Source organism: Nicotiana tabacum, chromosome 15, assembly GCF_000715075.1.
Source record: "Nicotiana tabacum cultivar K326 chromosome 15, ASM71507v2, whole genome shotgun sequence".
NCBI classification, from domain to species: domain Eukaryota; kingdom Viridiplantae; phylum Streptophyta; class Magnoliopsida; order Solanales; family Solanaceae; genus Nicotiana; species Nicotiana tabacum.
The window spans coordinates 102038304-102110392 of NC_134094.1; the positions used below are offsets into that span (position 1 = coordinate 102038304).

A 72089-nucleotide genomic window follows, 5' to 3' on the forward strand; every position below is an offset into this window, starting at 1 on the left:
GTGCCTTCAGTGATCGGTGAGTTCGTCTATATGTATTTATCTATACATATATTATCTTTTATCCATACCGTTTTGACCTCATGGTCGCCTGCTCGTTACGGTTTTGTATAGGAAGTGACAGTCTTCTAATTTTTCTTTTTCAGCCCGAGGATCTTCGAGAAGGCCGAGGGCTCGTGCTCTAGCATTCCGCAAAAGGAAAATGACTTTTGTTCCTTCTGCCGCGGTGAGGTCTTCTCGGTCATCAACTACACCTGGAGCAGGACTCTCGACTTCCCCTCTGTATCGTCTAGTAGATCAGGACGATGAGGAGGAATCATCTCCGAATGGTGATAAATTGCTTCCCCATAAGAGGCGATCTGTAGACGTCGGTGAAGGAGCTTTGTAGACATGCAGGGAGTTCAGTGATGGAGGATTTCGTCGTCCGAGAAACGGTGACCATAGAACTTGGAGATGATGCCGAGTTACCGCCCACGATTCCGCCGTCGTCGGGAGCCGAGGAGGGTATGTCTCTCCCTGAGGCCGTGATGAATTTTGAAGGGCTGTCGGCGAGAGTTCCTGACATCTTACGGCAGGATGAGCTATCAGCCTCGCTACCAGCCGAGGATCCTTCTTCTAGGGTCGACACAAAAGGAAAAAATGTAGCCGAAGAATGTTACGAGACGGGCTCCGTTATGGATGCCGAGGAAGTGGGGATGATGGGGGAAGGACTTACCCGACTTGAGGTGAGATTGGAGGGGACCACGCGGACTATTGCGATCCCCTTGGATCGAGATTTGCTGGTAAATACGCGGACTATTGCGATCCTCTTGGTCCCCACTGTTATGATGTGGAGGGTAAAACCCTTGAGAAGCTAAAGAACGCCACTTTATCGAGGAGTATAGCCGACCTCGCTCTTAGGATAAGCCTTCTGATCTCTCCATTTTTTTTACGTTGAGCTGAGAGTTTCGTTCTTACTCCTCATTCTCTGTCTATCTTTCAGACCGTGATTTTGGAGATCAAGAGCGCCCGATGGGAGGAGAGGCGTAAAACCATTTTACAGAAGATGGAGCGAAAATATCGTGAATACTGTAATAAGCACCACGAGATTTGCAGGCGGTTCAGTGGGAACGGTAATTTCCGGGCTCTCCGAGACGAGCTGAAGGAAAAGGATGACGAGTTGGTGAGGGTCATCAGAAAATGCAGCGTCCTCGAAAGGGCGTTGAGGGACAAAGAAGAAGAACTTGAGGTGAGGAAGGGGTGATGGCCCAATGCGCCGATATTCAAGCTCGACGAGTGTTAAATCAAAGTGGACGCTCTGAGTGGAGAGGGTGCTGATAAGGCGACGGGCTTAGAGAAAGCAGAGTTGGCTCAGTTGTCGGCTGTGAGGAGAGAGGAGGCTTTTACAATTGTGACTCGCGTTCTTCGTTCTAAGCGGGAGAGTGCATTGGAGATGGCCAGGCTCATAGAGGAGCGGCTTGATGAGCGGATAGGGGAGCTAGAGAAAGAGGCTTTGAGCCTTAATGATCGAGTTGCTGTTCTCGAGACCGAGAAGGCGCATTTGTTGGCTCAGTCATCCTCTTCCCGTACTTCTGCTTTTCCTGATGTTCTGTGGGATTTGTACGAGGAATGGATTCACGCCGAGGCCCAGCTGGATATATTCAGGGATCTGATAGGGGCGGGGGCTGTTTCAGAATCTGACTTCGAGGATGCTCGTGCTAAGGCACGTAAAGCTCAATTTGCTTGCGGCTATGATCCCGCCACACCGGAAGCTGGCGACGATGAGGAGGGTGCGAGCGTGGATCAGATTGAATAGGATTCCTGGTACGAGGATGAATATCCCGCTGGCGATGGCGATGAGGTAGGTGGAGATTATCTGGACAATCAAGCTGGTGGTGGTGCTATGCCAGGTGGTGATTAGTTGTTTTTCTTTTTTTTTGTTTAGCCGTAGGCTTGTGCGTACTTTTTGTAGGCGTGTATTCGAGCCTTTGTAAAAAATATTCTAAGTATGAAGTGTTAGTTTTATTATTCGTACACGATTCCTTTTCTTTGTTTGGGTTTGTGCGCTTTTTTGATTTTGTTGCTTGGTTGCCTTTGTCATAATAAATTTGTTTGAGTAGGTTGAATGAGGTTGAAATGAAGCCTAGGTTTGATTTTGGCCGAGGTCCAGTAGGTTTTTGTTTGAGGTCGAACACGTCGCATATTTAGTTAAGGTCGTGGGCCGATTAGGTGTTAATTTGAATGAGGTCGAATGTAACCTTCATTTAGTTAAGACCGTGGGCCGAGTAGGTGCCAATTCGAACGAGGTCGAATGTAACCTTTAATTATTTGAGGCTATGGGCCGAGTAGGTGTTAATTTGAAGGAGGTCGAATGTAACCTTTAATTAGTTGAGGTCGTGGGCCGAGTAGGTGTTAATTCAAATGAGGTCGAATGTAACCTTTAATTAGTTGAGGACGTGGGCTTTGTTCATGTACTTGTGCTTTGTTCATATTCTTGAAGAAATAAACTTCATGTACTTGTGCTTTATTCATATTCTTGGAGAGATTTACATATTTTACGGGCGCTGGCTGGTAGTTCAGTCCCAGTCCCGGTCTATCTAGTCCCGGTCTATCTAGTCCCTTCATTCGTCAAACTGGAAAAATAGTGAGAGATCGAACAATGAACTAGTCGTCCAGTGTCTTTGTCTGTGCGCACTTCAATCCTGAAGTATCCCCGTCATAGCCTCGTTAAAAACCTCCTCGAGAAAACCCAATTGGGACAAAACTCGAGTGAGGGAAAAAGATTGTGACTTTAAGTGGCCTGATCTTTGCTCTTTTGTTATAGTAGCGTTCTGTTTGTTGCTTTTGGGCGACCATTCTCACGTAGGCCATATCTCTTTGTCGAGTTTCTGCCTTCTACTGTCATCGTTCTGGGGTCCGCTTTCACGAAAGTATCTTAGGATGGGCTCCCCGACCTCGACTGGTATTACTGCATTAGTCCCATAGACTAACGAGTATGGCGTTTCCCCTGTGCTCATTTTTGGCGTTGTTCGGTAGGCCCAGAGTACTTCTGGTAATATTTCCGGCCACAACCCCTTGGCGTTTTCGAGCTTCTTCTTCATGATGTTCAGTATTGACTTGTTGGAGGACTCCTCTTGCCCGTTGCCCGCGGGGTGGTAAGGCGTTGACAATATTCTTTTGATGTGCCATTTTTCAAAAAAGTCGGTGACCTTCTTTCCTGCAAATTGAGGTCCGTTGTCGCAGCTGATTTCTTTCGGGAGACCGAAATGACATATGATGTTTTTTCATATGTAGGTGATCACTTCCAGTTCGCGTATTTGGGCGAATGCTCCTGCTTCCACCCATTTAGAGAAGTAGTCAGTTAAAACCAAGAGAAATCGCACGTTACCTCGTCCTGCCGGGAGGGGGCCCACGATATCCATTCCCCATTTGATGAACGGCCAAGGAGAAGTTACTGAGTGTAGGTGTTTGCCTGCTTGGTGGATCATTAAGGCGTACTTCTGGTATTGCTCACATTGTTTTACGAAATCCACAGCCTCCTTTTTCATGGTAGGCCAGTAATACCACGCTCGTATGAGGCACCTGACCATATCACGATTACTGGAGTGAGCTCCACAGTGGCCTTCGTGTACTTCCTCAAGGACGCACCGTGTCCGATTTGGGCCTAAGCATTTTGCCACAGGGCCGCTATATGTCCTTTTGTACAAGTCGGTGTGAATGATGTTGTATCTGGCCGCTTGCATTGGCAGCTTCTTGGCATTTTTTTATCGTTGGGGAGTACATCGTCCTGCAAATATGTAATAATACGGTTGCGCCAGTCCCAAGTCAGGTTTATGGTTCTTACCTCGATTTGGTCTATCGACGAGTTGAGGAGGTGGACCACATTTTGGTCTCCGGTTGAAATATTTTTGGTAGCTGCTGCCAATTTGGCGAGGCCATCCGCCTCGATATTCTGTGCTCAGGGAATCTGGTCGAGCTGACATTCGTCGAACTCGGGTAGTAGTTTGCAGATTTCGGTCTGGTATTTTTGTAACCTTTGCTCCTTGATTTGGAAAGTCCCTGTGACTTGCTTGACCACGAGCTGAGAATCGTAGCGCAACCTTAGCCGCTTCACCCCGTATTTGAGTACTAGTCTTTGTCCTGCAATTATGGCCTCATACTTGGCCTCGTTGTTAGTCATGTATGGGCACCTTATGGATTGGCGAATCACTTCACATGTTGGAACTTGGAGTACGAGTCCCAGCCCGGACCCTGAAGCGTTAGATGCGCCGTCAGCGTACAGGACCCATAGGTCTTGTGTTTGGGAAGAAGCGTGGACGGCTTCCTTTTCGACTTCGGGCATTATTTGCGCATTGAAGTCGGCGACGAAGTTGGTGAGGACCTGTGACTTTATCATCGTTCACGGTCGATAGGTAATATCATGCTCGCTTAGTTCGATGGCCCATTTGGCCAATCTGCCCGATAGTTCGGGTTTGTGTGAAATGCTTCTTAAGGGGAAAGTCGTGACGACCGAGATAGGATGGCATTGGAAATACAGTCTAAGATTTCGTGAAGCTACGATTAAGGCTAGAGCCTATTTTTCAAGATGGGGGTACCTGGTCTCGGCGTCAACTAGTGTCTTGCTAATGTAATAGATGGGGAGATTGCGTACCTTTATTTTCTTGGACTAAGACTGCGTTCACAACTACTTCGAACACGATGAGGTAGACGAGGAGGGACTGTCCCGGTTCCGATTTTGAGAGCAATGGTGGCGAGGACAAGTACACCTTTAACTCCTTCAAAACTTGGACGCACTTAGGGGTCCATTGGAGGCCGTTGTCCTTTTTGAGTACGCTGAAGAACTTGTTGCACCTATCAGAGGATTGTGAGATGAACCTCAAAATGATGGTGATATGGCCAGTCAGCTTCTAGACCTGCTTTTTGGTGGTCAAGTGCTCTGGTATCCCGTCGATGGCCTTGATTTGGTTGGGATTGACCTCGATACCCTGCTGCGACACTACGAAATCCAAGAATTTCCCTGACGCCACGCCGAATGCACATTTTTTGGGGTTCTGTTTCATGGTGTATTGCTTGAGTATAATGAAGGCTTCTCTTAAGTGGTCGATGTGATCTTCTTCCCTTCTGGATTTGACCAGCTTGTCATCATGTATACCTCCATCAGTTTTCCGAGTTGTTCTTTGAACAACTTCGTCACCAGCCTTTGGTAAGTTGCCTCCGCATTTTTCAATCCGAAAGGCATGACCCTGTAGCAATACGTCCCCTGGTGGGTGATGAAGGTGGTATTTTCCTGGTCCTCTTCCTCTATAAGGATATGGTTGTAGCCCGAGTAGGCATCCAAGAAACTTAGCAGCTCATGCCCGGTTATCGTGTCGATGAGCTGGTCGATATGAGGTAATGGGAACGAATACTTGGGAAAAGCTTTGTTTAGGTCGGTGAAATCTACACACATTCTCCATTTGCCATTCGTCTTTTTCACTATGACCACGTTGGCGTCCTATTGGGGGTACTTCGACTCCCTGACGGAACCATTTTCCAATAATTTTTCCACTTCTTCCCGCATTGTGTCATTGATTGCGGAGTTGAACTTTCGTCAAACCTGCCTCACCGAGGGGTAGAGTGGATCGACGTTTAATTTGGGGTGTGGCGATCTCCTTTGGGATACCTGGCATATCTGCATGGCTAAAAGCAAACAAGTCCACGTTAGCAGTTAGAAAATCATGAAACGTACCCGGTTCTTGAAATTTGCAGCCGATGTAAGCTCTCTTGTTGTGGTCGTTGCCGTCTAATTGGACGGGGTCGAGTTCATCTATGGTCGATCCTGCGGCCTCGACCGAGTCGGGGTCTTTGATGATGTCTTCGCTTACCGACCTCGACCCTGTTGATTATTATGCCTCTTTCTCTTTATCTCTCATTTGTTGGGTGGCCGTGCAGTCTAGGGCGATGCGGTAGCATTCTTGGGATGTGCGTTTCTCCCTGCGTATGCTGAATATGCCCCATGGAGTTGGGAATTTGATGACTTGGTACAAGATGGAAGGTATAACTCTTATGGTATGTATCCATGGTCACCCTATTATGGCGTTGTATGTCATGTCCTGGTCCATGATGTTGAATGTGGTCTCCAGAGTGATGCCACACGTAAGGACGGGGAGTGGGATCTCGCCAGATATTTGTTCAACTGCATTGTTAAATCTTGATAGTGTGATGCGGCATGGTACTATCTTGTCCTTGAGTTTTATTTGTGCGAGTACTCGAGGATGGATAATACACGCGCCGCTCCCATCTCCCATCATCTACCATAATTCGTCTCACGTCGGTATCTAAAATACGTAACGTAATAACGAGAGCGTCATAGTGAGGGAATTCCAAACCGTTGGTATCTGACTTATCAAATACCACCGATGATCATGTGGATGGTGCGGGCTGGCGAGGGCGGCTTCGGTGGCCCTTGATGTTGTTCGCGTTCCTTGGCAAAGTTGGTCCTTCCCCGATCGCTCAGCAATTATTTGAGGTGTCCCTGTCGTAGAATGTTTACAACCTCCAGTCTTAAGGTGATGCAATCTTCGGTTTTGTGTCCTCGCTCTTGGTGGAACTCGTAGAGGGCGTCTGATTTTCTAGTATTCGGGTCCGACCTCATCTTTTGTGGCCACTTTACCTTTGGTCCGAGCTTCTCCAAGGCGTAGACGATCTTTGTAGGTGACACACAAAAATTATGAGTGGATAGTAAAGGGGGCATACCTCTGTCATTCCGGTGAGTCCCTGTTCTTGATCGAGGTAGGCCTTCTTCATGGCGAGATAAGGATACAACGGTAGTTCTGACATATGGGAGATGTCGTTCCCGGTTTGGTCGTGAGGCCGCTTGATCACTTATGATATCACTTCTCCGATCTGTTCTGGATTCCGCTTGTACTGAGGTCAGTCGATGAGTCGGCCCATTGAGGTCGTCTTCGTCTGCTCGGACTTCGGCACAATACGCATTATGCATTTCGTCTGAAGTCATTGGGGGATATTTCATAAGCCGGCTTAATAATTTTCTTTTCACCCTTAAACCATTTCGGTTCAGCCCGTTTTGAAAAGTAGCTACCGCCATTCCTTCTGATACATTGGGTAAGGTCATTCTTACTCGGTTGAAACGGGGGATGAAGTCTCTCAGTCCTTCTCCCGGGGACTATTTGATATAAAAGATGTCATTCACTCTTGCCTCGGCTTTCTTGGCCCTGGCATAGGCCATCACAAACCTATCGGCCATTTCCTCAAAGGTTTCAAATGAACGTGCTGGCAGTTGCGAGTACCAGGTTAATGCACCTCCCATGAGGCGCCGAATTGTTTTAGCAGATGGAGGATACTTGTTCTTTGGCAAGGTCATTGCCTTTCACGGCGGTGATGTAATGGGTCACATGATCCTCGGGGTCAGTCGTGCCATCGTATATTTTCAGATAAGGCAGCATTTGAAAGGTATTTGGGATGACATGTGGGGCAGCGCTATCACTGTATGGCTGCTCGACGAACCGACCAGCATCTCTCTTCGACAATAACTTAGGAGCGCACGGTATTTTATCGACCCTTTCTTGGTACTTTCTCATTTGGTCCCGAAATGTCTTATTCTCGTTTTCCATTTCCTCCATCCATTTCAGAATGGCTGTGAGAGCGTCGTCGCCTGCATTGTTAACAACATTGTGAGTAATACCTATCGTCGTAGGTGGAGGAGGAGGCTGATCATGTTTGCTCGTCCACTGGTGATGCAGCACAGGTTCTCGCCTTTGCTGCGGCCACGTCCTGAATGGGCTTATGGAGGACGCTGATTAGTGTATCGGTTAGCCAAGCCTCAAGGAGCTTCTTTATCGTTGATGGTGTCTCCTCTCCCACGGATGTGGAGGCTGTCTTGCCAAGGGATTTTGTGATGCTGTAGTAGGGAGGGGTGATTCACCTCGCCTAGGAGAGGCATTGGGCGTTGTGTCCTCGTCCACTACTTCAGAGCTTTCGTGGATGATGTCCATGAGGTTGGTTGGGAGGTCACTCATTATTCTCGTTCTTTCTTCTCTGTTACCTGTCATGTTAGATCTATGCATGTAGAGAGAAGAAGGTTCTTCTTCTTATTTTATTTTTTTATGAGTAACTAGTGCCAGTTGTAGATCTAGAAGAAACTAAAAGACTTAGCTAGAAAATTCTCACAAACGGTGCCAAATTATTCGACCAAAAAGTATAATTTTCGGTTAAACTATTTAATTTATATAATACGGGGTTAAATCTAGTTAAGGATAATAACTCTAGATACTAATTTCTAAATCATGCAGTAGGTGGGGACAGATCCCGTAAATAGTTGATGACAACCAGTACAGAATATTCTTAAAGCATGAACATTGATGGAGATATAACTAACACTAAATGACAATAAATGGTATTTAAGTAAATAAGGAGAATGATTCACCCAATAATGGATGGGTTGAATGAATGTTTCTCCTGAAAATGATGAGTGACCTATAGGTCCAAGATTCGTATGAACAACCCTCGGATCTGGTGGAAAGGTGGGGAATAATATGAACAAGAATCTTTATCAAAAGGTAGTCTTTGTATTGTTGCAAGAGCGAGAGAGAATCTTCTTCTCAAAAGTTTTCTTATCTCTCTCTCTCTCTCTCTCTCTCTCTCTCTCTCTCTCTCTCTATATATATATATATATATATATATATATATATATATATATATATATATATATATATATATATATATATATATATATATATATATATAAAAGACCTTTTCCTAGGAAACCAAATAGTACAAAAATGAAGGAAATATCCACTAGAATATTCCCTCTTAATATCATATCCTGACAAATTAGTCGTTACAAGTCTTATCATCAATAGCCAATCTCGACCTCGACCATTGTTGACATCTTGACTGCGACTCCTGTCGACATCTCGATTATGGCTCATGTCGGCACCTCAGCCAATGACTCTGCTGCATCTTGGGCGAGCTCGACCGACTCTTTTCTTAATGTTATATTTATGCTAAATTTCCTAGGGACGAATTTTGACCTATACACATATACAATGTGATATTTATAGTACTAAGTCTTGCATGGATCTACAATGTAAGTTTACATATAAAAGGATAGCTTCGATCTAGGAGATCCAAGATGTACACGGATTCAATTTGAAGTCCTCGGGAAGATAGGGACGATAAAAACTTTCCCGTATCGAGTGTTTATACTAGATCAATATATGTATAATATGTGTTTGCACATACACTTTTTTTACTTAATCAAATTCAATTATTATATAATTTCACTTATTAAATCACGTATTCATGGTAAATTTATTTAATTGGTGTAAACAATCTGGTATGAATAAGTTTTTACCGGGTAGAGATAGTCCAACAAATTGCAATATATCTATTCCAACGTTTGGATATGTAACCATACTAGTTTTTGTATCATATCAGCTCACCTTTGAGTTTGTTCGTTTCTTTTTATTGTTACACAAGGATTGTTAGAAGTAGGAAGATAATCTTACATTAAAATATCATAAAGCATAACCCTAGGCCATGTAGCAAGAATCTTTCATGTAGAAACATATATAGCTTGACAATTTTCCGTACAAACAATGAGTAGAGGAGGCTTCACCACCACACGCTTTAACAGTTATATTTATTTTTGTATGCATAGTTGCTTATAAATTTTACTAATCATTGCCGATAATCTCGCTTTTACTGTCTAAGCTCCAAAGGTTTTTCCTTAGAATAAAATGGCATCAATTAATATTTAATTTGACGATGTCTCCAGCTGGTTTTTTGAGATCATAAACAATCAGTATTATCGTATGAAAAATCATATCAAAGGTAATGACTATTCCAAAAGGTGGTCTTTAGACTTCATTTATTTTTCATAATTTGCTACACTATTTTTATACAGAATAATTCGTACACTAATTTTTTCCTATTATAAATATCGGAAAATGTTTAATCAACTGTGTGATGTATAGGCAATGGTCTTGAAACTTTATGATAAACTTTACGAATTGTCATGTGAATGATTAATCTTTTTATTGGAAAGTAGTAGTTCTTCGTTATGTGCAAACTTATCCGCATATGTCTGTACTAATCTATTGAATACATGATACATGTCCTTATATACTTTTATATATAACTAAATAAGTAGTTAATTAATGCATATTTTATCTTAATTTATACTTAATCATGATAAATTAATATGATGGTGTTAACACCCGTTGCAGGTAAATTTTACCTCTTCATCACTTGTGTCCAAGGTCAGAGATATATAGGCGCTTCTTGTATTTCATACAACTGAATTTTTTTCAAAAATATTTCAAAGGGATATTAATCATAATAAACTTAGCATCTTGAAAATAAAACCCTAACTCCTTAGCGTATATCCGCATAAAATCTACTAAGAAGTACCCCGAAACTTGCATCTTTTTTCTTGATAATCGTGGTATTTGAACCAGTTTACGCACACCTCAATTAATTATATGGCGTATCTGCAAGAGGCGGATCCAGAATTTAAACTGTATGGGTTCAACTTTTAAGGTTCTAGCATTGAACCCATTATATTTTTAAAGTTATGAGATCATATTTACCAATTTTTGCAATTTTAACCAATATTTACATATAAAATTTTTACTCTGTATCGAAAGTTATGAGTTCAATTGAACCCGTCATTAATATACTATATCCGCCCCTGATACCTGCTATCTCTCACCAGCACAAATATCGGCCCGGAGCCTGAAACCTGTAATTCTTCTTCTTTTCTCATTTCAATCATTTATGTGGTAAAGAAACGTTTCTCCATATGCTTTCAGAATTAATCTAATTTTTTTCTTTCTTCTCCCCACAACTTTAAAATTTCTAGAAGAATCAAATCTGTTAAGGAGTTGAAACTTCAAATCCTAACAAATTTCTTTGCGGAGAACTGAATCCTTAATCAACTCATAATTAATGTCGATTTTGTATTCGAGTTACTATTCATTTCAACTTCACAACGTCCCCACTAGGACTTTATATTAGTGTAATGTGATTGCTTGAAGATGCTCTCACCAGTGAAATACAACTATGCATGCAGTCAAAGGACATTGTGGGAGGAAAATGCTAAGGTTTCCAATTATCTTGTGAATAGAGCCAAAAAAAATTATTTATTTTCAGTTAGACTAGAAGATCGTATGATGGTGCAAATTGCATGATTTCATCATTATACTAAACCCTTGTTGTCTCCAGCTTGAGGAACTTTCAACTACCTCCATTATTTTTTGGACATTCATATTTAAGAGTTGTCATAATTCTATTCCATTTTAAGTGGCAATATTTCAAAAAAGAATAATATATATCTGCATTTGGAAACAATTTTACTTTAGGTTTCTCATTTTACTCTTAATAACTTGCTTTTATAGTCACAAAAATATTATTATAGATTTAATACTACAAGTTCAAAGTTTTTCTTTCTTTATTACTATGTTAAACTCTCTATTGAATCAAACTCATTCACATAAATTAAAACAGAAAGAGAATATAACCATCGGGAAGTTTCTTTTTGTTATATAGTGAAGTTTCTTCAAAAATCTATCAAATCTTGAACACTATCTTGTATTCTTTTAGTCATGTGTTTTGAGAATCAAGTACTATTCAATCAATTAGTTGTGTTGTCTTTGGAGGGATTATGGTTAGATTTCATTGTAGTGAGACTATGCAACAGCTAACAACCTAATTTTCAACACTTATGCATCATTATTTCTGAAAAGATCATAGGTAGTTGGGAATTGGATTTTCTCAAAATACATATGCGAATAGAAATTGTCTCTTAGGAGACCAAAAGCCAATATATGTAAGATCATTATTGCTTTCTATTATTAGGTTATATCCAAATTCCAAACAATCATCCATTTTTTGTATTTGCCATTTTTCCAAGGACCACTAGATACTTTATTATTCAATCATAATCACCATTATTGTGGCCTATAAAGCTAATCAAACCCTAGTTGTGGTGTATTTATTAGGTTTGCCGTTTGACCTAGAAATGTACCGAGAATTAAGGTTTCCTCTTTTCTCTCAAACTTGATCTATAGTTTTTTTTCTAATTAATTAATCACCAACTGTGATTTCTTTGAAAACCCTAGTTTTCCTCAAGTTACATACTAATTATAATTGTTCATGATGTAACATTGGTAAGGTAATATACCATTATTGAACAAACTTGAAGAAATAGGTTGTGACTTTTCGAATCCAATTTTTATGAAAAATTGGGGTGGGTATTATTTAAACTAGTTGAAAATAATATACGGAGGTTATCAAAAACATTTGAAGTCATCATTTGGTAGAGATTTGGATTGAGTTTGAATAAGAATTGCAATAGAAAATCGCATGAAGAAGTTCGGCTATGTAGCTAGCGACGTGTTATATGCGCTATTATACATTTTTATACATTGTTATATATTTTTATACACTTTATACAAGGTAGATATACTATTCAGGGGCGGCCCAACCATAAAGCAAGTGAAATATTTGCTTTAGACCCCAAAAATTTAAGGGCCCCAAAATTACTAGTATTCTCTATATACAGTAGTATATTATTTATATAATTATCTTTTATTATTGATAAATTTATTTATTTATTATCATATTAATTTTTAATAACTCGATTTCTTCTCTAATTAATATAACTAAAATAGTTTTCTGTCAATCTTATTTTACTTTTTTACTTAATTATATTTCTCTATTCATTAGTTGGCCACGTAACTATATCTAATAATCTAATTTATTATTTATTTTTCTTACATAAATTATACTCTCTCCGTCCCAATTTATATGAAAGTATTTGACTGGACATGGATTTTATGAAATAAAAGAAGGCTTTTGAAACTTGTAATCTTAAATAAATCATAGAAGTTTTTGGGCTAGAAATCATCTCATTAATGGTAAAAAGAAAAATCTAAAGTTGAATTGTTACCAAATATAGAAAGGTACTTACTAAAAAAGAGGAGTCACTTATGTTTTCTGGGTTCTCCCATTTCAGTTGTGATGCAATCAACGTTAAATTCATTTAATTTTCTGTATTTTATAAAACTAAGTTCTCATTTTTTTTTATTCTACATCCTCACTTGTCTAATTTTTTTAAAAATAATGTTCATTAAATAATAGTGTGTGTGTATATATATATATATATATATATATATATATATATATATATATATATATATATTAAGGCCTCTTATTAAAATTTTGCTTTATGCCTCCGATGAGGTTGGGTCGCCTATGATATTATTTATATAATTATATAAATAGTATATAAGAGTGTATAAACATTGTTGCAAAAAATATTGGCTATGTGTAACCTGAAAAATATGATTACGTGAGTGCAAAGTTTTGTGTTAGGATATATAGTGTTGAAAATTTCGCTAAAATCATCCCCCAAATTATGTACGTAATTTAGCGCATAGTTGATTATTAGATGATTAATACAAGTTGGATTAGAAGCCAATTTATACCCTCAAATACTACCTAATGCAAATCAGCCATTCGCACAAATAAATCCATAGTATTGATCGCATGAGTCATGACAGTAATTACGAAGGTAATTATGAAGGTTAAGAGGTGCCAGTTGCATTTGTATAATAACTCCAAGAATGAAACCACTGGGATTATCACATGTTGATTGTAAATCGATAATGAATAAGATTTACTTGAAAAATACTTACTTAAGCATAAAAGCAACAATCTTAATTATGTGGAAGAAAGAATCCACAGCTTTTCGATATATATAAATAATTGGGGTTATTGTCGTTTTCCCCATTTGCACTACAATAGAGTCTATCAATTTTAAACCTAGCATACAAATATCAAAGTGTTTGTTTGGAAGAAAACTGTGGACTACCCTAGTTTTCCATCCCACAATATTGGTAGAAAACCAATGGCTCATTTATTAATGATAGGCTTATACGATCTGTTATTTCTTGCTTGTTTAATTTGTTATTGAACTAATTAACTAACTTTTTCAATATAAAAGGATGATAATGCTATACATGTGATGAACCAAGAAACGAACACATGGAGTCACAAGCTATTTAAAAAGGATAAATCACACATAGGTTAAAGAAAGTTACAAAACTACATTTAAATGGAGTATTTATATTCAAATATTTTAAATCTCAAAGTTATATAACTTGAATACAGATCGAGCTATTATGAGTTGTTTAGGATTGAGTTTTTGCGCTAAATATTTTATTAAGATATTAACTTTCAAATCCTGCGCAGATTTGACTTTTAAATTTAGGAAAAAATAGTTAGACTATTTCGCATGAGAAACGTATCTTCACCACATAAAAGAAGGGCACGTTGGAAAAAACCGAGATGCATGTTTCAAGGGGCTTCTTGGTACAATAACGATTGGGAAATTCACCATCTAAAAGTTAAGTTTTAATTCGTTTCTTCTTCACTCCTAGTCCTAGGCACCTAGAAGAGGTTTTAATCATGTTTCTAACCACGTCAGCTGCTTGGGGGGGGGGGGGGGGGCTAAAATGTCAAACTCTAGGAATAATTAAGATAATTAGATGTACATTGAATCAAGTTCAAAGAGTATTAATGTAGGGCAAGTTACGCATTTGAATTTTGTAAAACATACCAATTCTTAAGGGTGCAATATATGTACAATTGGGCTAATTTCGGCCTGCCAAATAAGTCAATCACAATCACAATCATGAATCATAGAACGATTTCCACTTATTTCAATGACAACAAAAATCTCTAGGAAGTTCCCAATATCATTGTTACAGTTTTGTTTGGATCATCTTTTGGAAAAATAGATTAATTATTTTACAGAATAGAAATTTTATACACTATAACAATTGTAGCAAGGTGGAATTTGTTCAGCTTCTTGTTGTATATCGTGTCTTATATATGTGCGTAAAAATAACGCTTTGCATTCTTGTATTGGTGCGTCAATTCGAAGTTTTACATGTTAAAGTAAATTTCAACCGCCATTATGAGAGAACAAAAACAAACAAATTAACTGCCCAGACCCTATGGTAAAATTAAAAAAAGGAACACACACCACATCCTCCACCCCATTGTAAATGTGGCAAAAAAACTAATCTGGACTCTATACTGTACTTTATCTTATATTATTATTATTATTATTATTATTATTATTATTATTATTATTATTATTATTATTATTATTATTATCTCATGGTTCTAGTGAAAAAATAATAATCTGTATGTTTAAAATGTAAAAGAAATCCATCTGAAAAAAGAAGAAAGAGTAACAAATCCCGTAGCTTGTAACATGGTGAATGAGTCCAGATCTCAAATTAAACAATTAAAAAAAAACTCTCAACAGCTCTTCATTTTACCCCCTACAACAATGTCGTCCCGTGTATCTCGAGCGAAGCCAAGAATTACCAAACCAAACGATGAATATGCAGCAATACCACAAGATGAAATATTGAATTCTAGATATGAAACAAGATCACAAAATGAACAAGAAGCCAGCAAATCCAAGGAAGAAATCGACGACGACGAAGATAACATTGAACCTGTCTGGACATTTCGTGTCTTGTTTCTGGGTTTTTTATCCTTCATTTTCTTGATAATTATTACCAAATATTACCTACGTGAGACAGCAGAATGTCTCATGTCAATGATGTGGGCTATGTTAGTTGTATATCCCATTGGCCTAATAATGGCCAAGAAACTCCCTAAAAGGAAGATCTATTTACGTCCAATTAGATTGGAGTTTGCTTTGAATCCTGGATCCTTCAATAAGAAAGAATATGTATTGATCTCTATAATTGGTAACATTGGTGCTGTTTATGGTGGTTTAACTTCTGATTTCATTCTGAATACCCCATTCTAGGTACATTTTTCGAGAGATTCCAATATTGTATTAGGACATTAATTCTTTGTTGAATTGTAAAGTAGTTTAATTTATCAAGGTTAAGTTGATTCAGAATGTTATCAACATGTCTTTGGACAATTCTTTCGTGATAATTTCTATTTTTCTTTCTCTAATATTTGAAGCATTTTTCTGATTCGTGTTTGTCATCCTTGAGCAAGAGTCATGCTAGTCTTCTTCGTGATAAATATTAAATCATTGCCAACAATAATTTCGTCTGTCGATATTAGAAAATAAATTTGCAGCAAGTAATTGAAGCTTTACCCGAATCGGGGTCAACGAAAGTTAGGCCTTAAAATCAAACCAACGAGACAATAAAAAATACCACCATTGTATGGATTGAATTGTACCATTTTCACTATAATTGGTGAATTTTAATATCTCAGAAAAATCTGCTAATCCTAGTCATAATCCAACGTGGAACTACAATAAGTAATCTAATTATCCAACCGAGGCCCATATATAATCAATAAATTTTCACTAATTTAGTAAAGCAATGGTAATAAAATAATTAAGAATATTTCTTTTTACGGGGGCATGCAATTTCAACCTAAAAATTAAAACATACGAACTAGATTTATTGAATTATTAGCCACAAACATATTTGTCTATTTATTCGATTTATATTTCTAAGTTGTTAATATGATGCTTTATGTTATATATGCGGCGCCTTTCTGAGATGTCTTGGGAGGGCGACGTAAGGCAAAGCGACCGACTTCCATGTGATTACTTCTCGCCAACCAAAGGCCTCCTCTGCACGTTGGATTAGACTGTCAGTGTCGTGCAGAAAAGTCAATATCAAAATCAAAATTTGCCACGAGAGAATTGAAAAGAGAATTGAATGAAAGTTTGCTTGTTGTAACGACCCGACCGGACATTTTGAGAGTAATAGCCCCGATCCCCTTAGGATTTGGATCGTAGTCAGAACTGTATGAAAACGACTCCGGAATGGAATTCCGTCGGCTCCGTTGGCTCCGTTAGGTGATTTTGGACTTAGGGGTGTGTCCGGATTGTGTTTTGGAGGTCCGTAGCTTATGTAGGCTTGAAATGGCGAAAGTCGAATTTTTGGAAATTTTGACTGGTAGTGGACTTTTTGATATCGGGGTTGGATTCCGATTCCGAAAGTTGGAATAAGTCCGTAATGTTGAATATGACTTGTATGCAAAATTTGGGGTCAATCGGACGTGGTTTGGTTAGTTTCAGTATCGGTTGTCGAATTTAGAAGTTTCAAGTTTTTTATGTTTGAATCAGAGGATGATTTGTGATTTTAGCATTATTTGATGTGGTTTCAGGGCTTGACTAAGTTCGTATGGTATTTTAGGATTGGTTGGTATGTTTGGTTGAAGTCCCCCCGGGCCTCAGGTGAGTTTCGAGTAGTTAACGGACTTGGAATGGAAGTTGAGAAATTTCTGAAGTTTTGTCTTTTGCTGGTATGATCGCACCTGCGAGGGTATTAGCCGCAGGTGCGAGGCCGCATGTGTAGAAGGTTGAGCGCATGTGCGGAAGGGGTGGAGATCAGCAGAGGTAGCAGGTGCGATGGTTTCTCCGCACCTGCGATAGCGCAGATACAGACAAGTGGTCGCAGAAGCGGAGGCAGCCAAGGTTAGTCGTTTTCGCAGGTGCGGCAACATTTTCGCACCAGCGGGCGCGCAGGTGCGAGCCCAGGCTCCGTAGGTGCGAAAATGCCTGGGCAGTGTTTAAAACCGAAGGGTTTCATGATTTTTGTTATTTTTGACTTTGCAAACTCGGTTTAGGGCGATTTTTGAGAGCATTTTCGAGGTATTTCTTGAGGTAAGTCCCTTGTGCTTATTTTTGATCAATAATCTTGCTTCTCCATTAGTTTTTTTACCTAGTTAATGTGTATTTAAGGTAAAATTTGAGAGTTTGAGGCTAGGGATTTGGAAAGTTTGATTTGTGGATTTGAAGGTCCATTTGGTGTCGGATTTTAGTAAATTTGATATGGTTAGACTCGTGAGTGAATGGGCTTTCGAATTTTGTGACTTTTACCTGATTCTGAGACGTGGGTCCGATTCCAGATTTTAGGACGAATTTCGAAATTTTTGTTAAAGTATTGATTTCATTAATTAGATGAGTTTATTATTGTTGTATTTATGATATGTAATTGGTTTTGGCTAGATTTGGGTCATTGAGAGCCAGATATTCGTGGGAAAGGCATTCTGACCGATTGATTGAGCTTGGTTCGAGGTAAGTGGCTTGCCTAACTTTGCGTGGGGGAAATCCCCTTAAGATTTGGAACTATTGTGATATGTGAGCGCCGTGTACGTAAGGTGACGAGTACGTACACGGGCTAGTTGTGGAAAAAAAATTCGATTTTCTTACTGAGCAGCAACATGTTTTCCTTTTATTTTGAGTTATACCATTTTAATGAGTATTAATCTATTTTCATTCGTAATTGAGTTATTCCAATATGTATAGCTATCATGTTTAGTCTAATACAACATGTCTACGTATCTTAACTGCTTATGTGAACTCTGTGTAACATGCTTAGTGAATTTCCTGCTTCTTCCTTGACTGGTACTTAGTCTAAATCGTAAGATTTCGTGATGTAGTTGTATTTCTATTGTTTGCGCTGCAAATTTACTTTGGGACTACGGAACGGTATTCCGGGAGATTCCCCTGTATTGCATATTTACTTTGGGACTACGGAACGGTATTCCGGGAGATTCCCTGTCTTGCATATTTACTTTGGGACTATGGAACGGTATTCCGGGAGACCCCCCTATACATTTACGTTTGGGACTACGAGACGGTATCTCGGGAGATCCCATGTTGTATTTCTGTGTATTGAACTGTTACCTTCTATAAATTCTTTCTTGTTAAATTTTAGTCTTTATTTTACTGCGATATTTTATTTTTGCCTTGCTTTATTATCATATTCCAGTACCTCCCGGACCTGACCTCATCACTACTCTACCGAGGTTAGGCTTGGCACTTACTGGGTACCGATTGTGGTATACTCATGCTACTCTTCTACACATGTTTTGTGTGCAGATCCATGTACTTTTTATCAGTCCCGCTACTAGCTGAGAGTGCTTGCTGTTGTACGGATACTTCAAGGTATATCTATCGCGTCCGCAGACCTCGGAGCTCCCCCTCCATTTCCCTCCTATGTCATTTACCTTCTTTACTTCTGTTATTAGACTCCGGTGTATAGAGATACTAGTTTCCTTCTATAGCTTGTGACTTACGATGTTCCGCGTTTTTGGATTACTTTGTATTTTGAACAGTTAGTTGTTTAATTCATGTTTTCATTTCATTATTCCACAAATGTTAGGCTTACCTAGTCATAGAGACTAGGTGCCGTCACGACGTCATGCGGAGGGAAAATTGGGTCGTGACACTTGTATTAACATAAAATAATGATTACAAGAAAGCCAATGTGGTGCCTGTTGGGATCAAATGATTGGTGAATGGGAAATGGAGGGAAGAAAGTGGAGGAAAAATAAGTTCCCTTTTGCTTTGGAAAGAGAAAAAGTATCCCTCATTGGTGGTGGAAAGAAAGTGAATGTGCTTATATTGAGAAAACACTTCTCTTGGTGTTAAATGGGTTGGAAAGAAAGTAAACCTCGCGTCCACGTCCACGTCCACGTCGCTCGCTTGGCTTCGGCTTCGGCTTCGGATTTGGTCAAAAGATTGATTGATTAATCTTTTTGTGACAAAATTTCTTTCAATTATTTAATTAATTAATTTAATTAATTAATTAATTAATAAAAATGCAACCCAAAATAACCCAGGACCCGCAGACGCGACCCGGTCCATTTATTTTCCGGATTATTTTAAACCCATTTTCCCGGAATATTTCAAACGAAAAATGTTCCCACCTGTTCCAACAGCCATGGTTATTTCTGAAAGGTTGTAAATCTTTTCATAAACAATGCCAGAAAATGGCTATAAATATGCCTTGATCCCAAAATATTTCCTTACGAAAATTTCTGATCTTCTTCTTCTTCTGCACAAAATTTTCCAGTGTGTTTTACTACCATTGAGTGGTTCAAAGTTCTTCAGAGTTTTTGGTACCAATACACTGGTGAGTTAAATCGTTCTATCTTGGGAGGATAATATTCCAGCACCTCAGATACTTGAGGGGAATAATTTTTTTAAGAACACACTGTGCATTCAGTGAACTCGATTTATTCCGAAATTATTTTCAAATTTTATTTTGACATTCTGTTGCTGCTAACTTTCTGTTTCTGTTTTCTGTTTCAGAAATTTTACTGTTTCATTATTCATTATAGTAATACATATTGAATAACAATCTTAAGAAAATTATTTTTTATATTGTAATCTGTATTCTGTTTTTAGAGATTAAAACCTATGTGGTTTTCTACTCCTTCTGAATTTTTTTATTCTGATTTGAAGATATAAAAACTTCATCGGAGTATTAAAATTCAGAAATAATTTGAAGAACATAAAAACTTCGTTGTTTTATGTGAAACAATATATAAAAACTTCGGTTTTTATTTATTGAATGTACTGTTTATCATTAATTATAGTATTGTTTACTGTTCTATTTTTTGCCATTAATTGAAATTTTCTATTGTTGAAAGTGAGAAATGGCAATTGATAATGGACATCCTTCTGCGACTGTTTTGGCAACGACGATAGCCTCGTCAAGCCGAACTGTTGTGCCACCGGCCGAGAAACCGAAGAAATTTTCTGGAGCCAACTTCAAAGGATGGCAAGAAAGGGTGTTTTTCTGGCTTACCACGCTTGGTATACAGAAGTTCACCAATGAAGACCCTCCAGTGCCTGCCGCCGACATGCCGGATAATGAGAAGTTTATGATTGTTGATGCGTCGAAATAGACAGACTTTCTTTACAAAGGCTACATCCTAAGTACTTTGGAAGATGACTTGTACAATGTCTACAGTGCTATGAAAACTTCGAAAGAATTATGGGATGCACTTAAGAAGAAATACAAGACTGAAGATGCATGCTTGAAAAAGTTTGTGGTTGCCAAGTTTCTAGACTATAAAATGATAGACAGCAAAATTGTTGGAACCCAAGTTCAAGATCTTCAACTCATTTTTCACGACCTTATTGATGAAGGTATGGTAGTAAATGAAGCATTTCAAGTGTTTGCAATGATTGAAAAATTGCCGCCTTCGTGTAATGACCCAATTCTCCCTCCGTAAGACGTCCTGACGGTACCTAGTCTCTATGACTAGGTAAGCCTAACAAAATGCGAAAATAACAAAATAAAAGTAAAACTTAACAACTAACTGCAATAGGTAACTAAATAACTGGTAACAATGCCGCCTGGCATGTACAATAGCCATCACTCCAGTAATACACAGTATTCCCAAAACCCGAAACATCATAAGTCACAAGCTACAGAAGGAAACTAGTATCTCTATACACCAAAGTCTAATAAAAGAAGTACGGAAGGTAAATGACCCAGGAGAGAATAGAAGGGGACTCCGAGGTCTGCAGACGCGGCATGTGTATCTTGAAGTCTCCGTACAACAACAAGCACTCTCAGCTAATAGCGGGGCTGATAGGAAATACCTGGATCTACACACAAAATATGTGCAGAAGAGTAGCATGAGTACACCACAATAGTACACAGTAAGTGCCAAGCTTAACCTCGGTCGAGTAGTGACGAGGTTAGGTCAGGCCCACTGGTAAATATTAAATAAGACAGGAGAATATACAGTATAATAAGAGACTAGAATTTCGCAAAAGGAAACACAACAAAGCAACAGTACAACACACGGGTAAACAGCAGGAGATCTCCTGAGATACCGTCTCGTAATCCCAAGGTAAATAAGCAAAGAGATCTCCCGAGGTACCGCCTAGTAGTCTCAAAAGTAAATGTGTAGGAAGAACTCCCGAGGTACCGCCTCGTAGTCTCAAAAATAAATGTGCAAGGAGAACAACTCCCGAGGAACCGCCTCGTAGTCTCAAAAGTAAATATGCAGGGAGAACTCCCGAGGGACCGCCTCGTAGTCTCAAAAGTAAATATGCAGGGAGAAATCCCGAGAAACCGCCTCGTAGTCTCAAAAGTAAACACACAGCTCAAACCGATAAATACAACAGTAACAACAAGATTTCTACAGTTATATTGATAAGGAACAAGGAAAAGAAGGAAATCAACTACGCATCTTCACAGAGTTCAAATAAGCAGTTACAGCATGTAGACATGCGATATTAGATTAAACAGGATAACTACACATATTGGAATAACTCAATTAAGAATGAAAATAGACTAATACTCATTTAAACGGTATAACTCAGACTAAAGGGAAAACAAGTTGCTACTCAGTAACATAAATCGAGTTTTACAACAAATAGCCCGTGTACGTACTCGTCACCTCACGTACACCGCGCTCACATATCACAGCAGTACCAAATCCTAAGGGAATTTCCCCCACACAAGGTTAGGTAAGCCACTTACCTCGAACCAAGCTCAATCAATCGGTAACAATGCCTTTTCCTCAAATATCCGACTCTGAATGGTCCAAATCTAGCTAGAATCAATTACATACCATAAATATAACAATAAGAAACTAATCTAATTAATGAAATCAAAGCTAAAACGCGAAATTAGAAAATCGCCTAAAAAGCCTCCTCGAGCCCATGTCTCGAAATCGGGTAAAAGTCACAAAATATGAACACCCATTCACTCACGAGCCCAGTTATGTAATTTATTTTGGAATCCGACCTCAATTTGAGGTCTAAAACTCCATTTTGCAAAAATCCCTAATTCTACCAAAAACCCTAATTTTCATCATGAAAACACAAGATTTTTGGTTGAAATCTTAGTAAAGATAGTGAAAGATTGAAAGAAACTAGTTTAGAATCACTTACCAATGATTTGGGGAAGAAAGGTTCCTTGAAAAATCGCCTATAGGGTTTCTTTTTTTGAAATTTTTAGAGAATGAACCAAAATCTTGTCTAAGTCCCATTTTGATCAGTTGCAGGTATTGCATTTGCCACCTGGGGTTCGCAAATGCGAACCCATGCAAATGCGAAGAATCAATCGCAAATGCGAAGACCTTCACATCTCTGCTTTAATCGCAATTGCGAACATTGATCTTCCACATTTGTGACCAAATTGATCGCAAGTGCGACCAAGCCTGCCCCAGCCCCACTTCGCAAATACGAAGTATTGTTCGCAAATGCAAACTCTGGCCTCCCCGCAATTGCGACCTCTTGATCGCAAATGCGAACTCATGCTGACCCAGGTACTCTTCGCAAATGCGAAGAATTTGCTCGAAAATGTGAGCCTGTCAGGATTGGGGAATGTTCGCAAATGCAAACACTTGCGAGATCAGACACCAGTCACCAAAAATTGCAGAACCAACTGAGTTTTCTAAGTCCAAACCACTCCGTAGCCTATCCGAAACTCACCCGAGCCCTCGAGGCTCCAAACCAAACATGCACACAAGTCTAAAATCATCATACGAACTTGGTTGCACGATCAAATCGCCAAAATAACACTAAGAACTACGAATTGAACACCAAATCAAATGAAATTTTTAAGAAAACTTTAAAACTTCTATTTTCACAACCGGACGTCCGAATCGCGTCAAACCAACTCCGTTTCTCACCAAATTTGACAGACAATTCATAAATATAGTATTGGACCTATACCGAGTTCCGAAACCAAAGTACAGACCCGATATCCAAAAAGTCAAACACTGGTCAAACATTTCAAAGTCATTAAGCTTTTAACTTTCAAATTCAACCAAAGTGCGATAACTCGAGCTAGGGACTTCCGAATTCGATTTCGGGTATACGTCTAAGTCCAAAATCACGATACGGACCCACTGACACCGTCAAAATATGAATACGGATCCGTTTGCTCAAACCGTTGACCGAAGTCAGCTCTAATGGATTTTAAGGCAAAATATTTCATATTTTTCTCAGTTGTTAACAAAAAAGCTTTTCGGATAAACACCCGGACTGCGTACGCAAATCGAGGAAGTTAAAAATGAGGTATTTAAGGCTTCAAAGCGCATAATTATGTTCTAAAACATAAGATGACCTATCGGATCATCACATTCTCCACCTCTAAAATAATCGTTCGTCCTCGAACGGACATAGAAAAGTACCTGGGCTGGTGAAATATTGGGGATATCTACTCTGCATGTCCGTCTCGGACTCCCAAGTAGCTTCCTCGATGGGCTGACCTCTCCACTGCACTCAGACTGAAAGATAACTCTTCGACCTCAACTGAAGAACCTGCCGGGCTAGAATAGCGACCGGGTCCTCCTCGTAAGTCAATTCCTTGTTCAACTGGACAGAGCTGAAATCTAACACGTGAGACGCATCGTCGTGATACTTCCGGAGTATAGAAACATGGAATACTGGATGAACCCCTGCAAGACTGGGAGGCAAGGAAAGCTCATAAGCAACCTCCCCAACACGTTGCAACACCTCAGGGGGACCAATAAACCTCGGGTTCAGCTTGCCCTTCTTTCCGAATCTCATAAAACCCTTCATGGGTAACAACCGGAGCAGGACCCGCTCTCCAACCATGAATGCTGCATCGCAAACCTTCCGATCCGCATAACTCTTCTGTCTGGACTGGGCTGAGCGAAGTCGATCCTGAATCACCTTAACCTTCTCCAGGGCATCCTGAACCAAGTATGTACCCAATAATCTAGCCTCGCCCGATTTGACCAAACCCACTGGAGACCGACACCACCTACCATACAGAACCTCATACGGTGCCATCTGGATGCTCGACTGATTACTGTTGTTGTAGGCGAACTCCGCAAGTGGCAAGAACTGATCCCACGAACCTCCAAACTCCATCACACACACACGGAGCATATTCTCTTATATCTGAATAGTGCGCTCGGACTGTCCGTCCGTCTGAGGGTGAAATGTTATGCTCAGCTCCACTCGAGTACCCAACTCATGCTGTACGGCCCTCCAAAACCGTGATGTAAATTGTGTACCCCAGTCAGAGATGATAGATACCGGTACGCCATGAATCCTAACAATCTTGCAGATATAAACTCGAGCCACATGCTCGGAGGAATAGTAGTCATCACAGGAATGAAATGAGCTAATTTGGTTAGCCTATCCACAATCACCAAAACTGCATCAAACTTCCACTGAGTCCTTGGAAGCCCAACAACGAAATCCATAGTGATCCGCTCCCATTTCTACTCCGGAATCTCTAACTTCTGAAGCAACCCATTTGGCCGATGATGCTCATACTTCACCTGCTGGCAATTTAAACATTGAGCTACATACTCCACTATGTCCTTCATTATCCTCCTCCACCAGTAATGCTGCCTGAAGTCCTGATACATCTTCGCGGCACCCGGATGAATAGAGTACCGCGAGCTGTGATCTTCCTGGAGAATCAACTCACGCAACTCATCTACATTGGGCACACATAGCCTGTCCTACATCCTCAATGCACCATCATCCACAATGGTAACCTCCTTAGCGTCACCGTGCAAGACCGTGTCCTTGAGGACAAGCAGATGGGGGTCATCATACTGACGCTCCCTAATACGATCATAAAGAGAAAACCAAGAGACCACACAAGCCAATATTAGACTCGGCTGAAAAATATCTAATCTAACAAACTGGTTGGCTAAGGCCTGAACATCCAACGGCAATGGCCTCTCTACTGTTGGTAGATATGCTAAACTCCCCAAACTCTCCGCCTGGTGACTTAAAGCATCGGCCACCATATTGGCCTTCCCCGGATGGTACAAAATGGTGATATCATAGTCCTTAAGTAGCTCCAACCACCTCCGCTAACGTAAGTCAAGATCCTTTTGCTTGAACAGATACTGCAAACTCCGATGATCGGTGTAAATCTCACAAGGGACACCGTACAAATAGTGCCGCCAAATTTTCAAGGCATGAACAATAGCTGCTAACTCAAGGTTGTGGACAAGATAGTTCTTCTCATGCACCTTCAGCTGTCTGGACGCGTAGGCAATCACCCTACCGTCCTGCATCAACACCGCATCGAGATCGAGCCACGACGCATCATAATATACAGTATAAGACCCCGAACCTGTAGGCAATACCAATACTAGGGATGTAGTCAAAGCCGTATTGAGATTCTAAAAGCTTTCCTCACACTCCTTTGTCCACCTGAACGGAGCACCCTTCTGGGTCAGCCTGGTCATAGGTGCTGCAATAGATGAGAAACCCTCTACAAATCGACGGTAATACCCAGCCAAACCAAGAAAACTCCGGATCTCCGTAGCTGAGGACGGTCTAGGCCAACTCTGCACTGTTTCCACCTTCTTCGAATCCACCTTGATCCCATCACTCGATACTACATGACCTAAGAATGCCACTGAGTCTCGCCAAAACTTATACTTTGAAAGTTTTGCATATAATTTCTTTTCTCTCAAGGTTTGAAGCACAGTCCTCAGGTTCTGCTCATGATCCTCCCGAGTCCGAGAGTACACCAGAATGTCGTATATAAGCACAATGACGAAAGAGTCAAGATAGGGCCGGAGCACACTGTGCATCAAGTGCATAAAAGCTGTTGGGGCATTGGTCAACCCAAAGGACATCACAAAGAACTCGTAGTGACCATACCGAGTCCTGAAAGAAGTCTTTGGGATATCTGGTTCTCGAATCTTCAACTGATGATAGCCTGAACGTAGGTCAATCTTGGAGAACACTCTGGCACCCTGTAACTGATCAAATAAGTCATCAATATGAGGCAATGGATACATGTTCTTCACTGTAACTTAGTTCAACTGGCGATAATCAATGCACATATGCATAGAACCATCCTTTTTCTCCACAAACAAGACAGGAGCACCCCAAGGTGACATACTAGGCTGAACGAAGCCCTTATTAAGCAACTCCTGTAACTGCTCCTTCAATTCCTTCAACTCAGGAGGAGCCATACGATACGGAGGAATAGAGATGGGTTGAGTGCTCGGCAACAAATCAATGCCAAAATCAATATCTCTATCGGGCGGCATGCCCGGTAGATCAGCTGGAAATACATATGGAAAATCCCTCACTACTGGGACCGACTCAACTGCAGGGGTAACAATACTTGCATCTCTCACATAAGCTAGATACGCTTCACATCCCTTCTCAACTATTCGTTGAGCTTTAAGAAATGAAATAACTCTACTGGGAGTATACTCTAAGGTACCTCTCCACTCTAATCGCGATAATCCTGGCATAGCCAGCGTAACGGTCTTAGCGTGACAATCAAGAATAGCATAATGGGGCGACAACCAGTCCATCCCCAAAATAACATCAAAGTCTACCATACTGAGCAATAATAAATTGGCTTTGGTCTCAAAACCACTAAGAGCAATCAAACACGACTGATACACGCGGTCCACAACAAGAGAATCTCCCACAGGAGTAGACACATAAACAGGGGAACTCAAGGAATCCCGAGATATGCCCAAATACAAGGCAAAATAAGAGGACACATAGGAATATGTAGAGCCTGGATCAAATAAGACCGGCGCATCTCTATGACAGACTAGAACAATACCAGTAATGACAGAGTCAGAAGCAACTGCCTCTGTACGAGCCGGAAGAGCATAATATCTGGCTTGGACTCCCCCCTTTAGGGCGACCTCGACCTCCCCGACCTCCACCTCAAGCTGGCTGAGCAGGTGGGGCGGTAGCTGGTGCTGGAATCATAGACTGAGGACCCATGGAGCACGCGGTAGCTGAGAAGTCTGTGGAGGTGCACCCCTCCTAAGTCTGGGGCAATCACTCACCATATGGCGAGTGTCGCCATACTCAAAACAAGCTCTCGGAGAGTGTGGCTGCTGTGACTGGCTTGGGCCAGGTCTGCTGGACTGCACGCGGTAGCTGAGAAGTCTGTGGAGGTGCACCCCTCCTAAGTCTGGGGCAATCACTCACCATATGGCGAGTGTCGCCATACTCAAAACAAGCTCTCGGAGAGTGTGGCTGCTGTGACTGGCTTGGGCCAGGTCTGCTGGACTGACCGCTAAAAGCACCCCGTGCAGGAGGCACACTAGACACTGGCAGTGCATAATAAGGCTCCTGGGGCCTAGAAGGGGCCAAAATACCACTGGCGACTGGAAGAGCTGAATGAACGGGCGACTCACATAACCCTTACCATGGCGAACTGCAACTAGGGAACGAGTACCTACGTAAGTGCCAGACTCTTGTGACCTCTTGGCCTCCCTCTCCTCTCTATCCCGAGCGAGCATGCCCTATAATTTCCTAGCAATACTCATAACCTGCTGGTAAGAAATATCCATCTCTCGGGCCATGTTTAGCCTGATATTGGGGTGGAGTCTCTCAATAAACCGTTGAACCCTCTCTCGAATTGTGGCAACCAAGCATGGTGCATGTCGGGCCAATACACTTAAATGAACTGCATACTCTGATACAGTCATAGAATCCTGGCGCAGCTGCTCAAACTCTGCGCGCCATGCATCCCTGAGGCTCTAAGGGACATACTCTCTCAAAAACATGTCCGAGAACTGAGTCCATGTAAGTGAAGCTGCCTCAGCAGGACTACTCAACTCATAAGCACGCCACCACTAATAAGCTGCTCCTCTAAGCTGGAATGTAGTAAAAGAAACCTCACTCGACTCCACTACACCCATAGTACGGAGAATACGGTGAAATTCCTCCAGAAAACCCTGGGCATCCTCTAACGCCAATCCACTGAAGGTAGGAGGGTGGTACTTCTTTTACCTCTCAAGTCTAAGCTGCTCCGCCTCAGAAACTGTTGCCCTATCCTCGGGCTGAGCTAGAGCTACTGCTGTATTGGTATAATCTCCGAAACCTGGTCGACCTGAACCCACTGCTCTAGAGTACCGGCGATGGGAGTCTGTGCTCCTCCCCCGGCCTGAGATGTGTCAGGAGCAAGTGGAATCAATCCAGCCTGAGCTAAGGTGCTGAACATGCTCAGAAACTGGGCTAGAGTCTCCTGGAGGGCTGGTGCAGCAACAGGTATCTCAGGTGTCTGCCCTCCAGCTGGAGCTACTGGGGGCTCTTTTGTGGCAGCTCATGCGGGTGCTCTGGCTGCACCGCGTGAAAGTCCTCAGCTTCTACCCCGGCACTGACCGCTCGCGGCTCTAGCAGGGGGCGCGGGTGCCTGGTCATCAGATCCGCCTGTATGTGTCCTCACCATCTGTGAGAGAATAAAATACAGAAGTTTAGAATTTTTGATGTCAAAAAGTTTTGCACGACAGGGAATCAATGAGCGTAATTTTTCCTAACAGTTCCATAGACTCCCAAAGATAAGTACAAACGTCTCTGTACCGATCCGCGAGACTCTAATAGACCGGATTGTGACTCACGACACCTACGAACCTAGATGCTCTGATACCAACTTGTCACAACCTAATTCTCCCTCCGAAAGATGTCGTGATGACACCTAGTCTCTACGACTAGGTAAGCCTAACAAAATGCGAAAATAACAAAATGGAAGTAAAACTTAACAACTAACTGCAACATGTAACTAAATAACTGGTAACAATGCCGCTTGGCATGTCCAATAGCCATCACTCCAGTAATAGACAGTATTTCCAAAACTTTGAAACATCATACGTCATAAGCTACAGAAGAAAACTAGTATCTCTATACACCAGAGTCTAATAAATGAAGTACGGAAGATAAATGACACATAAGAGAATAGAAGGGGACTCCGAGGTCTGTGGATGCGGCAGGTGTACCTTGAAGTCTCCTTATATCAACAAGCACTCTCAGCTAATAGTGGGGCTGATAAGAAGTACCTAGATCTGCACACAAAATATGTGCAGAAGAGTAGCATGAGTACACCACAACGGTACCCAGTAAGTGCCAAGCCTAACCTCGGTCGAGTATGTTAGGTTTTAGTTTTAATGATGAAAATAATATAATTTCTCTTGGTATAGGGACTCAAGGAAAGCAACCAAGATTGGAGGAATCAATTAAAGGAACTCAAGGAAAGCATTTAAGGATCAATCAAAGACAAGGAAATAAATCCGGGATTGATTAAAGCGGAAAAGAAGTATCGAAGATCTTGCAAGATGATCAAGTTGCTATTACTGAAAGGACCAAAAATCAAGGAGTAAATCTAGCGCTATCAAGACCTGTAAAAGGAAAGCTATTAAAGTCCTTTCATCAAGGATGAGCAACGACAAATAACCTTATTCTTGGAAAGAATCAATCTCTTTCCAAGGATCAAATCTCTTGGGTTGGCAAATCTCTTCAGCAACGGCCTCTTACAAAGTATTTATACACATCCTTAAGCCTTAGAAAAATATACTTTAATCGAACCCAATACCCTCTCTTTGTTCTACTGCAAACAAACATTGTAGCTCTATTAGATCTGCTGTGTAACAAGTTAGAGAAGAAAGAGAGAAAAATACTGGTGAGGCATTGTATCAAAAAGAAACGAGTGACATAGAAACTGAGCCATTGGTGTAAACCACACTATTCACGATCGTACTCCAGAAATTCATTCATTGAAATAGAACTCCCTTGCAACCCAAGGAGACTGGACTAGGATTCAAATTGAATCTGAACCAGTATAAAAATTCTGGTGTCTTTAATTCCTGCACTTTATTTCTGCATCTTAACTTCTGCTCTTCTTATTATCTGGTTATTACATCTAGTCGACTAATTAGAAAACTAGTCACCCCCTTTTTGTACTTTCAATTGGTATTAGATCAAGTCTTACACTTTTTATTTTGCTTAACAGCTTGTGAGAAAAGATCATGGCAAATCAAGTTATTGTCGGAGCACTCTTTTAGGAAGGAACATCGCAAGTGAGGCCACCATACTTTAATGGACAACATTTCTCTCACTGAAAGGTGCGTATGGAAATATGTGCAAAATCTTATGATGTCAAGGTTTGGAGAGTTATCAAAAAGGGGAATTACCCACTACCGGCTACTGCTCAACCACCCGTTGATCCTGAAGATATAGTTGAATATACTGATGAACAAATGGAGGTTGTGCAAGTTAATGCTAAAGCAAGGAATCTGCTTTATAATGCTATAAGTGGTGAGGAATATGAGAAAATCTCCAGTTGTGATACAACCAAAGAGATGTGGGATAAACTTGAAGTCGCTTATGAAGGAACCGGTAAAGTGAAAGAAACCCATATCAACATGTTGGTTCATGACTACGAACTTTTCCAGATGAAAGAAGGTGAATCTATTGAAGAAATATTTGCCAGATTTAGCAAAATCATCAGTGATCTAAAATCTTTTGGCAAACCCTACTCAAGTGGTGATCAAGTTAGGAAAATTCTGAGAAGTCTGCCCACTACTTGGCAGACATAGGTAGTTACTCTTGAGTCACAGGATTTGAACAAATTATCATATGATGAACTTCGAGAAGAACTTATAGCTTTCGAGAAAACTCATCTCAAGAAAATAAATCAAGAAGAGAAGAAGAAAACAGTTGCTTTCAAGGCTACAACTGAAAGAACATACAATGATATTGATGACGACCCTGAAGCTCTTCAAGAAGAAATTGCCATGGTATCAAGGAACATGGATGGTTTAATGAGGAGATACAGGAATACAAAAAGAGGCAGAATACCACCCAGGCGAACTAGGCAATACAATGAACAAGACAAAAATGATGGCAAATGCTATGAATGTGGAAGATTTGGGCATGTTCAAGCTGAATGTCCTGAGCTTAAAAGAAAGGTCTCCAGAGGGTTTAACAAGAACAAATCATTTGGAAGCTGGAGTGATGAAGACAGTTTTGAACATGAAGAAATAGAAAATCTATGCTTCATGACAATTTTGGAAAATAACATGAACAAGCTCTCAGGGTGCTCGACAGACGAGGACATCTCAGATGATGATTGCAAAGATGACAACGAGAATTGTTTCATGGCACGAGGTGAAACAAGTGAGGTAACACCTTTTTACTGTGAAAGATGTAATGAATTGCAGGATATTCTTGACCTTAGTTTGGAAGAATCTCAAAAGATGATAAATTAAATAAAGAGACTCAACAGAGAAATAAAAGACTGGAAACTCAAGCTTGAAGTATGCGAAATTGAAAAAGAAGTACTTCAAGATGAAGTTGATGAATTGCAAATGTAATTCAATGGCATGAGCAAATCCACCAGTCATAGTTTTGTAAAGTCGAACTAGGCAACTTACAAGTCAAATGGAAAAGGACTAGACAAAACAGAGTCCACTAGTACCGACACAAATTGGAGAACCAAAAATGGATCAAGTTCTACGTGTCACTACTGTAATAAAAATAGACACAAATATTCTTTTTGTCGATTTCGTAAGTCAAATGTCTCAGGATGGATTTGAAAACCCAAAGACAATCATGAATCTAGTAATACTAACCAACAAGGACCCAAGCAAGCTTGGGTACCTAAAAGGAAGTGATAATTATGTTTTGCAGGAACACCACAGAAGGAGTCGCAAAGAAAAATGGTTCTTTTATAGTACGTGTTCCAGTCACATGACAGGTGATAAAAATCTATTTAAAGAAGTTACAAAAATAGATAGAGGAAATGTCAAATTTGACGATGACTCAAAAGAAAAGATAGTCGGTACCGGAACAGTTCCTTTCAATAATAACTGTGATATCACTGAAGTTTATTTTGTTGACAGACTTAACTACAACCTTCTGAGTATAAGTCAGCTATGCGACTCAGGTTATGAAGTAAAGTTCAAGAAAACAAGTTGTGCTATTGAAGATGAGACAGGTAAAATAATCCTCCCGGGTAAAAGGTATGGAAATGTCTATATTCTTGATGGTCTTGAAAATATAGATGGTCATATTTGCTTAACATCCATATTTGATGATCCATGGTTATGGCATAAGAAACTTGGTCATGCAAGCATGCATTTGATAAAAAACCTTTCCAAGCATGATTTAATTATTGGTTTACCCAAACTCAATTTTTCTAGAAATCATGTATGTGATGCATGTCAGATTGGTAAACAAACTAGAAATTCTTTCAAAAACAAAGATATTGTATCCACTTCAAAACCCTTGCAATTGCTTCATATGGACTTATTTGGACCTACTAGAACTGCTAGCATAGGAGGAAAACGATATGCATTTGTTATTGTTGATGATTACTCATGTTTTACTTGGGTGATTTTTCTATCTCACAAAGATGAAGCTTTGAAAAATTTCGAGATCTTTTGTAAAAAGGTCAAAAGAGAAAAGGGATATCTTATTACAACTATTCAAAGTGATCACGGAGGAGAATTTGAAAGCAGAGCATTTGAAGATTTTTGCAACGATCAAGGATACACTCACAACTTCTCTGCTCCAAGGTCACCCCAACAAAATGGAGTTGTTGAAAGGAAAAATAGGACTTTATAGGATATGGCAAGAACTATGATACTAGAATATTCACTACCAAGTCACTTCTGGGCAGAAGGAGTAAGTACAGCTTGTCACATCCTCAATCGATGTCTCATAAGACCCATCCTGAGGAAGACTCCTTATGAACTATGGAAAGGTAAACGACCCAATATAAATTACTTTCATCCTTTTGGAAGCAAGTGTTTCATTCATAATAATAGTAAGGACAACCTTGGAAAATTCGATCCAAGAAGTGACGAAGGTATTTTTCTTGGTTATTCATTGAATAGTAGATCTTTTACAGTTTATAATAAACGCACATTGTGTGTAGAAGAGTCAATACATGTTATCTTTGATGAGAATAACACTTTGGTCGAGAAAGAAATTACTGCAGGTGATGAAGATCAAACACAGGTAATTCAGGAGACAAGCAAATCTCAAGAGTCGACTAATAAACCTGACAGTGTAGTAGGGTCAACTAATGAGATTAGCAATAGTCAATCAAAACCTCCAGAGGAGTTAACTACTCATACAGTTCGTCCAAATGAATGGAGAAGTGAACCGGAATATCCTCAAAAGTTCATCATAGGGGATCCAAGCGAAGGAATGAAAACCAGGGGAGCTCTCAAGAAGAAAGCTAACATAGCACTGATTTCCCAGATTGAGCCAAAGCAAATAGAGGAAGCTTTGAAAGATTCAAGCTGGCTGCAAGCAATGCAGGAAGAGCTAGATCAATTTGACAAAATCAAGTATGGAAACTGATGCCTAAGCCTGAAAATGCTCCCGTAATTGGAACAAAATGGGTCTTCAAAAATAAGCTGAATGAGGATGGAAACGTTGTGAGAAACAAAGACAGATTAGTTGCTCAAGGATACTCTCAACAAGAAGGAGTCGACTATGATAAAACCTTTGCTCCAGTAGCTCAACTGGAATCTATACGAATTCTTATTGCATATGCATCCTTTAAAAGATTCAGGTTGTTCCAGATGGATGTTAAAAGTGCCTTTTTGAATGGTTTCATTGAAGAGGAGGTATACGTGAAACAACCTCCTGGATTTGAAGATTCAAAGTTTCCCTACCATGTGTACAAACTGAACAAAGCGCTGTATGGACTGAAACAAGCTCCACGAGTACGGTACGAAAGACTTAGCTCATTTCTTATTAATCACGGATTTACAAGAGGTAAAGTAGATACTACCCATATTTATTAAAAGATCATCAGAAGATAATCTCATTATTCAAGTTTTCGTTGATGATATTATTTTTGGTAGTGCTAATCCTCTTTTGTGCAAGGAATTTTCAAATCTTATGCAAAGCGAGTTTGAAATGAGTATGATGAGGGAGCTAACGTTCTTTCTTGGACTTCAAATTCAACAATCTGAAGAAGGAACGTTCATATGTCAGACAAAATATACAAAGGAGTTAATTCAAAAGTTCGGTATGAGCAATGCTAAAGTTATTGGCACACCAATGAGTCCTTCAACTAGTCTTGACAAAGATGAACAAGGAAATCCTGTTGATGAAACTAAGTATCGTGGAATGATTGGCTCACTTTTTTATCTAACTGCTAGTCGACCAGATATTATGTTTAGTGTCTGTAAATGTGTCAGGTTTCAGTCAGCTCCTAAAGAATCACATCTGACTGCAGTAAAGAGAATTATTCGATATCTTATTGGAACTGTCTCTCATAGATTGTGGTATCCACGCTCTAACAATTTTAAACTAGAAGGTTTTTCAGATGTTGATCTTGCAGGTGATAAAGAAGACAGAAAAAGTACCAGTGAAACATACCAACTACTTGGAAAGGTACTGATATCTTGGAACAGTAAAAATCAAGGATCAGTCGCATTATCCATAACTGAGCCTGAGTATATCGCCATTGGACAATGTTGTGCACAATTACTATGGATGTCTCATCAATTGGGTGACTATGAATTATTCTTTAAACCTATACCAATTTTATGTGATAACTCTAGTGCTATATGTCTTTCAAAAAATCCTCTGCATCATTCTAGGGCAAAGCATATAGACATCAAGTATCATTTTATTAAAGATCGTGTCCTTAAGGGAAATATAGAACTATCTTTTGTTGGAACAATTAATCAATTAGCGGATTTTTTTACTAAGCATTTACTAGAGGATAGATTATGCTTTTTAAGAGAATTACTTGATATTATTTGCATTAATCATTAATATTAGGACTTATGTGTTACTATATGGCTAATGCTCATTTTTTAATCATTAATTGCGCCTCTGAATTCCCTCTCTTTTCCTCTCTTTTCACATCAGTTGTAGAGTTCAAAGAAGGAAAACCAATCATCACGTCTGATCACTGACACCCCTTCCTTTTTTGTACTCAACCGTCAGAAACCCTTCTTTTAATACCTGAAACCCCTTTTTAATCTCCATTGTCTCTATCGCCTAGAAACCCTCTCCAAAAACTTTCCTCAACCAAAGTTTTTCCATGGCCAAAAACACTCCAAATATCCCTCTGCCTCTACCAGGAAGAGTACTCGCTCCAGAGCAAAACCCCCTTCTCAGCATCCAAAACAAGTAGATACCATTTAGAAGGCTTTGCCTTCTCTCAGGCGGACCTCTCAGATCATTCTCATATTTTAGGAGAAAAAGCCTTGGGAAAAAGACCTATGGAAGAACCCCCTGAATCCTTTACTCCAAAAAAGTCAAAAATAGATCTCTCCAGCTCTTTAGAGTCTGACCTAAATTTCTGGAATTTTCCAAACAGGGATTTTTTCATCGCTTTGAAAGACAAGCCAATTTCTCATAGGAGGGTAGTCAACCTTGATGACATGGAAGCCCTAAATTGTAAGGTAAAAGATCTGTTCATCTATTAAGGCTGGTCAAAATTCTTTTTTGTTCCCCTTCCTAAAGTTTATGAATCCCTAGTGAAAATGTTTTATGCAAATATTCGCTCTAGTAAGTCTGACAAGTTGGAATCCTTAGTGTTAGGGAAGCGCATTGTTCTTTATTGTGCCATGTTTGACTCAATTTTCCAATGTAAGTGTTCTGGTTTTCCCATGCTTTTTAAAAATTCCTGACCTGATGATTTTGAATCTCTTTTGATCAAGCAAAATGGTGATTGCCGAGTGTCTATTTGAATCTCTCCCAAACCAGTTAGGTCTAATGATGTTAGTTTTGAAACTCTTGTTTTAGCTCACATTGTTGCAACTACTCTGATTCCTCGTATTGGTTCTTTCTCAACCTTCTCTCAAAGAGATACTTTTCTTGTCTATTTCCTTGTGACAAAACTCAAGATCAAATTATCCTCCTGGGTCATCAATTTTATGATTGAAAGTGCTGATGATCCCACTAGTCTGCCCTATGGCATGGCCATCACTCACATTCTGGAAGCTCATAATATCTCCATCTCTGAATATCCATTCATCTCTGTTTCAAAATCTTACAATTCTAGAGCGTTTGCGAGTGGGGTATGTGTGTGTGAAGGGCTCATGGGTTAAGAAGCAAGAAGGTGAGGTCAAACTTGTTCAACCTGAATCAAAATCCAAACCCTCTGTTTCCCATCATAGTCCTAGTGACTCTGACCTTGTTAAAAAACTTGCTGCCATTGACAATCAGCTGTCCACCATCAAAGATCTTCTTGCTGCTACCCAGTCCACTGTTGGAGGCATTCATGCAATCTCTAAAGAAACAGGGTCTGATGTGTCAAAGATAAGAGTTGCAGTTCTCAAAGTTAGGGAAAACGCAGTCAAGGCATTCAAGGAGGTACACAACAGGCTTGATGGAGTGACTGTCTTAGCCAGTGCCAACTTTGATCAACTGAAGGAGGCGATTTGCAACACTCTTACCTATTTCTTGCGTCTGTAATGTGGAAGTTTTAGACAATATTTTTTGATTTGCTGTTTTGGGCTGGATAACCAGTCGTTGGATGATGTTTTGTTTTGTTTTGCCATAACTCTGCAAGCATATCATGCTATAAATCATGTTTTAGTATATAGTACGTTGTTATCTGTTGTTATGCTGATGCCAAAAAAGGGGATAAAGGACATATATAGTCGTGTAGGTACATGCAGGGAAGTCGACTAGAGGTACACGTGGCACCTCTTGAGGGGGAGTCATAGATCCTGCAAAAGAAGTCGACTAAAGGAAGTAGTCTCAAAAGCAAAGTCAACTGCACTCATTGAGGGGGAGTAAAATACAGGGAAGTCAACTGATGTTTACATATATTATTTTAACATCATCAAAAAGGGGGAGATCGTTAGGTTTTAGTTTTAATTATGAAAATAATATGATTGCTCTTGGTATAGGGACTCAAGGAAAGCATCCAAGATTGGAGGAATCAATTAAAATAACTCAAGGAAAGCTTCCAAGATTGAACGAATCAATCAAAGACAAAGAAATCAATCCGAGATTGATTGAAGCGGAAAAGAAGTATCGAAGATCTTGCAAGATGATCAATCAAGTTGCTATTACTAGAAGGACCAAAAATCAAGGAGTAAATCCGGCACTATCAAGACCTGTAAAAGGAAAGCTATTAAAGTCCTTTCATCAAGGAAGAGCAACGACAAATAACCTTATTCTTGGAAAGAATCAATCTCTTTCCAAGGATCAAATCTCTTGGGTTGGCAAATCTCTTCAGCAACGGTCTCTTACAAAGTATTTATACACATCCTTAAGCCTAAAAAAATATACTTTGATCGAACCAAATACCCTTTCTTTGTTCTACTGCAAACAAACATTGTAGCTCTATTAGATCTGTTGTGTAACAAGTTAGAGAAGAAAGAGAGAAAAATATTGGTAAGGCATTGTATCAAAAAGAAAGGAGTGACATAGAAACTGAGCCATTGGTGTAAACCACACCATTCACGATTGTACTCCAGAAACTCATTCACTGAAAGAGAACTCCCTTGCAACCCAAGGGGACTGGACTAGGATTCACATTGAATCCGAACCAGTATAAAAATTCGGGTGTCTTTAATTCCTGCACTTCATTTCTGCTCTTCTTATTATCAGGTTATTACATCTAGTCTACAAAACTAGTCAACTAGTAGCTATAAAAATATAAAAATGAATAATTCACCCCCCCCCCCGTCTTGTACTTTCAGAGTAGTGACGAGGTCAGGCCTACTGGTAAATAATAAATAAGGCAGGAAAATATACAGTATAATAAGAGACTAGAATTTCGCAAAAGGAAACACAACAAAGCAACAGTACAACACACGGTAAATAGCAGGGGATCTCCCGAGATACCGTCTCGTAGTCCCAAGGTAAATAAGCAAGGATATCTCTCGGGGTACCGTCTCGTAGTCTCAAAAGTAAATGTGCAGGGAGAACTCAAGAGGTACCGCCTCGTAGTCTCAAAAGTAAATGTGCAGGGAGAACTCCCGAGGAACTGCCTCATAGTCTCAAAAATAAATAGGTAGGGAGAACTCCCGAGGGACCGCCTCGTAGTCTCAAAAGTAAATATGCAGGGAGAAATCCCGAGGAACCGCCTCGTAGTCTCAAAAGTAAACACATAGCTCAAACCGATAAATACAATAGTAATATCAAGATTTCTACAGTTATACTGATAAGGAACAAGGAAAATTAGGAAATCAACTAGGCATACTTCACAGAGTTCAAATAAGTACTTAAAGCACTTAGACATGCGATATTAGACTAAACAGGATAACTACACATATTGGAATAGCTCAATTAAGAATGAAAACAGACTAATACTCATTTAAACGGTATAACTCAAATTAAAGGAAAAACAGGTTGCTACTCAGTAAAATAAATCGGATTTTACAACAAATAGCCCGTGTATGTACTCATTACCTCACGTATATGGCACTCACATATCACAACAGTACCAAATCCTAAGGGGATTTCCCCCACACAAGGTTAGGCAAGCCACTTACCTCGAACCAAGCTCAATCAATCGGTAACAATGTCTTTTCCACGAATATCCGATTCCAAATGGCCCAAATCTAGCCAGAATCAATTACATACCATAAAATACAACTATAAGAAACTAATCTAATTAGTGAAATCAAAGATAAAGCAAGAAATTAGAAAATCGCCCCAAAAGCCTCCCCGGGCCCACATCTCGGAACCGGGTAAAAGTCACAAAATATGAACACACATTCACTCACGAGCCCCGTTATGTAATTTATTTTAGAATCCGACCTCAATTTGAGGTCTAAATCCCCATTTTACAAAAATCCCTAATTCTTCTCAAAATCCCCAATTTTCACCATGAAAACATAAGATTTTTGGTTGAAATCTTAGGAAAGGTAGTGAAATATTGAAAGAAACTAGTTTAGAATCACTTACCAATGATTTGGGGAAGAAAGGTTCCTTGAAAAATCGCCTATAGGGTTTCTTGTTTTGAAATTTTGAGAGAATGAACCAAAATCCCGTCTAAGTCCCATTTTGATCACTTGCAGATGTCGCATTTGCGACATGGGGTTCGCAAATGCGAAGACCTTCACATCTCTGCTTTCATCGCAATTGCGATGACTTGTTCGCAATTGCGAACATTGATCTTCTGCATTTGCAACCAAATTGATCGCAAGTGCGACCAAGCCTGTCCCAGCCCCACTTCGCAAATGCAAAGTATTGTTCGCAAATGCGAACTCTAAGCCTCCACGCAATTGCTACCTCTTGATCGCAAATGCGAACTCATGCTGACCCAGGTACTCTTCGCAAATGCGAGCCTGTCAGGATTGGGGAATGTTCGCAAATGCGAACACTGATCTCGCAATTGCGAGATCAGACATTAGTCACCCAAAATTGCAGAACCAGCTGAGTTTTCTAAGTCCAAATCACTCTGTAGCCTATCCAAAACTCACCCTAGCCTTCGGGGCTCCAAACCAAACATGCACATAAGTCTAAAATCATCATACGAACTTCCTCGCATGAACAAATCGCCAAAATAACACCTAAAATTACGAATTGAACACCAAATCAAATGAATTTTTCAAGAAAACTTTGAAACTTCTCTTTCCACAACTGAACGTCCGAATCATGTCAAACCAACTCTGTTTCTCACCAAATTTGACAGACAAGTCATAAATATATTATTGGACCAATACTGGGTTCCGGAACTAAAGTACGGACTCGATATCCAAAAAGTCAAACATTGGTCAAACATTTCAAAGTCATTAAGCTTTTAACTTTCAAATTCCAACAAAGTGCGATAACTCGGGCTAGGGACTTCTGAATTCGATTCCGGGCATACGCCCAAAGTCCCAAATCACGATACGGATCCACCGGGACCGTCAAAACACGAATTCGGGTCTATTTGCTTAAAATGTTGACCGAAGTCAACTTAAATAGATTTTAAGGCAAATATTTTCATATATTTCTTAGTTTTTAACATAAAAGCTTTTCGAAAAAACACCCGGACTGTGCACGCAAATTGAGGAAGCTAAAAATGAGGTATTTAAGGCTTCAAAGAGTAGAATTAGGTTCTAAAACATAAGATGACTTATCGGATCATCACACTTCGTGGACAGATTTAAAAAACTATCTTAAGCACAAGCCCAAAGAAATAAAGTTGGAAACTCTTGTGATTCGTCTCAAGATTGAGGAAGATAACAAAACAGCCGAGAAGTAGTCTCGTGGAAATTCAACGATTATGGGAGCTAATATTGTTGAAAAGACTGTTCTAAAAAGTAAGAAGATGAAGAGGTCTTCTGGAAAGACTAAGGAGCAGAACAAAAAGAAATTCAAGGGCAACTACTACAATTGTGGAAAAGCTGGTCACAAAGACCCTGATTGTCATCTCCTGAAAAAGGATAAGAAAAAAAGGACATGCCAACATAGTGGAGAAGAATGATGACATCGATGATGTGTGTGCAATGCTTTTGGAATGCAACCTAGTTGGAAATCTGAATGAGTGGTGGATTGACTCTGGACCCACTCGACATGTTTGTGCTGTCAAAGAAGCATTTGCGACTTACTCTACTGCTGGTCCCAAAGAAGAGCTTTCCATGGGAAATACTGCAGCAACCAAGATTGAGGGTTATGGGAAGATATTCCTGAAGATGACTTCCGGCAAAGTGTTAACGCTCAACAACGTTCTTCATGTTCCTACTATTAGGAAGAATTTAGATTCAACTTATTTACTTGTTAAGAATTGATTCAAATGTGTATTTGTATATGACAAAGTTGTTGTAAGCAAGAATGAAATATATGTTGGAAAGGGCTACCTCACATAGGGCCTCTTCAAACTAAATGTAGTGGTTGTTGACAGTATGAATAAATTATCAGCTTCTTCTTATTTATTGGAGTCAAATGATTTATGGCATATTCATTTAGGACATGTCAACTACAAAACCTTGTGGAAGTTAATTAATTTAGAAGTATTGCCTAAATTCGAGTGTAATAAATCAAAATGTCAAATATGTGTTGAATTTAAGTTTGAAAAACATCCTTATAAGTCTGTTGAAAGGAATTCAAATTCTTTAGACTTAATTCATACTACCATTTGTGATATGAAGTCGATACCATCTCGAGTTGGGAAAAAGTATTTGTAACTTTTATTGACGAGATTAAAGGAAATAATTTGGCGAATATTAGAGACAAATTCAATGAGAGCTGATATTCTAGAGTTATGGGTTAGCTGACAATCCCGTTGAGTCTTCCACGTAAATAGTCTAATTAATTTATATGGCTTATTGATTGACATGGTTAATATTTCTCATAGTCTTCTCCCAAAGTACTAGTTGCCTATTCAAGCTAACCTAACATCTATATTCCTATGGAATTAGGATTAACAAGAACGTATTAATAATTCCCGTATAATAACCAAGCAAGGAGATTAGGTATATTCCTATCCTAACCGCAAATCCGTTCCGGATGCTTGAGTTCAAGATCATTCTCTACTCAATCTTATGTTCAATCTAGAATTCCCTCTCCCGAGTTCAATCCTAGATTCGTAAATAGTATTCAATTGGTGATCAAGCAATCAAATAATTAAGTGCAAGATTAAATAAATAAACCAATATGATAAAATAATAAGAACAATTCAAACTACAACGTTCATGTAGCATCTAAAACTTTAGAACTAATAAACTATGCAACTAAAAGAAGAGAAGAGAAGAAAAACTAGTTAGAAGCCTCCTCCAAGCGTGGTGCGTGTTCTTCCACGTCAATTCTCTTTCAAAGTATGTTATATATCCTCCAAATTAGGTTTAAACTTGCTTTTATACGAGTTGGAACCATGTAGAACCGAAATAACCTTGTCCTGGACGAAATAGGAAAAATCACGCAACGCAGGGTCCTGGCCAGCGCGAGGCGCTGGCCCTGGCGCTAGAAGCAGTGACGGAATTTGTTGCCCGGTAAGTTTTTGCCTTCTTTAACTATTGATTTCAATTGTATCCTATATGCTTGTCTTCAAATTGGGGGGACAAACACCAAAGGGTGTCCCCCCATTTTTCTCCTTTTTATATTCGTTTATTTTCCTTTTTTTTCTTTCGCGTTTTATTCAATTGTTTGCTCTAAATTTCTTCATCTTCACACCACTTTATTCCGACATAATTAAAATATAATATTAAGCATAAAGTAATATAATTAACACTCAAAACACGGTTAAAATTAGTAGAACATGAGGCAACAATGGGTAAATATATGCATTTTTGGCCGAATATCACAACCCCACACTTAAACTCTTGCTCGTCCTCGAGTAAGCATTAGAACCACTATCAATAAATCAAGCCTAGAAACACCACCACTTCGGTTGATACTAACAATTAGGCCCTATAGCAACTCAAATTATCATATATACAACTCCTCATCATCGTGCAAGACATATAAGTCATAAACAAACAACAAACGTTTAACCTCCTAACCTCATAGACGGACTCTAACTTACCAAATTTAAGCTCGCTCACCTACTCTATCAAAGAAGCTAATAATATCTCCTATCTATCATGAAACAAGTGTCCTCACAAGAATAAATAGTCCATGCACTCAAAGCAAAGAATGAACATAATTTAAGGACTTAGCATCAAATAACAACTCTCGCACTCACAAACAAATTCACATGTATGCACAAAGAACCATAAGCTTGCCTATTATGTACATTTCTACTAATTACGTATGCTCGAATAGAATCAAATAGGACTTTAATGGGTTGTAATGTTGGCTAAGGGACGGGTAAGAGAACTATATAATAGTGACTCATACTTCCCTCAGCACTTTGCACTTTTAGATTTCATCACCCATTAATTTCTGCTCTTCACTTTATATTTCAGTTCTCTCTTCATCAATTGTTTCACAAGTATTTCCCTCATATCAAGAACGTTTCAATTTTTTAAAAGCAATTTTTTTTCATGTCACGGTCTTTTCAAGAGGGACTTTTCATCACTATTCAGCTATTGTTGGTCACCATTTTTCATTTAATCATCCTTTTCTTCAAATTTATCAATTAATATCATAGTCTACACAATAGTGTTCAAGGAAGCAGGGTGCAGAAACAAGGGATTCAATAAAAGAATCAAGGCAAAAATACGGCTTCCAAATAAAAGGCTACAGGCTCAAAGGGCTAACTAGTGGTACAATATCTGAAAAGGCTAAACTTCACAAGACATATCAAAGAAAGCCTATTAGCATCTTCTAAACGGAGCAACACTTTTATTTCACTTCAATAACATGCAGGGCAAGTTCTAGACTAAGATGCAAAACATGGAATATATGTAAGGAATCCTCACCCCACATGGCACAAGTATCAATCAAGATGGATCAATTCTACTCTAAGACAGACATGATCATAACGAACGACAAAATAAGAATAAGTTATATACAGAGTCACAACCATGAGCTTAGGTGTCAGAAAGTCTCTATTTTATTCATTACTCACGCACTCAAAGGAAAGTACTACTCAAGATCATACCTAAATATGCTAGTACCAAACAAGTCACAAAGGTTTTTCTTCTCCCTCTTTTTCTACTCCTAAAAAAAATCTAATCCTAAAAAAAAAAAAAGATTACCCGGTTCAAGTTACTTCCCCTAGAGAAGAACCGATGCAAAAAGAAAAAACAAGGGGGATTATTATCTAACGAAAACTAACTAAAACAAAAAATATTTTTAGATTTTTTTTTTATTAGACCTTAATCCCTCAAGAAAACTGTCCACAAATCCATCGTCGGAAAAAGTCCAAGTTTCTAAATGTTTTTTTTTGTTTTCATTTTTTTTTTCTTCAAAAATCACTACACTAAGAAAGAATATTAGAACTAAGCTACGGTAGCACGAAAAATTACTCAGACAATCTCCTCACCCCACACTTAAAATAGTGCAATGTCCTTAATGCATACAATAAATAACAAGAAGGTAAAAGACACTCCCTGATAGGCCAAAGGCCGAAGTATTAGCAGCTCATGGGATACTCAGACTTCTCCCAAGGATGGTCCTTTGTGTAGGTAGTTCACACTTAGTTCCAATCACTTGCTCGATTTTTCACAGGCCTATTGGCCTTGATTCCATGCTCCTACTCCTACAAAATACAAAAATAACACTACAAAGATAACACAATTTAAAAAATAAACAAAAGTAAAAAGAAAAATATAATTGGGTTGCCTCCCAACAAGCGCTTGATTTAACATTGCGGAACGACGTCATCACTTTCATCAATTTTTCTTTCACTTTGAGGATATGAATTGCGCCCCCAATTTTGCATCAATTTTTCTATCATGTTCCTGTAGCGGTGGTATAAAAATAAAGAAACCAAGCAATAGATATCGCATCTTGAACTTCTTGGCCTTTAAGTGAGGTATGTTGTTTTGTCTTTTTGGTGTGGTAAATTTTAGAATATAAGGGTCTTGTTCTTCATCTATACATCTCTCCAAAGGCTCGATCTCCATGTCTCCATCCAAACATAATGTAGAAAAATATTTAGAATGAGGACCAACACGCCCCAACTCCAAAACTGCATTATATTTTACATTCTCAATAATATATACTTCCTCAACCTCAACATCATCCACAAGAACGTAGGTCTAGTGATTGGTACTCTCATTTTAGCTCCTCAATTTGGCCTAGAAGATCTTTTTTAACTTCACACAACTCATCACTAAATTGTTGGGAATCAACCTTTGCACTCAATTGAGCCTCCAAGTCGCAAATAGATTTGCCAAATTGGTCGATCTCTTGTTCTAGTTCAGCTCTTCCTTCTATAAAGTGTTGCATCTCATTCGTAATTTTCTCACGGAAACCTCCATACCCCCATCATCTCCACCCCGTAAGTGATCTCATTATTTCCTATTCTAGCAAAACCACCCGATGGTAGCGTATATTACGCTCGAGGTCTCTCGAGCAAACTGAGAGTTAGTAGCATAAACAAAGATGGATTTGTGAATGAGAAATATAAATTTGCTTGTATGGTCCCGGAATATGGGTGTCCGACCCTTATGGACTAACGGGAAAATTTATCTTGAATCGAGATCTTTTGGCTCAACTTTATCCCAGTTTGCCGCTCTTTCGACTGCGTGCGCTCAGCCCGGTGACTAGGAAATGGGTTTGCCCTTGAATTGAAGTGATGAGGTCGGAAAGAGGGAAGTAGGGCTCCTATTGACTAAAGGTTGGTACGAGAATTTCCACCTTGTTGAAGATCTAGTGGTGCTACCCGAAGACTTAAATGAATAGCCATCGCTGTTAAGAACAACCGAGATCCAATGAGAATTTGCGCGTAGCTTCTGGTCTTTGACATCAAAAAAGAAGGTTGTAGCTGCTGCGCCCTTGCTTCTTGCTTTCGAGGCTGTTGCTCACCCGACACGATCGTACGAGGTCACTGTCAACTTAGAGGGCGCCCGCCTCCTCTTCAGACGTGTCCTCGACAAACTGGCGGTTCTTCGGTCTCCGCTTTTGGGGGCGGGAGGCTCCTTCAGATAGTAAGATTCGCTTAACTTCATACCTTCCTTCTGAGCCAGGATCAAACTCTTCTTTTGAGTATGATTGGGCCCTGCAGGGTCGTGTACCACAGTTCGAGTTAAAAAGAAGAAAGGGGCTGCGATAGAAAGAGAGGGCACAAGAGAAGCAAGATACGACATTCGTTGGAACAAAAGAGAGCAACAAAAAACAACTTAAGTAAAGATCTGGTTGACGTTCGACGAATAAAGAATTGATAGTGGTCCAATAAAATAAAAGCATCTACGTCAATTCATACCCATTACAATTTCATTCAATTACCCCTCACGATCGATTAAAAGGAAAGTCGCACAGCACTATAGTGGGAAGAAGACAGGTGGGAGCGAGCAGAGCGAGAGCAATCCTCTAATAATTTCATGTGTTTATCAAATGCGAACATCATGTTCTATATCATCCAATTCATTACTCCTGTCAAACTCACAAGAATTATTAAAATCAACATAAGAAGGGATTGGAGTAGGATAACAACACGTAGGACAATTATTTTAATTTCCATCACAAATAGTACAGGATTAAGATGGTGCACACAACTCGGTACTGGGAATATTTTTACAATATTGCCACAAGTGGGGTCCTTTACAATATGGACAAGGATCACAAAAACAAGAATACTTACTTTCCTAACACTTTTCGTTCAAAGATGCCATGTAAAAAACATCTAATACAAACTACACTAAACTAAAATTAAAAAATTAAATATATAAAAAGTAAAAATCTAATCTAGTAAAATAGTTAATTTCTAAGTCCCCGGAAATGGCGCCAAAAACTTGTTGCTCCCAAACGCACACGCAAGTATACGTGATCGACAAGTAATATAGGATTGTAAGTCCAGATATCATACCCATATGGACTTGTGATTAACTATCAACTAAATAAAACTAAGACAATTAATCTATTCAAGCGATTTTCTAAAGATTATTAACTACAACTAATCTAGAGTACCAAACTAAGAGATTAAAGGAAACAATTTGGCGAATATTAGAGACGAATTCAATGAGAGCTGATATTCTAGAGCTATGGGTTAGCTAACAATCCCGTTGAGTCTTTCACTTAAATTTTCTAATTAATTTATCTGGTTTATTGATTGACATAGTTAAAATTGCTCGTAGTCTTCTCCCAAAGTACTACTTGCCTATTCAAGCTAATCTAACATCTATATTCCTATGAAATTAGGATTAACAAGAACGCATTAATAATTTTCGTATAATAACCAAGCAAAGAGATTAGGTATATTCCTATCCAAACCACAAATCTGTTCCGGATGCTCGAGTTCAAGATCTTTCTCTACTCAATCTTATATGCAATCTAGAATTCCCTCTTCTGAGTTCAATCCTAGATTCGTAAATAATATTCAATTGGTGATCAAGCAATCAAATAATTAAGTGCAAGATTAAATAAATGAACCAATATGATAAAATAATAAGAACAATTCAAACTACAACGTTCATGTAGCATCCAAAACTTTAGAACTAATAAACTATGCAACTAAAAGAAGAGAAGAGAAGAAAAACTAGTTAGAAGCCTCCTCCAAGCGTGGTGCGTGTTCCTCCATGTCAATTCTCTTTCAAAGTATGTTATATATCCTCCAAATCAGGTTTAGACTTGCTTTTATACGAGTTGGAACCATGTAGGACCGAAATAACCTTGTCCCGGACGAAATAGGAAAAATCAAGCAACGCAGGGTCCTGGCCAACGCGAGGTGCTGGCCTTAGCGCTAGAAGCAGTGACGGAATTTGTTGCCCGGTAAGTTTTTGCCTTCTTTAACTATTTGATTCCAATTGTATCCTATGTGTTTGTCTTCAAATTGGGGGGACAAACACCAAAGGGTGTCCTCCCCATTTTTCACCTTTTTATATTCGTTTATTTTCCTTTCTTTTTCTTCTGTATTTTATTCAATTTTTTGCTCCAAATTTCTTCATCTTCATACCGCTTTATTCCTACACAGTTAAAATATAATATTAAGCATAAAGTAATATAGTTAACACTCAAAAGATGATTAAAAATATTAGAACATGAGGCAACAATGGGTAAATATATGCATTTTTGGCCGAATATCAATTGTACTTGATATCGTTATGTTTATTTGCTTAATAGTAAAAATGAAGCAATTGAAGCATTTAAACAATACAAGAATGAAGTGGAGAATCAATTGAATAAAAAGATCAAAATGATTGAAGTGATATGGGTGGAGAATATGAATCTCCGTTTGCAGAAATATGTTTGAAATATGGAATTATCCATCAAACTACTGCCCCCTACACACCTCAATCCAATGGAATTGCGAAAAGAAAAAACCGGACATTAAAGGATATGATGAATTATTTATTAATAAGTTTCGTATTACCGCAGATTTTGTGGGGAGAAGTTATCCTTACAGCTAACCGAATACTCAACATAGTACCCCCACAACAAAACACAATCTATTCCATGTGAAACATGGAAAGGATGAAAACCCAACTTGAAATATTTTAAAGTGTGGGGGTGTCTAGCAAAGGTATCAGTACCTTTACCCAAAAGGGTAAAAATTACACCAAAAACTTTGGATTGTGTTTTCATTGGATATGCTACAAATAGTAAAGAATGTTGGTTTTTGGTTCATAAATCTAATAATCCTGAAATTCATATTAATACGGTAATTGAATCAGATAATGTTGAATTCTTTGAAAGCATCTATCCGTAAAACTGAATGCGAGTCGTTAAGTGAAAGACCTAAATGACCACGGGAAGAACCAAAGGAAAATACTCAAAGTGAAGAAGATCCAAGGCGTAGCAAACGTCAAAGAACATCTACTTCCTTTGGACCAGATTTTGTGACATTCTTGATCGAAAATGAGCCTCAAACTTTCAAAGCAGCTATGTCATCTTCTTATTCAGCATTTTGGAAAGAGGTAGTCAATAGTGAAATTCAATTAATTTTGGATAACCATACATGGAAATTGGTTGATCTTCCTCCAGGAAGCAAGCCTTTAGGTTCAAAATGGATCTTTAAACGGAAAATGAAAGCTGATGGCACTATTGACAAATATAAGGCAAGACTTGTTGTCAAAGGTTTTACACAAAAGGAAGGCCTTGATTACTTTGATACTTACTCGCCAGTAACGAGGATAACATCTATTAGGGTGTTAGTGGCACTGGTGGCCATGTATGGTCTTGAAATCCATCAAATGGATGTTAAAACAGCTTTCTTAAATGGATAATTAGAGGAAGAGATTTACATGGAATAACCTGAGGGTTTTGTGGTTACGGGTAAAGAAAAAAAAGTGTGCAAACTGGTTAAGTCGCTTTATGGACTTAAACAAGCACTCAAACAATGGCATGCCAAATTTGACCAAACAATATTGGCAAGTGGGTTTAATATCAACGAGTGTGACAAATGTATTTACATTAAAAATACTCCACGTCATGAAGTTATTGTTTATTTATATGTTGATGATATATTGATAATGAGCAAAAATATAGTAGATATAATTGCTACTAAGCGCATGTTGGCTAGCAAATTCGACATGAAAGACTTAGGAGTTGCTGATGTGATCACAGTCTCACTACATTGAAAAAGTACTTGACAAGTCCAAGTATTTGGATTTCAAGATTGCCAAGACTCTAATTGACGTGATTTATGCACTTCAAAAAAATGAAGGTGCAAGTGACTCACAACTAGACTATGCAAAAGTACTGGAAAGTTTGATGTATATCATGAATTGTACGCGACCAAATATAGCATGTGCTATTAGCAAACTGAGTCGGTTTACAAGTAATCCCAATCAAATACATTGGATGGCAATGAAATGAGTTTTGGGGTATATGAAACATACCCAAAATTATGCTTTGCATTATAACAAATATCCCTCCGTGATCGAGGGATATAGTGATGCAAATTGGATCACCGGATTATCTAAAGTTAAATGCAAGAGTGGATATGTTATCACAATTGGGGGTGGAGCAGTGTCTTGGAAATCATCTAAACAAATGTGCATCGCCCGTTTTACAATAGAATCTGAATTCATAGCTTTAGATAAGGTCGGTGAAGAAGCAGAATGGCTCCAAAATTTCTTGAAAGATATTCCATTTTGGCCCAAACCTTTGGCACATATATGTATACATTGTGATAGTCAAGAGGCAATAGGCAGGGCAGGGAGCATTATGTATAACGGAAAATCTTGTCACATACGACGAAGACACAATACCGTTAGAAAACTACTCTCTAGTGGTATTATCACAATTGACTACGTAAAGTCAAGAGATAATGTGTCAGATCCACTTACAAAAGGCCTATCTAGAGAGGTAGTTGAAAGATCATCAAAGGGAATGTGATTAAGGCCTGGGACAAGTCATCATGGCGGTAACTCTACCTAGCAGACTGAAGATCCTAAGAGCTAGGTTCAAAGACATCAAACAAAGTTATGAATGATGATTCAACATTGTCAAATAACTCAACCCATTCTCGTGATGAAGACAATGTTCATAAATCAGGGTAAAGAATTAAGGCTTTTTGATAAGTTAATAAAGCTTAAAGCTTTTTGATAATTTGCTAAGTCTGGCAAGAAATGACCAGATAGTGTGTCTATAGGATTACACGTTTGGAAATCACCTATGTGAGTGTGAAGTGTAAGTCACTTCAAGGGAAATGAAAGTAAAGGTCCATTCTCTAAGAACTCATAGATGGTTAAGGGTTGATTGTGTGACTTATGTTGTCTAGGTATACAACAAATCTTGACAGTTTAAAGATATCAAAGTTACTGACCGAGTATATCCGATATAAGTTCACTACGAAAAGTTCAAAGGAAAACCTAGTTATCCAAGTGTAATTAATCCTTGCATGTAAATCACACACTCGTCTGTGCATTCCTTTTTCTTATAGCCATTCCTCATTCATGTGGGGGATTGTTGGGATTAAAAGATTGGTGAATGGGAAATGGAGGGAAGAAAGCGGGGGGAAATGAGCTCCATTTTGCTTTGGAAAGAGCAAGTGTCCCTTATTGGTGGTGGAAAAAAAAGTGAATGTGCTTATATTGAGAAAGCACTTCTCTTGGTGTTAAATAGGTTGGAAAGAGAGTAAACCTCGTGTTGTCGCTGTCGCTCGCTCGGCTCGGCTTCGGATTCAGATAAAGATTTGGTCAAAGATCAATTGATTGATTAATCTTTTTGGACAAAATTTCTTTCAATTATTTAATTAATTAATTAACAAAAATTGAAAACAAGAATAACCTAGGACCCACGACGCGACCTGGTCCGTTTTTTTCCCATATTATTTTAAATCTTTTTTCCCGGAATATTTCAAACGGAAAATGTTCCCACCTATTCCAACAACCATGGCTGTTTCTGAAACGTTGCAAACCTTTTCAGAAATAGTGCCTGAAAATGGCTATAAATATGCCTTGATCCCATAATCTTTCCTTACGAAAATTTCTAATCTTCTTCTTCTTCTTCTTCTTCTTCTGCACAAAATTTTCTAGTGTGTTTTACAAGCATTGAGTAGTTCGAAGTTCATCAGAGTTTTTGGTACTAATACACTGGTGAGTTAAATCGTTCTATCCTGGGAGGATAATATTCCAGCACCTCGGATACTTGAGGGGAATAATTTTCTTAAGGGCACACTGTGCATTCAGTGGGCTCAATTTATTCTGAAATTATTTTCAAATATTATTTCGATATTCTGTTGCTGCTAACTTTCTGTTGTTGTTTTCTGTTTCAGAAAGTTTACTGTTTCATTATTCATTATAGTAATACAGATTGAATAACAGTGCCGGGGGAGGAGACACCAATACAAAGATTTGATTGCTTGCAGAAAACTTCAATGACTATACCCCTTATATATGTCTTAAAAATAAAAACCAAAGTTACAGGAGTAGACATAAATAAACCAGAAAAGTATAATGCAAATACAAGAAGTAAAACTACTATATATTTACGTGGAAAGGGACCTAGGATTATACAAAGGAAAAGCTTGTCCAGTGGACGGCACTTGTTAGGGCGGAGTCCTTGTCGATAGCATCAATCAATGCCCGTTGTGCGTGGGGCATGAGCGCGCGGGCCCTGCCTGCTAATAGGCGCTTTTAAGCACCGCCTACTGTTGTTTGCGCGGGCGCTGGCTATCGGGTGGGCAATATAGGCACATGCGCACTTGTTGCTTGGCGCAGCCAAAATCACGGGGCCGTCCATGACACTTGGCGACGAAAAGCTTATCAGGGCACCATGGGGCGCAACCAAGGAGTCATAGGACAAGGCCGAAAAGCAGCCCATGACATTTATCATGAATGTCAATAAGTAGTCTAACTTCAGTTCCTTTTATACCTCATATTGCCTTAATTCGAATAAGTCTAAATTTCTCCTGCATTTCAATAGTTGATGGAGATTATAATTTTGAAGAGGAACCTTTGCGTAATTGGTAAAGTTACTTTCATGTGACCAGAAGATCACGGGTTCGAGTCGTGAAAACAACCTCTTACAGAAATGCAAGGTAAAGTTGCGTACAATAGACCCTTATGGTCCGGCCCTTCCCCGGACCCCGCGCATAACGGGAGCTTAGTGCACCGAGCTGCCCTTGATGGAGATTATAATTTATAAGTGTAGATTCTTATTATTACAATATGTATAACGGGTGGAAGTAGAGGGCAATTATGGATGGCTTTGTCACGACTATATGTGTTAAATAATTCACTAAATAAATATAATAATTAATTTCGAACCTAGTTAATCAAATGAAATGTGAAGAATATTATACTTGGACCCATAAAATTTAAATTCGGAATCCGTCGTTGATGTACATCGCTCTATCTCTATTTCATTTTAATTTACTGGCGGTCCCAACCAAGCATACATCTTATGCTTATTTTTAAAAAAAAGTCTTTTCCTCTTTTCCCATGTTTCTTTTTTTCATTCTTTTCCTGCTTTCTCTTTTTCCATTTTTCCCATAATCTTGGTACTCTACATTTGTTACATGAATTTTGAACACAACCACTGCTACATGCACTAACAAAATACACAAACATATTCTATGTCATCCTCTAATTCAGTAGTACATAATCAATGGAGTATTATTTTGTATTTCACCATAGAAAAATTTCTTGATCTCTCAATCTTCACAACTACTTTTTCCTGTTTTTCCTCTCTTTCGTACGTGATTTCACTATTTTTGCTTAAATAATGATTTTGCTTTATGTTTACACTATAACCCTATATATTGACAATCACAACTATATTTTCGTTAAACCATTTCAATCTTCCTCACCCCACATCCCTCAAAAAGGGAAAACAGAAAAGAATTCAGAGAATTGCAGCACAATCAAAATCTTTGTAAATCCACGATATATATCGTGTGAGGGGGTTGGAGGGGTGATGGTAAAAATTTCTAAGTTGAAAATACAGAGAGGTTTTCCAAGTTCATGTATTGGTAGAAATTAACAGAATTACCGTATGAGATAATCATCCATGCAGTTTATTTAATGAACCATTCATTAACAGATTAGAATAATTCAAATTCGGAAAGTTTCCTTACACCAGGGAAATTTTCATCTCCTTTGTAAATACAATCTCCCAAAAACCAAAATAAAATAAAATAGAAAACTAATTAGCAGCAGTTTAAAAGTTAACGGTACCCTTAAAATTCTCTTTCCTTTTGCATCTAACATCATTCTATTGTCACCCAAACCATGGAGTTCGACATGTCAGAGAAAAACAGAACAGAAAAGGAATTTGAAGAAGAAATTCCTGAAGATGAAGAGTCCCCGATAGAACAAGTCAGGTATGTTGAATTGCATCGCTATCTCATCTAAAAGTTGAAACTGCTATATTATTATGTTTGGACACTTGTAATTATTTAATTATATTATGTCTCGACAAGGTTGACAGTATCAAATCAGGACGACCCTAGTCTACCAGTATGGACATTTCGGATGTGGTTCCTCGGAATCTTGTCGTGTGGAATTCTGGCATTTCTCAACACTTTCTTCAGTTATCGAACACAGCCACTTAGCATTAGTATGATAACTGTCCAGATAGCAGCATTGCCACTCGGCAAGATCATGGCTAGAGTGTTGCCTACGAGGAAATTTAAGATAGGATCGTGGGAGTTTTCGTTTAATCCAGGACCATTTAATATGAAAGAACATGTCTTGATTTCGATATTTGCAAATTGTGGTTCTGGGACAGCATATGCTGTTTCAATTGTTACTATTATTAAGGCATTCTATCTCAGGAACATCTCCTTCGTGGCTGGTTGGATTCTTGTTGTTACTACTCAGGTAATTTTCCTCCTTAAATTATACTTACTTTTTTTCTACATGCATTACATCACAAATTAGGAAAAAGAACTCCTTATGAATAATCCAATTGCATGAGAAATCTAGCCTTTGGTAACGGATACCTGCTTTCAACCCGTACCACGTATATAAGTAAAATCACACTGTATTAAAAAATGTGTTGTGTGTGTGTATATTTATGTACCTACTCAATATTAAATCTGATAATAAATCCTGAAATCACAATCTTCGTTTGGAGGACGTTGTCCTAGTCTATTATTGGTGGAATAGTGGGTGTCGAGGATGAGTTTGCGCCTCGACTGTCTATATTGTTAAATTGTATGATCATCTCATTTGAGTTTAAGCTTATCAACTGTACATAAGCTAATATGGCATCTTTGGATCAGGTTCTGGGATATGGATGGGCAGGGATTATGAGAAAGTATGTGGTAGACCCTGCAGAAATGTGGTGGCCTGGTAATATGGTTCTAGTCTCTCTTTTCAGGTAATTTCTCAAACTTGCAACTTTTCTCTAGCATATTAGCCTAGAATATCCATTTTTGCTCCTTGGGTTGGCGCTTCTTCTCTTTTATTGCTCATCCTAATAGACAATTTATTACTTTCTCCGTTTTATTTTATATGACACTAATACTATTTGGAAAGTTAAGTTGTTTTCAAAATATCTAAACACAACTTTAATTTCTCATATATACTGTTAAATAGTATTCTTTAATTTAAAAAGTTATAACCTCATAGTACTACTTTTTATCTAGTTTTTAATGATGAAAATTTTGTTTTAAAAAGATTAAGAATTCGCTGTCCTAAAATTAGAAAGTTTGAATTCCTCTTTCCTTTTGAAACGGACGGAGTAATTTCCTTTAACTCTCTGCCCAGTTTGGAAGATATTTCCTAAGTTATAAACTATTAGATTATTAAACTATAACTTCTAAGAATTGAACTAGAACAACAATTTAATTATTACTCATTTCTTCAACATTTTCTAAGAGATCCTTGCTGCATAATCACCATATAACAACTTTAAGTTCCGCGTATGCGCCTTTATTTATATTCTTTCTAATTTTGAGCAAATGGCTCACTTCACTGCTTTAAGTGGAGCTAACTACAGGCCAAAATATACTGCAATCACCCAACCTTTCTAATACTGAAAACCCGTATACGAAATTTCTTTACTCGTTTTCTCATGAATTTTGGCAGGGCTCTCCATGAAAAAGATGCAGATGGCAAAAGCTCAAGAGGAAAATTCTTCTTAGTTGTATTAGCTTGCAGCTTCATTTGGTACATTGTCCCTGGATTTCTCTTCCCAACATTATCAAACATATCTTTACTCTGCTTATTCTATCCAAAATCAGTACTAGCCCAACAAATTGGTTCAGGAATGAAAGGCCTTGGAATTTTGTCATTCACTTTTGATTGGTCAGTTGTAGCATCATATCTTGGTAGCCCTCTCGTCTGTCCCTTATTTGCCATTATCAATGTCATAGTGGGATATGTTGTTGTGGTCTATATACTCATTCCAATATCCTATTGGGGATTCAACATCTACGACGCCAGGACTTTTCCTCTGTTGTCTTCGCATTTGTTTAATGCTCAAGGACAAACATATGATATTACAGCCATTGTTAATGACAAGTTTGAGTTAGATGAGGTGGCATATGCAAAACAAGGACGTATAAATATAAGCACTTTCTTTGCTCTCACTTATGGCCTGAATTTCGCTGCTGTTGTGGCTACTCTCGCGCAAGTTGCTCTATTCAATGGAAAGTAAGTACACTTTTTAATTTTGTATGGTCACTCAAATTTCATCAATGTTACTAAACTATTTTTAGTAACGAAAAAGCTACTCAACTTTGCCAAAGTATCACGAACGTCACAAAACTACTTATGCTGACGAGTTGATTGAACAGGGAAATATATGAGCGATTCCGAGCTATAAACTCAGGAAAACCTGATATCCACACAAGACTAATGAAGAAATACGCAGACATCCCTAGCTGGTGGTTTCACGGCATGCTTGTACTTTCATTGGCTTTGTCACTTGTACTATGCATCGTCTGGGAAGATCAAGTTCAACTTCCGTGGTGGGGGCTTCTTTTTGCAGCTGCCATTGCCTTGATTTTCACTCTCCCTATAAGCATCATTACAGCCACGACAAACATGGTAATTAGAGTGTGAGCTTATATATTGTGAAATATTTTTGAATTGAACTCCTTTACACGCACAATATAAAAGAATTTGTAAATATCAGGTCACCTAAAAGATAACATAAAGGTTAAATTGCATTGATAGTACAAAAAGTTTTTACTCACCAATGTATATAAATAGATACATTTGTTTTTTGGGTGCATTAATGAAGTTTCTTGACTAAACAAACCTTTGGTTCTGATAACAGACACCAGGACTAAATGTGATCACAGAGTATATTATCGGTCTAATAATTCCAGGGAAACCAATAGCCAATGTTTGCTTTAAAACATTTGGGTATATAAGTATGTCACAGGCAGTTTCATTTCTCTCGGATTTTAAGCTTGGCCATTATATGAAGATTCCTCCAAGATCAATGTTCATTGTTCAGGTATTAATTACTTATCTTCTTCCTCTTTTGCCTGTTTTTATTTCATTCGGTAAAAGAAAACTGACTATATTCATGTCGTAATACTAATCAACCATCTTAATTCTTTAATTCTTGATCGTCCCAATTCACCCTGATTGATACATATTATATTAGACAAGTAATTCTATTTAAAGTTACGGCTTATGAGACATCAATTATTTTTCTTTATTTACAACTTGAGTTCTTAATCCAGAAGATCTCTAAATTACTTCATGTGTTAGGCTTACTTGGTCCTTATAATATATCTGTGACACAAGTTGCATGATAAATGAATAACATCACGACAATTTTGGTCCTATTGGCATTAGCTTTCTGGTGGAGAAAATAATCAAACCTCTATTCCTCAATTTCCCAATTGGAATTTGGGAAAAACTAAAAGTTTCTATAACAACTATAGATACGCCTAAATCCCCAGCAAGTTGGGGTTAAATATATGAATTCTCAGTATGAATGTCGCTTCATTTAGACCTGTCTCGGTCCAATATTCTGTTGCTGACCTTGGCTGAAACTTTTATTTTTGTTCCCAAAACAGCTACTCGGAACTCTCATTGCTGGTACAATAAATATGAGTGTCGCGTGGTGGCTGCTTACAAACATTGATCATATATGCCAAGATCAACTGCTACCTACAAATAGTCCGTGGACATGTCCAGGGAATCGCGTCTTCTTCGATGCATCAGTAATCTGGGGTTTAGTAGGACCTAAAAGAATGTTTGGTTCACTTGGAAATTACAGTGCACAGAACTGGTTCTTTCTTGGTGGTGCAATTGGACCACTTTTAGTGTGGTTGTTACACAAAGCATTCCCAAGTCAAAGTTGGATTAAATTGATTAATATTCCAGTACTTCTAGGGGCAACAGCTGCTATGCCTCCAGCAACACCTTTGAACTTCAATAGCTGGATTTTCTTTGGTATATTGTTCAATTTCTTCATTTTCAGATACAGAAAGAAATGGTGGCAGAAGTATAATTATGTTCTTTCAGCTGCATTGGATGCTGGTTTGGCTTTTATGGGAGTGTTTATATATTTCTGTCTCGGTGATGTTAAGTTTTCTTGGTGGGGAACTGGGGGAGAATATTGTGATTTGGCTACTTGTCCTACTACCAAGGGCATAGTTGTTGAAGGATGTCCTTTGCGTTGATTTCACTACAACGGTCGTGTCCGTTTTAGACTTGTCATGCCTTTTGGACTGGTTAAATCAACGTCACTGAGGATTTCACTATTGTTATTATTGTTGTCGGCTTTAAAAGTACGTTTGTACATAACCATGTTTTTAGAAAGATTACCCATAAATTATGTAATTTTAGGTTCTCAAGTAACCAAATCTTGTAAATATTATCTCGCAATAAGGCAGGGATTGACTTAATCCCCACACATGTGATTCTTAATTTCTTTTTTTAAATGTTCATTGAAGTTTTAGTTTGATGTATGGACTAGATTATTCAATTTGTTATAAATGTATTTTACTTATGGTGAATGTCTATATTTTAGAGAGATTTTAGGGTTTATTACTTGGTGGCTAAGTCATTTTTCCCCTATAAATAGAGGGGTTCTATTCCATTGTAATTGATCCTAAATCAATAAGAATTCTCTCTCTACTTTTCTCTACAATATTCTTCTTTATTGTTTCATTACACGTTATCAGTACGAGACTCTAACCAATTGAGTAGAGGCTTTGGGATACGTGCATGGTGCCAACTTATACATAATATTGAGCATAATGATTCTCAATTGTTCCATTAACTTCCTTCAGGAATAAATTCTAAATTTAAGGTAAGTATTTTACTTTATTTGTCTCTTTTAAAATTTAAAAATTTTATAATTTGATTTTAAATACAAGCAAAGACAATAAATTTTGCTTATAACTCTAGTAGAGTTTGTAAGAAATTATAATCATCCGAAGTGGTAAAATTTCTATGTCTTTCCATGATCAAATTCATGTGTGATTATGAGTATAAGAAGTTGTCACGACCAAAAATCCAACTAGTCGTGATGGCACCTAACCTAACCCGCTAGGTAAGTCAATTAACAACTATCCAAATTAATGAGATTTTTCAAGAAAGAAATGATAATAAACTGCTTTTATACAAGAATTCCCAAAGACTCGCAGTACAAATCATGAGCTTCTACGATTTATAATTTACAAAGCTGGTATGAAATAAAGTACATCATATGTTTGAAATATACATGAACAGATTAAAATTCTAAAGCTACCAAGATCAAGAGGCAGCTATGACCAGAACGCAGGTACATCTTCAAATCCAATTCCCGCCGTGCACAGCAACATCAGCATCCAATATTTGCACGCAAGGTGCAGAAGTACAACTGACCTTATGTACTCAATAAGTAACAAACCTAACCTTAGGTTAAAATTAGTAACGAGCTAGAACATAGGTCGGAGTCCAACACTAATAGCCAACAACAGTTCGTAACAACATAATAAAAGTAATAAAAGAAGTAACTTAGAGATATAGTGTTCAACTCATTCACAGTTCCGGAAAATAGACATGCTTTTCAAGTATGTCAGTGGAAACTCAAAGCTTTTACCGAAATCACAAAAATATGAGTACGTTTATAAAACTGTGATATTTTCCAAAACTTTCAACAAGTAAATGTTTTATTTTCAAATGGCATGAGGAAAGTACATCTCTATGCCTACGTGTCAATGTGTACATGTCGAATGCAATGCAACTCGGTGATAAAACCATATGCATACTCTCAGAGTATTAATTCACTCAGTCCTCCCAGTCACTCAGTCCTCCCAATCACTCGGCACTCATACTCACATTCGGCACTCGCACTCAATAGGTACCTACGCTCACTGGGGTTGTGTACAGATTCCGGAGGGGTTCCTTCAGCCCAATCGCTATAATAAGTCAATCATGGCATGCATCAATAACATTTGTTGCGGCGTGCAGCCCGCTCCCATCAAAAATTAATATCCTCACAATCAGACTCTCGGCCTCACTCAGTCATCAATCTCTCAAGTCTCTCGGGCTCACAATGTCATAAAAATCAGCCCAAAATGATGATGTGATGTATCAATAAATGGTAACAGAGACTGAGATATGATATGAAAATAAAAGCGTATGACTGAGTATGTAATTGCAATGTAAGCAAATAATTCAACAACATAAATGACCTCGGTGGCTCCCAACAGAATAAGCATGTGGCCTAGACATGGTTTCTAACATGAATTACAGCTCAAAAGCTCTAGTACGTAGAGATTTCATGGTTACAGATAAGATTAGGTAACTACACAGTACCACAAAAATAACGGAGTCACATTTCACATGGTGCACACCCATACGCCCGTCACCTAGCATGTGTGTCGACATAACACCTAACACATAATACGTAATTCGGGATTTCATACCCTCAGCACTAAGTTTAGAAGTGTTACTTACCTTGAACAAGTCAAATCCAATGTCGGGCAAGCCAAGCGATGCTCAAAAAATGCCATCCCGCGCGTACCGACCTCCAACGGCTCGAAACTAGCCAAAATCAACTCAAATACATCAATTAATGCCAAAGGAAACAAACTCAATCGATAAAAGTTAAATTTTTAATCAAAAGCCAAAAATCAACCCAAAAGTCCAACCCAGGTCCGCGCCTCGGAACTCGATGAAACTTATAAAATCCGACAACCCATTCAATTACAAGTCCAACCATACTAGTTTTACCAAAATTCGACTCCGATTCGATGTTCAAAACTCAAAAACTCACTTTATGAAACTTTAGGTTAAAACTCCCAATTTCTCTTTAAAATTCATAATCCAAATAACAAAAACGAAGATAGAATCACGAAATATAATCATAACCGAGTATAAAACACTTACCCCAATCCTTGTGATGAAATTCCTCCTCAAAGTCACCCAAAATCGATCTCCAAGTCTCACAAATGAGGATAAAATGACCAACCCTCGAAAATATAGGTTCTGCCCAGCACTATTCGCACCTGCGAAGAAAATAGCCGCTTCTGCGGCGTCGCTTTTGCGACCACAAACGCGCTTCTGCGAAAACCCACTGAAATTCATCCATCGCACCTGCAGAAATATATCTGCTTCTGCGCACACGCATGTGCGACCACTGCTTTCGTTGCTGCGACGGTTCGCACTTCTACAACATGGCCATCCGCTTCTGCGATATCGCGGGTGCGAAACAAATCCCGTTTCTACGGCCTTCACGCCCAGTTGCCCAGTCCGCTTCTGTGGAGTCGCTTCCGCAGAAGCGGTTGCACCAGTAACCCAAAAATTCCAGCAGCTTCAACAAGGCTTCAATCGATCAGAACCTTGTTCGAAACTCACCCGAGCCACTCGATACCTCGTTCGAATATACCAATAAGTCCTGTAATATAACACGGACTTACTCGAGGTCTCAAATCACACATAACAACATCGAAACAATGAATCACACCTCAATTCAAACTTGAATGAACTTTGAACTTTCAACTTCCAAAACTCGCGCCGAAACATATCAACTCAGAATGAACTCAGATTTTGACATAAGTCCCAAATGACATAATGAAGCTATTCAAATTCCAGGAACCACAATCCGAACCCGATATCCATAAAGTCAACTCTCGGTCAAACTTATGAACTGTCCAAACCTTCAAATTTCTAACTTTCGCCAATTAGCGTTGAATCCTTCTAGAAATATCCAAATGCAAATCTGGGCATACGACTAAGTCAAAACTCACCATCCATACTTAACGGAGCCCTCAAAACTTCGTTACGGGGTCAAATTCACAAAAGTCAAATTTAGTCAACTCTTCCAACTTAAATCACTTAAAGCTTAAATCATGAAATTCATTCTTTCAAATCGATTCCGAATAACCTGAAAACCAAAACCGACGATTTACATAAGTCATAATATATCATATGGAGCTACTCATGCCCTCAAACTACCGAGCGAAGTGCAAATGCTCGAAACGATCGGTCGGGTCGTTAAATCCTCCCCCACTTAAACATAGCCATCCAGCCACTCATCGAGTCACAAATTCCACTCATAGGGACGCTACCGGACATATAATCCCAAAAGCACGTGCTCACATAACCGAAATCCCCATGCTCAAGCTGCAGTCATAACCCGGCCTCAAGTCCTCCAGACTGGCTCAACATCAGCACACAAAAATCATATCTCGCACTTGATCCATGGAATCACAAGCCGGCGATGCACAACTGATAATGAGCGCTCACATGCGCGTACGAATGCGTGGAAAGAATTCAAAGAGTTACACTTCAAGCTGAATCAATGTCGCACGATAAGGAAAGAAAAATGGAAAATTCATCCTAAATGCCTTGTAGCTTCTCGAAGATAGGTATGGACATCATCATACCAATCCACAAGACTCTAATAGACACTTGCTCATGACTTATAGAACTTATGAACTTAGAGCTCTGATACCAACTTGTCACGACCCAAAATCTAACTAGTCGTGATGGCACCTAACTCAACTCGCTAGGTAAGCCAATTAACAACTATCCAAATTAATGAGATTTTTCAAGAAAGAAATGATAATAAAACTGCTTTTATACAAGAATTCCCAAGGACTGGTAGTACAAATCATGAGCTTCTAAGATTTAGAATTTATAAAGTTAGTATGAATTAAAGTACATCATCTGTTTGAAATATACATGAACAGATTAAAATTCTAAAGCTACCAAGATCAAGAGGCAGCTATGACCAAAACGTAGGTACATCTTCAAATCCAGCTCCCACAATGTACAACAACATCGACATCCAACATCTGTACGCAAGGTTCAGAAGTGTAGTATGAGTACAACATATCACATGAGTAACAAACCTAACCTTAGGTTGAAAGTAGTGACGAGCTGGAACATAGGTCGGAGTCCAACACCAATAGCCAACAACAGTTCATAACAATATAATAAAAGTGATAAAACAAGTAATTTAGAGATCAACTCGTTCACAGTTTCGGAAAATAGGCATACTTTTCAAGTATGTCAGTGGAAACCCAAAGCTTTTACCGAAATCACCAAAATATGAGTACGTTTATAAAACTGTGATATTTTCCAAAACTTTCAACAGCTAAATGTTTCATTTTCAAATGGCATTAGGAAAGTACATCTCTATGCCTACATGTCAATGTGTACATGTCGAATGCAATGCAACTCAGTGATAAAACCATATGCATACTCTCAGAGTATCAATTCACTCAGTCCTCCCAGTCACTCAATCCTCACAGTCACTCAGTCCTCCCAATCACTCGGCACTCGCACACGTATTCGACACTCGCACTCAATAGGTACCTGCACTCACTGGGGTTGTGTATAGACTCTGGAGGGGCTCCTTCAGCCCAATCGCTATAATAAGTCAATCATGGCATGAATCAATAACATCTGTTATGTCGTGCAGCCCGCTCCAATCATAAATCAATATCCTCACAATCATGCCCTCGGCCTCACTCCGTCATCAATCTCTCAAGTCTCTTGGGCTCACAATGTCATGAAAATCAGCCCAAAATGATGATGTGATGTATCAATAAATGGTAACAGAGACTAAGATATGATATGCAAATGAAATCGTATGACTGAGTATGTAATTGCAATGTAAGAAAATAACTCAACAACAGAAATGACCTCGGTGGGTCCCAACAGAATAAGCATGTGGCCTAGACATGGTTTCTAACATGAATCATAGCTCAAAAGCTCTAGTACGTAGAGATTTCATGGTTACAAATAAGATTAGGTAACTACACAATACCACAGAAATAGCGGAGTCACATTTCACATGGTGCACGCCTACACGCCCGTCACTAGCATGTGTGTCACCTCAACACCAAACACATAACACGTAATTCGAGATTTCATACCCTTAGCACCAAGTTTAGAATTGTTACTTACCTTGAACAAGCCAAATCCAATGTCGGGGAAGCCAAGCGATGCTCCAAAAATGCCATCCCGCGTGTACCGACCTCCCAACGGCTCGAAACTAGCCAAAAGCAACTCAAATACATCAATTAATGTCAAAGTAAACAAACTCAATCGATAAAGGTCGAATCTTTAATCAAAAGCCAAAAATCAACCCAAAAGTCCAACCCGAGACCACGCCTTGGAACTCGACGAAACTTATAAAATTCGATAATCCATTCAATTACGAGTCCAACTATACTAGTTTCACCCAAATCCGACTCCGAATCGATGTTCAAAACTCAAAAACTCACTTTATGAAACTTTAGGCTAAAACCCCCAATTTCTCTTTAAAATTCATAATCTAATTAACAAAAACGAAGATAGAATCACTAAATATAATCATAACCGAGTATAAAACACTTACCCCAATCCTTGTGATGAAATTCCTCCTCAGAGTCGCCCAAAACCGAGCTCCAAGTCTCAAAAATTAGGATAAAATGACCAACCCTCGAATATATAGGTTCTGCCCAGCACTGTTCGCACCTGCAAAGAAAATAGCCGCTTTTGCGGCGTCTTTTTTGCGACCACAAATGCGCTTCTACGAAAACCTACTGAAATTCATCCATCGCACCTGCGGAAATATAGCCGCTTCTGCGCATACGCAGGTACTATCACTGCTTCGCGCTTCTACGACCTAGCCATCCGCTTCTGCGATATCGTGGGTGCGGAACAAATTCCGCTTCTGCGGCCTTCACGCCCAGCTACCCAGTCTGCTTTGCGAAGGGTTGCTCGCTTTTGCGGAGTCGCTTCTGCGACCAAGCTTCCGCGGAAGCGGTTGCATCAGCAACCCAAAAATTCCAGCAGCTTCAACAAGGCTTCAATCGATCTGAACCCCATCCGAAACTCACCCGAGGCACTCTGGATCTCGTCCGAATATACTAGTAAGTCCTGTAACAAAACACGGACTTACTCGAGGTCTCAAATCACACATAACAACATCGAAACGATGAATCTCACCTCAATTCAAACTTAAATGAACTTTGAACTTTCAACTTCAAAAACTCGCGCCGAAACATATCAAATCAACTCGGAATGAACTCAAATTTTGCACACAAGTCCCAAATAACATAACAAAGCTATTCAAATTCTCGGAACCACAATCCGAACCCGATATCCACAAAGTCAACTCTCGGTCAAACTTATAAACTTTCCAAATATTCAAATTTCCAACTTTCGCCAATTAGCGCCGAATCCTTCTAGAAATATCCAAATGCAAATCCGGACATATGCCCAACTCCAAAATCACCATTCGAACCTAACGGATCTCTCAAAACTTTATTTCGGGGTCAAATTCACAAAAGTCAAACTTAGTCAACTCTTCCAACTTAAAGCTTAAATCTTGAAATTCATTCTTCCAAATCGATTCCGAATAACCTGAAAACCAAAATCGACGATTCACATAAGTCATAATACATCATACAGAGCTACTCATATCCTCAAACTATCGAGCGAAGTGCAAATGCTCGAAACGATCGGTTGGGTCATTACAGAAGTAGAAACACGTCCCATTGAATTTGATTAATTCTCATTCCCTTAAGAGAATGTGATAGTAGTATGTGATAAGTCTGAAAGAAGATAAAATTATTACCATGAATATATCAATGGATATAGACATGGAAATAGAAGAAACTATAATCTTCATCATTGTGGTAATGAGAATAATAAGAATTCTCAAAATATCCTTCATTCTGTGAAAGTAATATTTGTTATCGATTTGACATGAAATTTTATAAAGCACATATAGATAATTATGGTTCATTCATGGTGTGAATGTGACAACATGTGATTTATGAATACATATTTATTCTTGAAAGAATAAAAATATGCTAGTGGTAGTGAATATACCAGACTCACCTCTAGAAGGAGGTTTGAGAGGAAATAAGAAAATAATGTCACTATGTGATGATCCAAAAATATCATCTTTAAATTTAATAATTAATTCTGTATTCTAAGACCTCGAAAAGTACTATTTATTATTCCTCGACCTGCGTGTACAGTCCGAACAATTTTCCGGAAAGTTGTTATGTGAAAAAATGGATTAAAATGGGAAATAGAGCTTTAAAACTCAACTAAGTTGACTTTGATCAACATTTTGAGCAAACGGATCCAGATCAGTATTTTGAAAATTTTGGTAGGTCTGTATCGTGATTTGAGACTTGGGCGTATGCCCGAAATCGAATTCCGAGGTCCCTAGCTCGAGATATGGAATTTTGATGAAAAATTAAAAGCTTGAAAGCTTAATGATTTCTAAGAAATTATTGATGTTGGATTTATTGACCTCGGGTCCGTATTTTAGTTTCGGAGCCCGGTATAGGTCCACTATAATATTTATGACTTGTCTGCCGAATTTGGTGAGAATCGGAGTTGATTTGACGTGATTCGGACGTCCGGTTGTAAAAATATAAGTTTTAAAGTTTTCTTGAAAACTTCGTTTGATTTGGTGTTCGATTCGTAGTTTTAGGTGTTATTTTGGCGATTCGATCATGCGAGCAAGTTCGTATGATGTTTTAGAACCTGTGTGCATGTTTGGTTTGGAGCCCCGAGGGCTCGGGTGAGTTTCGGATAGGCTACGGGATGTTTTGGACTTTGAAAATCTGGTATTTTGCTGGAGCAGATGTTCTGGCATGTTCTTCTTCGCGTTCACGAAGGTACTCTCGCGAACGCGAAGAGTAAACTGGGCAGCTGGATTTTTTTTCTTCGCGAACGCGAAGGCTTGGTCGCGAACGCGAAGCGATGGGGGCATTACCCTTCGCGAACGCGACCATCTCCTCGCGAACGCGTAGTGTTAGGCACACATGGGGGAGGGTCGATCATTCTTTCAGTGCGAACGCGAGCTATGCCTCGCGAACGCGAAGGCCAGGGGGAACCTTCACGAACACAAAGGAGGACTCGCGAACGCGAAAGCCACGGGCTGCTACTCATCGCGAACGCGAAGAAGGCCTGACCCCTATGACTTAAAACAGAACCAAAAACGGAATTTTTCCAATTTTTCACAAACCCTCAATTATAACTCGGCTTAGGGGCAATTTCAAAGGGGGTTTTTCATGCTTTCGAACTGGGTAAGTGTTCTTTATCATATAGTGATTGTATTTCACAAATTCATGTTTATATTTATCATTTATTTCGGATTTAGATGGAAGAAATTGGAATTTTTGTAAAACTTTCTAAAAACGAAAAATTAAGATTTGAAGGTCCATTTGATATCGGAATTAGACAAATTTGGTATGGTTGAACTCGTATCAGAACGGGTTTTCGGATTTCGCGAGTTTTTCCACGATTTGAGACGTGGGTCTTACTGCCGAATATTTTAATGAATTTCGGATTTTTATCCGAAAAATTTGTAAATTCATATGGAATTAATTCCTATGATTAGAATATATTGAATTGTTTGTGAATAGATCTGAAGCTTTCGGAGGCAAATTTAAAAGGAAAAGTTGTGGTTGAATAATTGATTGGAATTTGCAAAGCGAGATAAGTGTCGGGGTTAACCTTGACTTGAGGGAATAGAACCCTTAAATTATTTGTTATATGAATTGTATATAAACGACATATAGGCGAGGTGACGAGTGTCTATACGTCGTCAAATTAATTGTTTGCCTGCTTACTTGAAAAATCATAAATTATTTTTAATCATAAATTAATTATTATAATAATTATTTCTCTCTTATTCTTTGCAAATATAAATTCTTGAATTCCTGCATTAATTGTTACATGCTATTTGAATTATGTGCATTAATTGTTATTTGACATTTAGCATAATAAATATTAAACTACCTATTTGCTCCCTGATTTCCATAATAATTTGCTATTTATCATTGTTTGCTTCATAATTAAACCATAATTATTGTATGCTTGTTGTCTCGTAATTTTATATTAATTGTTACATTTATTGCTAAAATTTCTTCTATAAGAATTGGTAAATGAAAATGTTGGAGGAGCGGGTTGCACGCCACAACAGGATTGATTATAATGAATATATTGGAGGATCGGGTTACACGCCGCAACAGACTTATTAAAAGTCAATATTGGAGGATCGGGTTGCACGCTGCAACAGACTTATTAAAAAGTCCATATTGGAGGATCGGGTTACACGCCGCAACAGACTTATTAAAAGTCAATATTGGAGGATCGGGTTTCACGCCGCAACAGACTTATTAAAAAGTCCATATTGGAGGATCGGGTTACACGCCCCAACAAATTTATTAAAAGTCAATATTTGAGGATTGGGTTGTACGCCGCAGCAGACTTATTAAAAGTCAATATTGGGAGGATCAGGTCGCATGCCGCAACAGACTTGATTAAAATGAATATATTGTGAGAGCGGGTTGCACGCTGCAACAGAATTGAATGTGAATATATTGTGAGAGCGGGTTGCACGCTGCAACTGAATTGATGAAAATGATAATTGGTTATGACTGGTGAGTTGGCTTCGATTATTATAAATGAGTTACTTGATTTATTTCTATTGTTGTTGTTATTTCTAATATTGCGTACAGGTAATATAAGTGACCCGCCTTAGCCTCGTCACTACTTCGTCGAGGTTAGGCTCAGCACTTACCAGTACATGGGGGCGGTTGTACTGATACTACACTCTGCACTTCTTGTGCAGATTTTGGAGTTGGTCCCAGCGGCGTACCATAGTTTTTCACGGATTTCAGTTATTCAGAGGAGACTTGAGGTATAACTGCATGGCGTCCGCAGTTCTGAAGTCCCCGTCTATTTTACTTTGGCTGTGTGTTTATTTCCATACAGCTTTATTTTATTCAGACCTTTATTTGTATTTATTCTAAAAGCTCGTGCACTTGTGACACCAATTCTGGAATGGTATCTAGACACCATTGTTTGATGGATTATTTCACTATATTTCAAACTTTGCTTCCGCATTTGTTTTCTTGTTATTAATAAATTTAAAATTATTTTAAAAATGGATAATATTATTCTAACGTTGGCTTGCCTAGCAAGTGAAATGTTATGCGCCATCACGGTCCGAAGGTGGGAATTTTGGGTCGTGACAGTTGGTATCAGAGCACTAGGTTACATAGGTCTCACGAGTCACGAGCAAGCTTAGTAGAGTCTGGAGGATCGGTACGGAGACGTCCGTGCTTATCTTCCAGAGGCTATGAAGTTTAGGAACAAGTTTCACTTCTAATCTACTCTGCCGTGTGATTTATTTCTATCATTGACGATTGAACTCTTCTTTTCTTGTCCTCTCGCAAATGGCGAGAACACGCATTGCGTCTATAATTGGACAGGAGCCAGAGCCCCCAGTGATAGCTAGGATTAGGGGCAAAGGCCGAGGCTGAAGTCACGCCAGAGGCCGAGGTAGAAGCAGAGGTAGAGCTCAGTCCAGAGCTCGAGCATCCGCACCTGTTGTAGTACCTTAGGTGGATCTTCAGGAGGAGGTTGCAGTTAAAAATGTACCAATTGGACCAGTTCATGTCCCGGAAGGTTCATAGCCACTCCAGCAGCCCTGCCAGTTGGGGTAGTTCAGCCAGTTGTTGCGGCACAGACCAGTGATAGGCTGCCATGTCTTTGAGGCCTTATTAAGACTGGATAAGTTTACCAAGCTCTTTCCAGTTCACTTCAGTGGTACACCTTCCGAGGACCCACATGAGTATCTAGAACGCTGCCATGAGGTGCTGCGAAACATGGGTATAGTTGAGACCAATGGGGTTGATTTTGCTGTATTTCAAATGACGGGTTCCGCCAAGCGGTGGTGGAGGGATTATACATTGACTAGACCAGTTGGATCGCCTGCACTTACTTGGGAGCAGTTCTCTCAGCTATTTCTGGAGAAGTTCCTTCCTATCACAATGAGGGAGGATTACCGAAAGCAATTTGAGCGTCTACAGCAGGGCAGTATGATTGTTACTCAGTATGAGTCCCGTTTAGTGGATTTGGCTCGTCATGATCTCCTTTTACTACCTACTGAGGGAGAGAGACTGAGAAAGTTTATGAAGGGACTCACTCATCCTATCAAACTTAAGATGGCCAAGGAGACCGGGAGTGATATTTCATTTCAGGCGACTGCTAATGTCGCGAGAAAGATCGAGATGGTTCTTGCACTGGAGAGAGGACAGAGGTCTGATTAGAGGCCTTGGCAGTTCGGTGGTGCCTCGTCTGGAGGCAGGGGTACTTATGCCAGGGGTCAGGTACCTAGAGGTGGAGGTCAGACCATTAGAGGTGGAGGACAAGCGGGTAGAAGGCGTCCTAGAGGTGGAGACCCAGCCGTTGTTATATTTGTTTTATGGTATGGCGGAGGTCGTTACATCAGATGGTGTCGTTATGGGTACGACCTCAATTTAAAATATAGGAATAATTTCCTTAACTTGATTCGATTCTGAGTGTCAAGACGAGTCCTCCTATTGTGCTCCACGTATGTGAAAGCTTCGTAATTCTATAATCTACTTATGTGTTTACTCCTTTTGGGAGATTCTATGGAGATAACTACGCCTATCATTCCATGTTGGTCACTAATAAGAGATGTGAGGCTAAATGTGGCTTTCTGTTACTCATTTCGGTAAGTTTTGATGTGACTTACGGATAATTAATTATAAATTATGAATTATATGCCCTATCGGTGTGGGGTTCATTATTTGTTGTGATTTTGTGTAACTGAAATTATTTAAAAGGAGAAAAATTAAAATTTTTGATTGGCACGATATGCATATTACTTGTGATTTAGAATTGAGGACGAGATCCTCCCTTTTAAAAAAAATAAATTGATATGTTTAAACCGGGCTACGAGCTGCGGTGGAAGTTATATAAGGACGAGATCCTTATGATGAAAATCTTGTGTTTAAGCTCTCCCTTGTGAAATTAAATTTGTACTATAGTACTAATAGGGAGTCATGCTTGTTAGGCTTATTTGAGAATTCTTGTATGAAATTCTCTGTGCACATTTGCCAAAATTTGTGTTTATAATTATTGAATATTAACCTACGAAGTATGTGCTCGCCTAGGTGGCGTTAAATGTTACTCGTTAATTCGGGTAAATAATTATGAGGTCTTCATGTCTCGCATCTTGTTATCAGTATTGTGAAGGTTTGCAACAAGATTTGTTTTAACATGAGGTTAATTTGCAGTTCGGTAATTGATCATGAACAACTATTAAGAACAAATATACGTTGCCAAGAATTGATGACTTATTTGATTAGCTTCTGGGTGCCAAGGTATTTTTGAAGATTGATATGAGATCTAGTTACCATCAGTTGAATATTAGGGCATCTGATGTCCCTAAGACAACTTTTCAGACTCGGTATGGGCATTACGAGTTCCTAGTGATGCCATTTGGGTTGACAAAAGCTCCAGCAACATTTATGGATTTGATGAATCGGGTGTTCAAGCCTTATTTGGATTCTTTTGTGGTTGTATTCATTGATGATATCTTGATTTACTCCAGCAGTAAAGAGGAGTATAAGCAGCATCTTCGAAGTGTGCTCCACACCTTGAAGAATAATCAATTATATGCCAAATTTTCAAAATACGAGTTTTGGTTAGACTCAGTTGCCTTTTTGGGGCATGTTGTATCGGCAGAAGGCATAAAGGTGGATCCTAAGAAGATTGAGGTTGTTCAGAATTGGCCTAGACCTTTGACTACGACGCCAGTATTGGTATTACCCACAGGTTCAGGATCATATACGGTATATTGTGACGCATCTCACATTGGGCTTGGTGCAGTATTAATGCAAGATGGCAAGGTAATTGCATATGCATCGCGGCAGTTGAAAGTTCACGAGAAGAATTATCCTGTTCATGACTTAGAATTGGCAAGCCATTGTTCATGCGCTGAAGATTTGGAGGCATTACCTCTACGGTGTCTCGTGTGAGGTATTTACTTAGCCTTCAGTATCTGTTCAAACAAAAAGATCTTAATTTGATGCAGAGAAGATGGATGGAGTTGTTGAAAGACTATGATATCAACATTTTGTATCACCCCGGAAAGGCCAATGTGGTGGCCGATGCGTTGAGTAGAAAGGCTATCAGTATGGGTAGTCTTGCGTATATTCCGGTTGGTGAGAGACCATTAGCTGCAGATGTTCAGACTTTGGCTAATCAATTCATGAGGTTAGATGTTTCAGAACCCAGTCGGGTTCTAGCTTGCACAGTCGCTCGGTCTTCTTTATATGAGCGCATTAGAGAGAGGTAGTATGATGATCCTCATTTACTTATCCTTAAGGACACGGTGTGGCACGGTGATGCCAAAGAGGTTGTTGTAGGGGAAGATGGTGTTCTGCGAATGCAGGGCCGTATTTGTGTGCCTAATGTGGATGGGCTTC

At 38.9% G+C, this 72089-nt stretch overlaps 1 protein-coding gene and 1 pseudogene across 1 annotated transcript; both read left to right on the forward strand.

Moving 5' to 3' along the window:
• The first annotated feature begins 20445 nt into the window (after positions 1–20445).
• Positions 20446–48387, forward strand: LOC142169770 (uncharacterized; annotated as a pseudogene).
• Positions 48388–53159: 4772 nt separating this feature from the next.
• LOC107785171 (oligopeptide transporter 2-like) lies at positions 53160–58263 on the forward strand. The gene is made up of 7 exons (XM_016606409.2): positions 53160–53747; positions 53847–54246; positions 54651–54748; positions 55459–56025; positions 56169–56421; positions 56654–56836; positions 57408–58263. The coding sequence occupies exons 1-7, from the start codon at positions 53656–53658 to the stop codon at positions 58014–58016; spliced, it is 2202 nt and encodes a 733-aa protein (XP_016461895.1). The 5' UTR covers positions 53160–53655; the 3' UTR covers positions 58017–58263.
• Positions 58264–72089: the final 13826 nt, after the last annotated feature.

Excerpts from the sequence above, each read along its gene's own strand:
- LOC107785171 (XM_016606409.2), top strand. The coding sequence starts at position 53,656 with ATGGAGTTCGACATGTCAGAGAAAAACAGAACAGAAAAGGAATTTGAA. Across the intron at positions 56,422-56,653 it reads TTACAGCCACGACAAACATG|ACACCAGGACTAAATGTGAT; the intron begins GTAATTAGAGTG and ends TTCTGATAACAG. Across the intron at positions 56,837-57,407 it reads GATCAATGTTCATTGTTCAG|CTACTCGGAACTCTCATTGC; the intron begins GTATTAATTACT and ends TTCCCAAAACAG.